Here is a 72,089-nt window from a genome sequence, read left to right as displayed (position 1 = left end):
AAAGATCCTGACAGTTTATAGTGTCGCCATATTTGTTTCAATTTTCAATACCCTTTTTGTATTTTACAATTTAAATTGCAGAAAAAAATCATGTTTCATAGCCACACAAATAGTGAGTGTGTGTCATTTCTCTATGTCCACGAGGTCTCGCCGCGTCAATTTTCTCCTTGGAGCGAACCCGTCCGCTTAATTAAATAAACAGCTTTTATCGTTGAATTATTTCATGATTTATTTAATGAAAATATTCTCTCATAAAAAAATTAGTTAGATAGACATTCAATAGGTGTCTTTCTCTCACTCTCTCTCTCTCTATGAAATGTATGTAGCTTGCTCGCGGGTCAGTAATGCAGACAATCTTTACATTCTAGCTCGAGACTGAAAAAACAGTAAATGTGGTTTACTAAGACATTTTATGAAGTGTCTTCCCGTCATTACATTTGAAAGTAGAAACATATTTACTCAAAATTTAGGTAGTAACATATTTTTATTGCAAAGACTGAAATAGAGGTGAGAAAAATTATCATTTGTGAACATAAGAAAACTACTACAACTGTATCAACTGTTATGTTATAATGTTTAAATTTCTAAATGGTGCAAGATAATACAAAATTCCATGCGGAAAAAGTCGTGGGCAGCAGATACGTATAGTTATAGGTGTGGGGCTATGCATGCTGATTTTTCATAGGTATACTGCATGGATGCGAACATGTAAGAATAATCTATCTATCTTACTATAATAAAACAGTACTTTTTCTGTATCTGTTTGTACGCGATTTTGATGAAATTTTGTGTGTGAGTTCACGGGGATTCGAGGATGGTTTAGATTCATAATTGGATAATACACGCTTTAAAAGCAAAAAAAAAACTAAGCATTGTTAATAATTAGCCTCCATGGCAACGGGCTTTTGCATTGTTGTTGCCTTCTGCGTAACCATGGGAAAGGTTTTTGGTAACGGCAGTGGCGTGCCCAAGAGGAGGGGTATGTATAATGAGAAGATACAAAATGTCCAGCGTAGAAATACTTACCGCCATATCCATATCTCACAAAAAGTACATTTGGGCAGGACAATGTCTGTCTGGTCCGCTAAAAAGATATATAGAGAGATAGAGATATAAATAGAAAGATAGAGAGAGTTATAGAGATATACATAGAGAGATAGAGAATTAGAGAGATAAAGAGATGCTTAGTATACGTTTAAAAAATTACAAAAAAAAATTGTTGAGGCATTGCGACGCATGCCGGGCATTATCTAGTGTATACATATATGTGTTTGAGAGGGTAGTTGGCCATGGTTATTTTTTGCATGTATGAAATAGGTTACGTATTTTTGAGATATAACTGAGAATAATTTTATATTTTAATTTATGTTTCAATAAGTTTATTTTTTTTTAAATCCTGAAACGATAATTGAATATTTAACTATTTGACTTTATTCAGTTTTATGATGCTTATTAATATGCGCAGTTCTTATGGAAAACTATTCAGAGAACGGTTTACAAATATATTTAACTATTGGAAGTACTGGTATAATACGAAGCATAAATGCTTGGGTAAGAATCCGAACGTAGTGCTACTGGAAACATTATTTTGTAGTCAGTGTTTTATGTAGACATACCTGTGATTTTAAATTAATATTACTGTTCCATTTACAAACAAAAATACAGTGTACATAATTGGTTCTTTAATAGTAGAATACTCGAAAGCAGAGAGAACGAGAGAAATGAAAAAGTTGTGAGAGATTAGGTGTTAACAACTCAACAAGTGTCGGATAAAATTATTATTCATGTATTGTCTAGATTTTGTTTACTAAAGAAATCCGTGGAAGCTTTGAAACATGTTCGCAAACATTCATTTTTGTAACAGTCAGTGTTCAGGTAGACGTCTGGCCGGCCGCCTAGGCGTAAAGAATACTCGAGTGGGTGAACGAGTGTGACTGTTGAGATGCGGCGGATCCCGTGGTCGGTGGTCGGAACTAAAAAGAAGGGAATGAACGAATATTTCCAACGGAACTGATTGGAATGAATGGACTCGGTCAAGTGGATCGTTCCGCCCATCACTAGAAGCACTTCGCCCACGGCCGGCAGGAGGAGAAAGCGGAGCTCCGCGGCTTGCGACAAATGATACGTCGGCGTCGAGGCAATCCAGCCCGAGGCGCGGGTTTGGGCAACTGCATATCTCTGCATTAATCACCAGTAACACGACCCCACGTCCCCCCTCCCCAAATGCTCCCCACAGATAAATATTCCCCCTCTCCACTTCTTCCGCGACCGTGTGTCGCGGCCGACGCTTAAACGATGCCGAGTCGACGACGCCTTGCGACATTTCTGTCGCCGTTTCGCAACCGTTCGGATGCGTGTTCCTGGCGTGGTCGTCGACGCAAACAATGCCACCTCGGCGGTACAAGCTCTCTGGCTTTCACGCGCAGAAATACTGCCCCTATACCTATCCACGCGCAGTGAAGCTATTCACTTTACATTGTCGACTTGTTTTATGTGGCAGAGTTGTCCGCCACTTCACTACGCAATAGTTAACAAATTATGGTAAGAGAGTATATATGTTTGAGAGATATTTATATATAACATTACCTAAATAAAATCTTCACAGCCTTTTTTTTGGCAATATTTTCTTAAGTTAATTCATGTTAATAAGAATCACTGCCAAACTGGACTCGTAATCTTTATGGAAGGAATCGCGTCTTGGTCAGTGACAGTTATTTAAATGTATTCCTCTATTTCATTTGTACGAATACTTAGCAGTTTCATAATACGAATACGTGTTTTTTGTAAACAGATTAATTTGTTTATGATATTAAACATGACATGCGAAATATTCTTCATGTTAAAAAATATTTTTACATTACAAAATTTCAATATTTAAACGTAAATACTTTCATACACCTGCATCCATTACTAAAATAAAACGCATTTATCTTCAACCAACGCATTTTTTTTTCTGGCTGGCAAATAATGCAACTATTTCACTTTTACTTCCTGTATATATTTTTCTCTTAGATTGTATTGCCGATTAGCCTAAATGGCGTATGTTTTTGCCAGACATCAACTGCGAGGTGTCATAACCGTATGATCCCATGAATGGATAACAATGACAAATAATGTCATTGAAGAAAATAAAATTTAACCTTTTAAGTACATTGACATTAGCGTAGTAAATGTTGAGAAGTAATAGTCGCGTTTCCATTGTCCCTAATTCAAACATCTCATTCAATGTGAATAACACCATTGTACAAAAAAGTTTCACTCGCGGAAGATAGTGAACCCCAGTATCTAATTTGCATCAGGATTTATTTATTTTAAGGAGAGTCACGTATGAGGTAGCCTATCACCAACTACTGTCAGACTTCCCAGCGCTACGTATAGCAAGGTCTTTGAAACGGGACGTGGATACACAGAGAAATTCCCACGTTGCCCTCTCTAAATTCTCCTTATTGGCGGTCACAATTTTCTTCAAATATACATAGGATGCACACTGACCGTTAACATTGTGCTTAATATTCTGCACCGAGACACCACGCTGAAAGATTGAACATAGTGAGTTTTGTGACCAAATATATTCCCACTCGCAATAACATAAGATTTTACTTGATTATTTACAGAATATCGTCAATTTAGTGTGTGCACTGTAAAGTTCGTGAACTTTACAGTGCCAAATATGTGAGGTAACTCATTCGTAAGACTTCTTACTAACTGCAATAAATGTATTAATTCTAACACAAACATCACAGTAAGTTTATCATAATGTCGTGAAGTGAGTATCCTAAAGCTAGTGGGTGACATTAGTTGTGAAAAAAATATATTGTTTTATAATACTATCTAGTAGTTATAAAATGAACTTAATAGTTCTAAGTTTAACCAAACTTATTTTCTAAGCTAGCACTGTTCTAGTTAAATAGTCCGATAGTATAAATATTATGATTTATTTACATATTTAATTAAGGTTCGTTAATTATAATTTTTTACCCACGACGGAACGGAGAAGTTGTTTTCGTTAAGGGTGAGCGGTTGTTTGTGAGTGCAAAAAACGAATGTTCCCATTTATCTCCAAAACGGTTTGACAGATTTAGTTACGGTTTTCGGTAAAAGGTTTGTGATTCATCGGCAAAGGTTCTTAGAAAGGTGTTATGGTGTTAACTTTCCAGCGGGCGCTGTAATAAAAACACACACATATATATATATATATATATATATATATATATATAAAATTGGATGTTGGTATGTATTACGTTGATAAACTCCGACACCGTTTGACAGATCGTCATAAAAAATTTGCACATCAAAGTGTTGTTTTTATGCTTGCCATATTTTTGTAACTCGTCGCTAGATGGCGCTTCAGCGCTTCAACTTCCAAACAGTTCAACTGATCGCCATAAGTAAACAGAAATCATAGGTCATAGATATACAAACAGCTATTGTGTATCGTTTCTCCATCAAACTATCCATTTTGCCTTGGACAATATAAAACACTGTGTTCAGCCCAGGCAATGCCGGGTACTGTAGCTAGTAAAACCTATAACCTTTTGCCCTATAGAGCTACAGAGGCTTTTAATATAGCCACGTTTTAGTTTATACCAATAAATAAATACTGCAATAAACGCATAAATAAAATCAGACATTGATAAAAAAAACTATTCTAAAAATATATATATGTGTGTATAAATAATGAATTACAATACTTTTTAAATAAAAGTTAATAAAAATTAATGTCACTCTAAAATGTCTTAATTACACCCGGGTGATTTTTAATCTTCGACGCTTCGCGGCAAGCATGATACAAAGTTCGTTAAAATTGGTACCACGATGGAACATACACTCGAAGTTGTGGGCAGGGTCTTTTTGGAGAAGTTATTTTTGAATTCTTCACTCTTATTTTGGCAACGTGCAAATCAACGCCCCGGGATTACAGGAGCAAAAGTTCAGGGCCGGAATCACTTACTTGGAAGAACGATGTACGTCGAATCACACCCCGGACCTCCTGGCCCAGAGTTTAGCAGACTGCAATTTAGCAGAGGTGCTAAAATGCTTCATATTAACTCTGCTATTAACGGCAAATGTAGCGTGAACTCTTCTTCTTCTTGACGGCACCCGTAACGACGTAAGTATTCCCCAATGCTTAATACACGTCAGCTGATTTTATTGAAAAAGTATTCGCGAGCTCGCTCAGCCCAATACCACGGGCCATTGCGCTCGTGACGCTCGAAGCGCACACACGCCACACGGCGATCAGCTGACGACTCCCTCATACAGCTCATTCTGTCTTCCCTTGACGTATTTCCCCCACCACCTTATAGCCTTGGAACAGTCCATTCGCATGCTTACCGCGGGGGAGCGTCGCACACAGTCTTTTGATTGAAAGTCCAAAGCGTTATTATTAAATATTAAGAAACTAAACCATTAACGTAAAAAATAACATAATATAAAAACATATTTAAAAATAAGATTTACAAAACTTATAACAGACCAATACTTTTTTTTAAAAGAAAGGGGAGGGGCAAATATTAAAACTAAAATTATGTAACAGCCATAATTCAAAATTAATTAAAATAAATCTAAAATCAAGTGGCCATGCCGCCTATGGCCACAAACCTGCCCTTGATTATTCTCTATTTTCTGGTGCAGTTAAACTTATTTATTTGATCTTACCCCGGATAAACTTAAGGTATATTATATTTTACTTCAGTAACTAGGTCATATATAAAAAACCAAAATTAAATAAATGTATGCTTATATATAAAACTTGGCATCTGTTCTAATGATTAAAATGAAATACGAGGGCAGTTTTTTTCAACCTCCGATGGGTTAAAAAAAGCAAGTTTACATACCATAATAATTTCACTACCAATAGAGTTCAGTAGCGTATCACTTATTTTTCTACATAATCGCTAAAACGATCGAGGGATTTTTCATATCGTAACACAAGCTTCTCGATGCCTTCTTCGAAGAGGATAGCAGACAGTGAATTTAAACACGTGGCCAGTGCCTGGATCTCCCTCTCCCTCACAACAAACCGTATGTAAGGTGGCTGAACTAATCACGCGGCGCATTGGCTCCAGCGTCAAGATTTGCGAATAATGGGGCAGTATGCGCCGCACTATTAGTCCACCCGCCTCACAGGTCCGTCGTGAGGGAGAGGGAGACACAGTCGCTGGCCCTGTATCTCTCCTCATTGCGGCTAATTTCTTTTTTTTTTTTAAGAAGACATCAAGAAGCTTGTGTTACGTTATGAAAAATGCATCGATCGTTTTGGTGATTATGTAGACACATAAGTAACACCTTGCTAAACGTTTGGGGGTAAAATTATTATGTTATGTAATTTTTTTTTATAGCCCATAGAAGGTTGAAAAAACCGAACTCGTAAATTAAAAACATACGATTACGATTTGTTGTCAAACTACCAGACAAACTCTGGCCAAACTTTAAACCCTGCACATATCCTCCGAGGGAAGAGACAGCAGTCCTGGGTACGTTTGACACTCTTATAGGCTAAGAACGGAATTAAACTGAAATCGTTGCTGACACTTGAATGATCTAAGACCTGCGCTTGTTCATTCACGTCGTACGCGTTTGTGGCCGGTATCACTCCCATTTATCGTACAGTGTCCTTCAAGGAGGCGGGTGCAGTGACACTAAACCTACCCTTCGACCAACTAGCACTTCTCGAAAGTCCTTAGTCCCGTAAAAGCAACCAAATTTATTACTTGGCAGAATTTTAAACATTTCTTAAGTATTTGCTCCTGAGACATTCACATGTGGGTTCATCCTTATGTCGAATTAGAATTTTGATTGTTATGATTTCTAAAAGAAGAGTTTTAAAATGAGTTTCTGCCGATCTCTGATATAAACACTCCTATTTGATAAAGGTGAAGAAAGAGGCCAGGCTAGTCATCTTGGTTGAGACCGTTATCTCTGTCCACATTTAGTGAGGTGCGTCCCAGATTAATGTCACTTGACAATGGGTGCTAATTCTGCCGTCACTTCAGTAGAATTTTTACGTAATGGTCCGGCCATACTACAGAGTTTCCATCAGTTATATATGCAAATAAAATTATTTAATTAAATCTTTCTAAGTGATAACTATTTCCAGCTGGTAGGTCATGTCAAGTAAATTACTGGCTAGAGCGTAACGAAATTTGCCACGCCAAAGATTGGGTCACTCAATGGTGGTTGAGGCAGAAACAATGAATAAATTATAGTGTCAGAACAGTGTAAGACATTTTTAAGGTTTTTGGAGCCTTTCTTGTTATAATTGTGAACATCCGTCGTGAACCTCCATTGAGATCATTATAATAATTGTATTGTTTAAGAATGTTTTATTATTCAATATATTGTTTTATCGTTTAAGTGTTATTTAGCACGTTGTTCCACGCAACATTTTTTGATTTAAAGAAACTTACCGTATAAACTTATATTATACAATAAAAACATATTTTCATAACATTAAATAAGAATAGATATCTTCCAAACGCCATCATTTACAAATCCGATTAATTAAATTTATCAGATAAAACATTTTTTTCTTTTAATTTATTTCAATTAGGCTAGGAAGAAAGCACAGGCTGAACAAAATGGACGAAAGGTGAATTTTATGAAGTTCTTTCACCTTGGCGATAATAAATATCCCACTTTGAAAATATTGGCATGTATGGTGATAATAAAGTTGCTAATAAAAGGAACCAATTTAACGTGATTGCTTTTATGACAAAGAGCTTTTATGACAAGCAAAGAAGTGTAAATGTAAAGTAAAGCAAAGAATGGTGCACGAGGGCACATTGTGAATCCAAACGGAAAAAAAAATTTAAAACTAATAAACTGACAACCGTATATCTGAATAAATGTTTTTCTTAACTGATCTCAGTACTTATCTGCGAATAAGATAGTAAAAACACGAATATACGCAATGAAGCTCTAAGTTTTTGGTTAGTTTGTTAAAAATGTAACTATGTACGCATTATAACGTCTGGTTTAACGCCTGAACTTCTACAAATACCACCCACAACACACCAAACCTGTATTAACTTGGACATCGTCATCCCTGTTGGTTATACTTTCCCGCAACTATGGAGAGAATAGCTAGGAACAGTTTCGGCCTTTTAAACAACTATATGGCCGTAAACTGAGCGACGTTGGAAACCAGTGGTGTAAAGAAGGTTCTCGATGGCCGAGTTCTTTGGACTGTAGGAGCATGTACACCCGTCCAGCGACGCCCGGAGAGAGACCTGCGCCGAGCGCCCGAAGTGTGCACCTTTACGTCATCGCCGCCCGCCGCCACCGCCTCGGCACGCCCTGGCGTCATCTCTACGGACTTGGACTTAACTTTGGTGAGCCCTGCATTTCTTTGATGATTGAAGTCAAGACAAAACCTCTCGTCAATGTTGGAAGGGGAGTTGCGCAAGTATAAGTTGCTAAGCAAGTAGTTCTGAAAACTCACTCTACGAGTGCAATAATTAAGTATTTTAAGTGCAGGGTTTTTTCAAGTTTGACATCCGATGATCGTGTGGTTAAGAGGTGGACAAAATTCCTAAGACCTATGAATGTAATTAGTTTTTGGTGAGAATTTTCGAAATTTGAAACAGGAATACATTTTTTTAATTTGGATATTTAATTCTAAAGTATTCAGTAAGAACATTTGCCCAGACTTGTCACCATAGCTTATGGTGGTGGAAACTTGCGTAACGAGTTTTAAAGTGATGCAAATCGCCGACTTCACTCCCACTGTGTAACGCTGTTATTTGCTGAGAGGGCCGCGAGTTCCGTGGTCAGGAGTTCAGCTACGATATGGATACGCAATGGTACGCTGCTGCGGTGGGGAACGAGTCCGCATCTACGGTGGACAACATCTTAAGGAAAACGAGTCGAGATCTGCTGAGGCGGACGTTACAAGTTCGCGACGCTGCGCTGTGGGGACAGCGAGTCTTCGAGGATATTTCGGGACTGAGAAGTGACCTGAGAGGAATCCCAGTATGCGTAAAGGAGCGTGCCCGGAGACCGAGTGGTTACCGGGCGAGTCGGTAGGACGAGTAATGTCACTCGTTGGGCGAAACGGCCGATGAATCATCGCCCCGAACGAGTATTTGATTTAGGTGTGTAACGGCTAAGTTCATAACCACACTCTTTGGCGGCGGACTTTGTTTAACGTCTTCATATTTTGTCTAGTCGCTTAATGAATCTGCTATCATTTATACTTTTAAAATACTTGGTAAAGAAATTAAAACAACCATCAATATTTAATATGAGTTTGAATTATTCTTTGTTAAAATATACATTCACGATCTTAAGCCAATGTTGATTATGGGATATCTTATATTTTTTATCTGAAAATTAATTTTTGAAATCAATTTGGCTTGGAATATTAATTTTAATAAGCTGTTTAAATGTGTTGGCTGTGAATCTCGTATTGTAAAGGCTCATAATTTGAGAGTTATGCCCTTGAAAACTATTAATCAGAAAGACATATTTTAAATCAGTACTGATGGTTAATAAGAATGTGTTATGTTCTTTTAGAAGTCACGAACAGGAATGCAAGAGAGTAAATCTGAGGCATTTCTGCATACTGATCAAACTTGAAGCCTTGTTATTTGTCATTTACATATGAATTATGATTGATGTTAAAAAATATGCTTTCATATCACCAAGTACCTACTCTTTACTCTTATTTTAAGTCCTTGTCATTCTCTCTTCAAAAAGCAGAAAAAATGGGGTGGATATACTTATTTTAGAGTCATGCTAATTTTTTCGAGTTTCAGTCATTTACGATATATGTATTTTTAAAGAGTGCTGTGAAAGCTTTGTGCTGGGTGAGCTAAGATGGTATGCTCGTAAAGTAAAGAGAAGTGCGAGGGTGCAAATATAATTATTTTAAACACAAGCATAGTTCAAGCAACAATATCAGCAATCATGCTGGTTGAAAGACATTTATTACGATTATTATTCAAGAGTCTCTTTACAGGGTCTCGTTCACTATGCCTAAATGTTATGGGCAAATACTGAAACAATAAGAAAGAATAATATTCAACTCGTAGTAAAAGTTGGAAAAATCTTAACTTTGCAGTGATAAGCGCGTTATGGCCACACTTAAGCGTGCAATAAGCGCCTTTTTAAAAATGCCACTTGCAAAACTATACACCTTAAAACCTCTCAGTAAAATGACTATAAAATATTTGAAGCTATTAAATGTTACAATTAATCTTTGACTGCAATAAAATTGATAATAAACTACAGGAAATATTTCCAGCATATATATAAAACAATTATTTACAACATATGGAGGGCTGCATACATTAAAATAATATAATTTATATTATTACTTAATTACTATTCAAGTTCCTGAAATAATTAAAATTATTATTAAATTACTATGGTGTGACATTACCAATGAAAACCACATGTATTTACAAATTATTGCGAAAACAATAGTCCCCACTCTACCAGCGGCGCATGAAAATACTCGTAACTCACCTGTAAACTGTGATAGGCTATACAACAAGACCACTCGTTGTCCCGAGCACTGTGTCTGTGTCGGCGCCCAACTCGCTCGACGAGGGCAGCCAGTTAGCGGCGTCTACCACTCTTCACCAAGGTGACGATGACGGGGTTGCCTTCGGTTGTTACGGATTCTGGAACTCTTCTGCGTATCTGTTGTGTCATGTCCGAACCTCGTAGCTACACTCAACTCAAGGATATGACGCTCAGGTATACTGTGAATTTAGGCATTCGCTGATGTTACTTAACAGGATGTTAACCATGGACGTCACTTATGTGCCAGCATGTACATGGTAGAACTTTTACGTAAATGATGTTCCAACCTGTGTTACGTACGTTATGTAAACTATTGTGGACGGATACGAAATCCCGCTCCATGAACACACTTTAACACCACTTGCTAAGTTTATCCATTGTCTCTATAATCACGCTATCTTGCTCATACTTTCTTACGTCACCTAATAAATACTACGCAAAAACAAGATTACTTTCACCCTCATAAAGTATGCACAAAGAAGTTACGTGTGCAGTTTATGTCAATAACAGTGATGTCGCGCTGTGCATCTGTTTATACATGAGTATAGATGCGTCACATAACTTATGTTAACTTCAAAAACAAAGGTAAATATAATGTATGGGCAGTGGTTAAGTCGCACGTAACTACCGACAGCAGTCTTGCTCGCCTTACTACCACCCTGTAACTTCCCTTGTGTAGTTAAAGAGAGCATTATTTTAATTTGGTTATAAAACCCCTTGAAGCTGCTTTGAGTGGGCCGGTGACACTACAGTATACTCAGAGATACACAAGGGAGAAACATTAAATAAGGAAACTTAGGAAGCACAAAAAAATGGATCGTATTTTAAACAAATAAAAAACTAAGATGTTAGCCTGAAGCTAACCCTTTTTATTGTTAATTATGGTTTTCATTATTTTATTTTGATGGTTTCAAGAATTACGAAATTACACAGAGATAAGTCACTGGGGCCCCGGGTGTCAAAACTTATCGATTCCAAATAGATTATTAATTGTACCTGGAATTCAAATTTAACATTTTTCTTTGGCCGACTAAGACATGTCATAATCAAGCTTTCACTAAAACTAACATAAATAATTTAACTAGCATACTTTACGGTTAACATCCTGCCTTAAAAATTTGTTAGTCAAACCAGTGTGGGACTGTGTATAATTTAGGTAACTGTTTCTGATTAAACAATATCTGATATCGTTGACTGTTCACTGGCGGTGACTAGATGCGAGGAGAAGAGGAGTCGGCTCAAAGGTTAGCCGGCTGGAGAGACACGTGGAATTCATGTCCATGCAAGAAGGAAGGATGTACACTAGTAGCTGAATTTAGCGATGGACTTGAGCCAGAGAAAAACCCCAACTCTTGGACCCTACTGGAAAGAAACCAAAAATAAGGTCCAGTGGTCAAGAATAGAAATAAAGGTGACAAGGGATCGTGAAATAAGAGAAAAAGTTAAGTATAAAGTTAACTATAGGCGAAAAGGCGTAGAATTTCCCACTTACCATTCTAGGGGTAAAATTATGAAAATCACTCCCTCTGGAGATGCACTAGCGCTCGCGCAAGCCACGCGCGGGTCATGCTTCAAGATTGCCTAGTAATCAGAACTAACGCAAATATCAATCTAGAAAATAAAGTGAGGATCACTTCTTGGCTCCATGGGATCACATCCTTTAAGCTAGTCGCTGCGAGACTGCTTCGCGAAAGGGGTCGTAGGTGAGAAGCAATGGAAAGAAACGACAATGTTGGGTTGCATGTAGTTAAAACTCGCTCCAGGGGCCCGGAGGCCTAGGAAGTGGGGGAACTGGTCTCTGATTGGCTGGAGGTTGCCGTCGAGAGATAGCTCTGCTGAACAAAAGAAAAAATAACAAATGTGGTTTGTAGCCTAACTTAAGGGGCATCGGAGGAAACTTCTAGCGCTCCGAAAGCAGCGTGCTCTGTCAGGACACAGGCGAAACAGACTCGTGGTTAGTTCACAAAAGTTTCGCAAGAGGGACTAGCGTAATCCTGGCCCTTATGGGGCCAACTGGTTTGCGCTCTGTCGGGCTAAAATTAAAATAGAGAGAGGCTTCGCTACTCACCGAACTGAAGTATAGAAGTTGCCACCTTCGCCACGAGATGGCGAAGGCAGACCTTTCGCTGACGAGCGAGATGTTCTTGATTTCGGCTCGCCGAGAGCCGAGGTTAAGGCTCGGACAGTGTTCTCGGTGAAGTTTGTGGAAAAGATGAAGGGGGGATATTGTGCTACCTCGTGAGAAATGTGTTAGGGCGGGCGCCGACACGTACCTGACAGCCCTGGAACATTAGAATGGGGCATGTCTGGAGCTGCTAACCTAATCTGAGCTCTGGGAAGACGGCTTCCCTGGGAGGACGCTGAGAAAAGCACTCTCGGTCACAATCCTGGACACTGTTACTTGTCGCGTTCGTGGTCTGAGGCGGGAAGTAAAATGTTGTCTTCTACTTGGCTGGCAAAATCATACCAGGCTCTGGGTTGCGGAGCTGGGAACGTAGCGGGACTCTAGTAGGAAAGATTTGATCTGGATGAACACTGGGCTAACAAAGTTAAAATTAGGGGTTTTAAGTGAAAAATATATACCTGTGCCAATCATTTCAGATTTGCGGCACGAAGTGTTAGGCTAATACTTAATTCCTTATGACTTCCTTACATATCTTGCTACCTTAAGTGCAGGGAGTGGAGCGTCTGCTAGCGAGAGCTGGAGACAGGGGGCGTACGTACCCCGCCGAGGTGACGGGTAATTGGGCCGAGAATATTCTTCGCATTGGGTAAGGCACTATCTACAAACCGCCTTCCGTGTCACGTAAACCAATTTTTTATCAGTGATTCGCCAGTTGCATGCACTGCAGGACGCGTTGCGTGATACGCGCAAACATATCGCTTCAGCTCGAAGTCTATTTCTGGGATTATGTAGGAGGAGGGGGAATTCTACACTTAGTGCAACAAATTACATAGTGTAAGGACTTCCACGTAGCATTAATTTGATAAATATTTTGGGTTTGCGAACCAAAAGTTGACAGCACCAAAACACCAAGAGTAATTTAGTTTCAATTAATTCAGTAGTTAAATTTACAACTATTAAACTCATCCACTAGACATGAAAGATACTTGCGTTGTTCAAAACTCATCTCAGGGGCAGTCCTGTTGCCCAAACCAAAACACAAATCATAACACCAAACATGTGGCCTGCTTGGACGTGTATGAACACGTGTGCAAACTCAAGCCAGGAAAGCATTATTTTCTACTACTTTATATTGGACTGACACACGGTTGGTCAATATGCGGCTCACTATGCTCTTTGACACCTGGGTGAGGCTCGAATAATCTTTACAAGACCCGAAAATCTCTAATATTTTGTTTAATCTTCCCGTTTGAATAATTTGATTTACTTGTTATCCGAGAGCGTTCTCCGTCCTATGTCGATAATAATATTTGTGATTCTGCAAACATCTTTATTCTTTTAATAAAATCACGATATTTTTTTCGAAATATTTTCATCTTTAGAATGAACGCACCTGCCGTTAAAATGTCAAGCAATTTTTTAGAAAGCTCATCGGTCGATAACCAAGTAAATTTCCTTGGCGGGCTATACATGATTGGTTTACCACTTCTCCTTGTTTATAACTGGCTCAGAGTCGTCAAGAGCTTGTCGAAAGCACTATAGTCCTATATTTAATGTGAAATAGGTAACGAAGAAATAATTAGCATGCAAATTTAAAAAAAATCCTTTTAAACATACATATACAGTTTTGTGTCGTTCTTGGTGGATGTAAGTAAACCAGAAATTTAGTAAGAAAAATCACGTATCACCTAAAGATCTGCACGTATTTTTTTTTTTAGTTTCATTGTTTGTTAGTATGCTAACGTTCAATTAGCAATACATACAAATAACATTTTATTCCCACATCTAAAAGTTCAAAAAATATATCTGTTTCCTACTATTTTTTAGATCATACTTTTCTACCCAAGGAACCCCCAAAACATTCGTAAATTTATCTGTGAACAGTACGGAACGCGCACCTGGCACCTAATCACTGCCAACTGTCGGGGAACGATGATTGACGCGATCCTCTGTGCATATTAATTAGCGGCAGGCTCTCCTCGTCAGGCGGGTTGATCGGAGACCCTCGACTCGGCCCTCGGGAGACACTCCACGTCACGGCCCGGGCCCGCCACCCGCACGGCACAAAGCCGGCCAATCAGTGAGCTGGTGCGGTTGGCACGCCTGACGCGCCGGTCACCGCGGCGACCCCACGCCAGGAGCTGTCGAAGCTGGACCCCACCAGCTGCGGTGTTCCGAAGAACGTCTCTGTCGAGTTACAACGACCTCATTTCAACATCTCCACGATACATACACCGCGCAATACATACCACAAGTTAAATGTTCGTTAAACTAACCTAACCTAGGGCACAAGGCATTAAGGCTCCAACTTAAAACCGCAAAGTTGGCAATTTATTTTCACGACAATAATATTAAATTATTAATTTTCGTATGAAATAATTTTTATGGTTTGGTTGCATTGGTTGGTGGGTAACGAATTTACTCAATGATATTTTATAAACGTTTTTTATTGGCTGTGAAATGGCACCAAGTTATCACAATTATGATCACAAAAATAAATCCATCCGCCATTTTTTGTACAGTCAAAAGATATAACGATACATGGTGTATCACTTATATGTTTGTGTCAAATAGCGATACTATCGATTGCCACTGTAGTATAATGAAACGTAAATTTGAGGCGTTAAAATATTTTCTTTTCGTAGTTTCTTGCAGTGTTACAAATCTATGACGTATAGCAAGTCATTCCGAAATGGCGTCATTTCCAACGTTTTGAAACCTAAATAGCGGAAGAAACGTTATTAGTTTTTTGGGCAGTGTAATTAGATAAAATTAACCTTACTTTAAGAAAATTTTGAAAATGTAATTATATAACCCTATGAAAATAATGATACCTACATCATTTTATGCTAGTTGCCCAAGTCAAATATGTAACTAGTCATTAAAATATGATCGTCGAGTCTCGTCCTGTCAAGTAAAATGAACTATACTGTCAAGTCTAGCATTAATTTACGTGACAATTTATCACTATTAGATAACCTTTAGTAAATTTAGGTCATAAAATTTAAAACGAAAGTTTTCTACCATAATTTAACAGGAAATATGCCTGAATAATAATGACATGTAAATAAAATAACAAACATTTTATCTCATACCAAGTATTATAGCACAATAAAAGTTTGTTTTAACATGTGCTGTGATCGGAAAGTCAGCGAGGGGCCAACACTGTACATTTACAAGCTTATTCAAGCCCTTTTTGAGAATTAATAAATTCTCATAAGATTACCTTCCTGCCTGTGTGTTCATGTGTTTACAAGTGTATATGTGTGCACTAATAATTTCAGTATCGTAGAACAGTTATCAAAGATATTTCATTTTTATGATATTATTTTCAGTTTTTAACATTTGGATTTTAGTTTATGATAAAAACTTGCGTGCGTTCCAATCGTTTCATTTTTGTCTTTCATTCCACAATAACTGTAACTTTCCATAAACTATAACTGTCCTTAAATATATGATATGCAGCAACTTCCTAATTATGTAAAACATTAAAGCATTATTTTTTATAATATAACATATTTAATTTTTCTTTCTTTTAGAACAAGTGAAACCATGCATTGAGAAAAGACCAGTTCCCAAATTGATAATATCTTATAAGAAATATTTCATTTAAAAGGTTTTAATTTTAAAAAATAATAAATTTGTTGCATCTTAATTTATCAATACTTTATCGCACTTTATAAAAATGCTTGATATGTTTTGTTTAACTACCACAATTACTTTTTGACGTGACAACGTCTAATAAATCGATGAACGCCGGCTGCACGCACGAAAAATTGTCCCGTAACGCACATTGTCCCACTACGGATGTGTCCTGTTATGCTCATTGTACGCATGCGTGGCATCTCTCTTCCACTCGATTGGAACAACCATCGATTTGACTTTTCAATCATATTTTCGTCGTTTGAATTATTAATATTATGTAATTTAACGATCATCCACCGATTTTCAGCACAATCGGTACGGTTATTTAAAAGTAATGTTGAATATTCAAATACGTTTTTAACGAACAATGGTGTTTCACAGTTACTCATAATAATGCAAATTACACCCGGGATCTTTTGCAAAATGTTTTAAAAGATATTTTAACGCATTATTAATAAGTTTGGTATATTTGGGATGCGTATTGGTTATCAAATCGTGTTATAAAATCGAAATAATATTATTCCCCTACCGTGAATAAAATTTTTATTAATATATATATATATATAACATCAGTAGTATAGGAATGTATTTCCTGAAACTGGCTTCTGGCTGTGGAGACGGGAGCCGGTCCGTCATCTTGGATTGTGACGTCACGGCGGCCATCTTGGAGGAGTGTAACGGGACATAGCGTAACGGGACAAGTTTGACCTTGACCTTTGACCCTCAAAATTCGCCAAAATTGGGCAAAAATTGCCCAAAATTCCACAAAATTCGCCAAAATTTCCATTTCTGTGAAAAAAATTCCGCCAAAAATTCTCAAAAAATTCCACAATTTAAAAATCAGGATTTCGAAAATCCTCAAAAGTCGTTTTGCCCTAGAAAGAACCCTAATTCCTAAAACTGGCTTAAAACTCCTAAGAGATAGCCGCTTATAAGCCATTTCTAGGAATAAGGATACCATGACCGCCATCTTGGATTATGTCGTCACCGATGCATTTTTCGTTACGGCCGCCATCTTTAACTTTTTTATTTATTATCCGATTTAAACGAATTTTTTTTTTAAATTTATAAAAAAATTCAAATAATAAAATTTTAATAATATATTTATAAAAATCATACATTAACGACACGGAGTTCGGAGTCCTCGGTTCGAACCCGGTGAGGGCAAAAAAAATTAAAAATGGCGACAGGCTCCTTCCTTAATGGTGGCTGCAGGCAGACTGACTCCCACCACTTTTCTTAAAGCAGATATATCGTCACCTAGTATGACGTCATGTCCGCCATCTTGTCTTCGTTGCTGGAGACCACCATCTTGTTTTCGTCGGCGAGAGTGCGCTGACGCCATGTTAGTTTAGTTCTTATCCGCTAGAGTGCAGTAATCATTTATTACTAAGGTGCCCGCCATATTGAAATTTGGACGCCATATTGAAAATCCGTAATTATTTAGCTAGAAATTCGGGAAAAATTTCTAAATTCGTTAAATAAATCACTCATTAATTTACTTATTGATTCGATCCGCTCCTGTCCTTGGTTCGATACTTGATCGATGCAATAATGTTTAATTTTATGTAAAAAATAATAATTTCAATAAACCATGTTCAACATTCGTAAAGAGACTCTAAATCCTCTACGACCACCATCCTATCAGACAACAAGACCACCATATTGGAAATGCGTAATTTTAATGCTAGAGATCCGGGAAAAAGTTCAGAAATCATTAAATAAATTTCCGATCAATAAACTGATTAATTAGATCGACTAAGGTCCTTGGTACGATCCCAGGCCGATACAAAACAACTTTAATATTTTAAAAAAGCACCACTAAAGTGTAAGGTTCGAGGAATTAAACACCGCAAGTTCTTTTACAAACATAATATTTATTACATAATTTCTATTCTACTACAGGATCACTTACGAAAGCCAGCAATCTTATAATCATTTAGTTCCGCAGCGGTGTGAAATGACTAATTCTTAGCTCCAATCGGTTTATACTAGGCAGAGTCCAGCCAGAACCTTTACAGACATAGTCCACCTCTTCTTGACAGAGTTTCTGGATACCGTTTTTAACAGTTTGCTTCACATCGTTAGAACTGTAAATTACTGCAGCCGATGTCTTGAATGCACACTTCTTCACTTTGTCATCGAACGGACATGGCTTTCCATATATACAGTCCAACCACAAGTTATATTTCAAAGGTCCGTTTGTTGCTACATCATCAGTAAGCTGATTGATTATCTTCTGTCTGATATCGTCAAGAAAATTACAAATGACCTTCGACTCACCGAACGTATTTAGATAATAGTAGTCTTTCAAAGTTCCACGAAATGCAGACTGCGCCAAGTAGAAGCCATTATCGTTCACTTGTAATGCTCCGAACACAGTCTTAGGTTTAGTTCCATGTTCAGACGTCATAACAATCGGTTGCTGGGCATCTGTTTTTTTTGGTTGTACGCTTTCGTGTCTCCAATCTAAAGCGAGGAGCCGAAATGTCGGCAGGTAGTTCAGCAGTAGGAGCACAGACTCCACCTTTAAATTTTTTCGCATGATGTCGCAAACTGTCAATTCGAGTAAACCATTTAAGGCACTCATCACATCGAAACTTCATGCGAGAAGGATTCTTCGTGCATTTGCTCCACTCATGTCTTCGTGCATCATGGGAAAATGCGAACGACGTATCACAGTAGCTGCAAGGATACCGTGGTGATGAAGACGATCCTTTCAGACCCGATCCAGATACAGACATTGCAACAGTAGTACCATTTCCAGACATTCTCTTATGCACATCGATGCATCGTTGTTGCGCCGAAACCTTTACTTTCTGCCGCACAGCAGGACCTTTGCATGCCTTCTTGTGCGTTTTCATATTATCTTTTCTGGAAAACTACTTATGACATTTCTCACAAACAAACATTTTACGATATAGGTTCTTGGCACATTCGCTCCTGTCGTGTCGCCGGGCATTGCTGTTGTTTGAGAAAATCTTGTCGCAGTAACAGCACCGATGTTCGCTAGTTGTCAAATCAGCATCCATTGAAGTCTCCATCGAGGTCGTATCGTCAATCGTCGTGGTTTCCTGCACATCCAGCTCAGTAGTCATTAAGCTATCTTCTGCTGGTGGTATCACATCTGTTGAAATCTCCTCCAATGTCGACGTCGTCGTCGTTGCCAACGGGATCTGCTCCACCATTGTCGTCGCTGACGTCAAGGTTCCCGTAGACGATGGTACAACGTCCATCGAGTTCGGCGTTAAAGTCGGTAAAGATGCCATCGAGTTCTCAAGAACAGGTAATTACACGACTTATGCACCAGATGAAATAATCTAGGTGATCCTTACACCGTCGACGACAGTAACAAACTGAGCGACCTGCTGTCTAGGACTCGCTTATATACATGCACCGGATGGAATAATACGCAAGTCAAATCAAGAACCATTTACTATAATACTAGAGTCAAAACAACATTAAAAAAATAGAAGCACCATCAACAAAAAAAAGGAAGCACATTTGGAAGCACCGACAACGAAAAGGCAGCACATTTGGAAGCACCGACTACGAAAAGGCAGCACATTTGGAAGCACCGACAACGAAAAGGCAGCACATTTGGAAGCACCGACAACGAAAAGGCAGCACATTTGGAAGCACCGACAACGAAAAGGCAGCACATTTGGAAGCACCGACAACGAAAAGGCAGCACATTTGGAAGCACCGACAACGAAAAGGCAGCACATTTGGAAGCACCGACAACGAAAAGGCAGCACATTTGGAAGCTCCATCAGCAAAAAAAAAAGGCAAAAAGGAAGCACAAGTTACGAGATCTATGTCTTAGTTAGAAATCAGAATACAAGAAATAAAAACATTAAATTCTTATAATTTAAATTATTTATTTTATCGCTTTACACTATACAAATGCAAGTAAAACAAGCCATTATTGTATGTAGCCAGCATTCCTCAGTTCCTTGAGTATGAAGGATATTTCTTTGATGCACGAATAGTTTCCTGCACAAAGCGAACCATGTAGAAGTCTTAGCCGGTCAACCAATATGTTTGTATCTTTCCATAATGTGTAATCATTCTCTTCTACCACCATCTTCCTTGCACCTTTATAATTATTATGATCTCTGGTGTCTTCCGTTTTACCACCAACCGCAGGGTAACTTTCATGTTTGAGACGGTGATCATCACAAGCTTGATCAGATTTATTTAATATATCACGTCGTTTCCATCGTTTCGGTCTCAGGACACCGCCACATTCTTCAATCTTGGCAGCTTTAGGTGCTTCATCATAGTCTATGTCTTTGTAAACAGCCCAAATGCATAAACAGTTTCTGCTAGCTTGTAAACTTATCATTGTTGAGCAAAGATAGAGTTCTTGTACAAGTCAGAAATTTATGTATTTTTTTTATTAATTTATTTTTATTTTTAAATATTTTTTCCTGTAATTTTATATCAAAGAAACCATGTGGTGGTTTTCTCCGAGTACTTCTGATTAATCTGGTCAATATTATGATGGTTTTCTCCGTGTGCTCCTGATTATTCTTGTTAATATTATGATGGTTTTCTCCGTGTGCTCCTGATTATTCTTGTCAGTATTTTGATGGTTTTTCCCGTGTGCTCCTGATTATTCTTGTCAGTATTTTGATGGTTTTTCCCGTGTTCTTGCAATCATTCCTGTGGTTTCTTCAAGTGTTTCTGACTATTCTGAGAAACCGCTGTCTGCATGGATTTTTTTTTTTGACTAATGAGACATGTCATTTTATTTGGAGTTACATTTAATTCGATAATTTATGCTACTAAATCAAAACTTGCAATATTTTTATCAGGTGGAATTAAAAAATATCATTACTCAGTCAAATTAATATTACGCCATGACACATCTGTGGAGCACCAACATGCAAGACGAACTTCCTTTTCCTTGGAGTCTAGCGAAGCCATCCTTCTTTTGCGATCGTTAGTGAGCATCCCGCATCCCGCATAAAATAACTAAATATTATTTACCTGCAAGCAACATGTGGCGACATCTGTTGTTGAAAAGCAGAACTACATGCATAAAGTACTTTTGCATGAGATATATTAATTCTCGCTGATGAAATATGAAAATATTTTATTTAAGTATTGGATCTAATTTAAAACACTCAATTGGTATCGGACGTTAGTCTCAGTAACTAATATGAATTCCGATTTGGGATCTGACGCTGTATCGAAAGAACATAGGTGTAAGTTTTGCAGTAAAGAGTTTATCTTGAGAAAGAATAAAAGACAACACGAGAAGAATGACTGTGTTAAAAATCCACTGCGCAATATGATAAGTTGTGTTAGATGTAGCAAGTCGTTTACGCGGAGAGAGAGCCTAAAAAGACATGGCAGAACTTGTAGCGCCAAGCCTGCGTACAGGCTAGAGGACAACGATGAATCTACTAGCTTAAGGAAGAGTGATCTGCATTACGCCAATAATTTTCTTGGCTCTTCCGATCTCGACAACGAACTTAAATTGAAGGAGGTTGATGATTTACGGAAGAATGAAGACAATGGAAGAATCCTTAACGTGAAAAGTGAGAATATATTCCAGCCGAATTCAAGTAGATCTTTCCTACTTTGTAAAAATGATGGACTCCTAAAAAGGAAGCATGAAGACGATGAAGACACTTCAACATCATCAACATCGAATTATTACGGTAAATTGGGTGAAGACGATTCCTTCTACGGTGATTGTTACAGTGACTCTGAGGCTGTTGACAAAGACATAGACTATGATGAAGCACCTAAAGCTGCCAAGATTGAAGAATGTGGCGGTGTCCTGAGACCGAAACGATGGAAACGACGTGATATATTAAATAAATCTGATCAAGCTTGTGATGATCACCGTCTCAAACATGAAAGTTACCCTGCGGTTGGTGGTAAAACGGAAGACACCAGAGATCATAATAATTATAAAGGTGCAAGGAAGATGGTGGTAGAAGAGAATGATTACACATCATGGAAAGATCCAAACATATTGGTTGACCGGCTAAGACTTCTACATGGTTCGCTTTGTGCAGGAAACTATTCGTGCATCAAAGAAATATCCTTCATACTCAAGGAACTGAGGAATGCTGGCTACATACAATAATGGCTTGTTTTACTTGCATTTGTATAGTGTAAAGCAATAAAATAAATAATTTAAATTATAAGAATTTAATGTTTTTATTTCTTGTATTCTGATTTCTAACTAAGACATAGATCTCGTAACTTGTGCTTCCTTTTTGCCTTTTTTTTTGCTGATGGAGCTTCCAAATGTGCTGCCTTTTCGTTGTCGGTGCTTCCAAATGTGCTGCCTTTTCGTTGTCGGTGCTTCCAAATGTGCTGCCTTTTCGTTGTCGGTGCTTCCAAATGTGCTGCCTTTTCGTTGTCGGTGCTTCCAAATGTGCTGCCTTTTCGTAGTCGGTGCTTCCAAATGTGCTGCCTTTTCGTTGTCGGTGCTTCCAAATGTGCTTCCTTTTTTTTGTTGATGGTGCTTCTATTTTTTTAATGTTGTTTTGACTCTAGTATTATAGTAAATGGTTCTTGATTTGACTTGCGTATTATTCCATCCGGTGCATGTATATAAGCGAGTCCTAGACAGCAGGTCGCTCAGTTTGTTACTGTCGTCGACGGTGTAAGGATCACCTAGATTATTTCATCTGGTGCATAAGTCGTGTAATTACCTGTTCTTGAGAACTCGATGGCATCTTTACCGACTTTAACGCCGAACTCGATGGACGTTGTACCATCGTCTACGGGAACCTTGACGTCAGCGACGACAATGGTGGAGCAGATCCCGTTGGCAACGACGACGACGTCGACATTGGAGGAGATTTCAACAGATGTGATACCACCAGCAGAAGATAGCTTAATGACTACTGAGCTGGATGTGCAGGAAACCACGACGATCGACGATACGACCTCGATGGAGACTTCAATGGATGCTGATTTGACAACTAGCGAACATCGGTGCTGTTACTGCGTCAAGATTTTCTCAAACAACAGCAATGCCCGGCGACACGAGAGGAGCAAATGTGCCAAGAACCTATATCGTATAATGTTTGTTTGTGAGAAATGTCATAAGCAGTTTGCCAGAAAAGATAATATGAAAACGCACATGAAGGCATGCAAAGGTCCTGCTGTGCGGCAGAAAGTAAAGGTTTCGGCGCAACAACGATGCATCGATGTGCATAAGAGAATGTCTGGAAATGGTACTACTGTTGCAATGTCTGTATCTGGATCGGGTCTGAAAGGATCGTCTTCATCACCACGGTATCCTTGCAGCTACTGTGATACGTCGTTCGCATTTTCCCATGATGCACTAAGACATGAGTGGAGCAAATGCACGAAGAATCCTTCTCGCATGAAGTTTCGATGTGATGAGTGCCTTAAATGGTTTACTCGAATTGACAGTTTGCGACATCATGCGAAAAAATGTAAAGGTGGAGTCTGTGCTCCTACTGCTGAACTACCTGCCGACATTTCGGCTCCTCGCTTTAGATTGGAGACACGAAAGCGTACAACCAAAAAAAACAGATGCCCAGCAACCGATTGTTATGACGTCTGAACATGGAACTAAACCTAAGACTGTGTTCGGAGCATTACAAGTGAACGATAATGGCTTCTACTTGGCGCAGTCTGCATTTCGTGGAACTTTGAAAGACTACTATTATCTAAATACGTTCGGTGAGTCGAAGGACATTTGTAATTTTCTTGACGATATCAGACAGAAGATAATCAATCAGCTTACTGATGATGTAGCAACAAACGGACCTTTGAAATATAACTTGTGGTTGGACTGTATATATGGAAAGCCATGTCCGTTCGATGACAAAGTGAAGAAGTGTGCATTCAAGACATCGGCTGCAGTAATTTACAGTTCTAACGATGTGAAGCAAACTGTTAAAAACGGTATCCAGAAACTCTGTCAAGAAGAGGTGGACTATGTCTGTAAAGGTTCTGGCTGGACTCTGCCTAGTATAAACCGATTGGAGCTAAGAATTAGTCATTTCACACCGCTGCGGAACTAAATGATTATAAGATTGCTGGCTTTCGTAAGTGATCCTGTAGTAGAATAGAAATTATGTAATAAATATTATGTTTGTAAAAGAACGTGCGGTGTTTAATTCCTCGAACCTTACACTTTAGTGGTGCTTTTTTTAAATATTAAAGTTGTTTTGTATCGGCCTGGGATCGTACCAAGGACCTTAGTCGATCTAATTAATCAGTTTATTGATCGGAAATTTATTTAATGATTTCTGAACTTTTTCCCGGATCTCTAGCATTAAAATTTACGCATTTCCAATATGGTGGTCTTGATGTCTGATAGGATGGTGGTCGTAGAGGATTTAGTCTCTTTACGAATGTTGAACATGGTTTATTGAAATTATTATTTTTTACATAAAATTAAACATTATTGCATCGATCAAGTATCGAACCAAGGACAGGAGCGGATCGAATCAATAAGTAAATTAATGAGTGATTTATTTAACGAATTTAGAAATTTTTCCCGAATTTCTAGCTAAATAATTACGGATTTTCAATATGGCGTCCAAATTTCAATATGGCGGGCACCTTAGTAATAAATGATTACTGCACTCTAGCGGATAAGAACTAAACTAACATGGCGTCAGCGCACTCTCGCCGACGAAAACAAGATGGTGGTCTCCAGCAACGAAGACAAGATGGCGGACATGACGTCATACTAGGTGACGATATATCTGCTTTAAGAAAAGTGGTGGGAGTCAGTCTGCCTGCAGCCACCATTAAGGAAGGAGCCTGTCGCCATTTTTAATTTTTTTTGCCCTCACCGGGTTCGAACCGAGGACTCCGAACTCCGTGTCGTTAATGTATGATTTTTATAAATATATTATTAAAATTTTATTATTTGAATTTTTTTATAAATTTTAAAAAAAATTCGTTTAAATCGGATAATAAATAAAAAAGTTAAAGATGGCGGCCGTAACGAAAAATGCATCGGTGACGACATAATCCAAGATGGCGGTCATGGTATCCTTATTCCTAGAAATGGCTTATAAGCGGCTATCTCTTAGGAGTTTTAAGCCAGTTTTAGGAATTAGGGTTCTTTCTAGGGCAAAACGACTTTTGAGGATTTCCGAAATCCTGATTTTTAAATTGTGGAATTTTTTGAGAATTTTTGGCGGAATTTTTTTCACAGAAATGGAAATTTTGGCGAATTTTGTGGAATTTTGGGCAATTTTTGCCCAATTTTGGCAAATTTTGAGGGTCAAAGGTCAAGTTCAAACTTGTCCCGTTACGCTATGTCCCGTTACACTCCTCCAAGATGGCCGCCGTGACGTCACAATCCAAGATGACGGACCGGCTCCCGTCTCCACAGCCAGAAGCCAGTTTCAGGAAATACATTCCTATACTACTAACATCTGAAACTACTATTTCAAATATGGCCTCGTGTCCATGCGGTGAGCATCGCTGACTACCAATCTAAAGGTCAACGGATCGAATCTCCGTCGTCGCTAAACTTCAAATTTTGTACTTGTAAAAATAAATACGGCGCACGCGACACTACAAAAGTAATAAATATATTTGAGATAATGAGTGCAAATAAAAGTAAATTTATCAATTAAATTGTAGATTTCATTTCACTCCTTTGTTTCCATACAAAATAGTATAATTCAATAAAAAAATTCAATTTTATTCATAAAAGTATTCAGAGGTAGATTTTATCATACAAAAGACAGAAAAATAAAAAAAAACTTCTTAAAAGAATAACATATTTTAAACGATCAATGGTGTATTACAGTTACACCTAATAATTCAAATTACACCCAGTAACTTTTGCACAATGTTTTAAAAAAATATTGTAACACATTATAAATAAGTTTGGTGTGTTTGGGATGCGTATTTGTTATTAAATCATGTTATAAAAACGAAATAATATTATTCCCCGACCGTGCTGCTATCTACGGTGAAGGATACGAACCGAATGAAACGCGATATCTATCCGCTATCGTGGGAACCAGGCACGGCGAGTGCAGTAATAGTAGGTTATGTTACAATTGACTAAAGAATTATGGTGATTCATATAATTGATGATAGATATTTGATTACATTTTATTTATATGAAAACTTGTTCATAATTATATTTAAACTTTATAGCTAAACACCAGTTTTAAAAATTAATTACAAGTCATCTACACGTTAACTGTTTCTTCGACTGTTTATAAAGTGAAGTGAAATGTTCATGTGGTTTTCATTGCTTATTACAACAACAATTTCAGGAATAAATGTTAATTATTCTTGCATTTTAAAAATCTGATTGCTAGTATAATTTCAAGTATTTATTCTTTTATTATTAAAATAAAAATGATTCAATTTTATTCATAAAAGTATGCAATTATTTCATCAATGTTTTGTTATGACGTTGTCACGTTAAACTATCGTCTGTAAACCGACTTTACAGACAACAAATTTTTTTTAATATTAGTTTCATAATCACTATTATAAAAAAATATATTATGTCACACTTATGAGAATACGGCAATTAATTTTCAAGTATTTATAGTATTATGTCTAATCATTTACACAAAAAATACAAACAAAATTTAGAATCACGTCCTTTTAAATAACAACACAGTAATAAAACTTTATAAATAGCTGTGCAATATTATTTAATCTACTTCTCCCTACCTCTTGAGACAATCTAATCATTCGCGGAGCAGAAAGGGAAATTCCTGCTCGCAATCTTGTTGCTAATTCACATTCGTTGCACCCAACAAGATGCAGTAACACAGCCACGTGAAAGTGACATCATGGAGAGCGGACTACCAACTACGTCGTCACGAAGGTAGATCAGCCGAACGAGGAAGACTGTGCTCCTGCCAACGATGCAGGCAACTTTCAGTACGGGAATGCTTGCCGGGCCCAAAAACCAAACAGGCACAGAATTTGGGACGTGGCAAAACCACATGTCTAGTGCATAACAGCTGTAAATATATATATAGGTGTGTGTGTAAAGACAATAAATAAGCACAAACCGGCACAAACGCATAGCTTACGCACTTAAATTTGCTGTAGAAAACATTTTCCTATATAATTGGCACATTTCAAATGTTTGGTGCGTTACATGTGTTTAACCGAATTGGTTGCCCACCATTGTGTGGTTGTCCAACGCGTTGATCCAAATTTAATTCCCGAAGAGGCTTATCCCACGATATCGCATGTTAAGATACGTTATTAACACTGATTTTAATCGATGGCTATTTTTCGGGATAACGCCAAGTTTAATCGCTTAAGGTTCTAACACCATATTAGGTACCAATTATAGATTAACCTATGTAGAATTTTCTGTGGTCAGATCATTCTTTGGTTGTTACCAAATAATGATTTTTTTTTTCACAGCGCGACACTTATAAGAAAATTGTTTTATTGGTGATAATTAAGACGGAATTGTTTTACTCAACTTACAATTAGATAAATTTGGACTAAAGGGATTTTTTTCTAATACAACGAAATTTTCATATTTTTATATCAATATATGTGTGTTGGAAAAAAAATAACAGTGTTTGAAAAATGTTTCCAAGTATGATTTTTGTTTCTGTCAGAACAGACATTGCACGAAATGATTTATGTATTCAGACTCTAGCGTTTGTTGGTTTAGTGAGTATTCAACACTTGTGACCTACTGAAAAAGTTTATCTTTTTCTTAAAGAAAATATAATTATAATTTATTTTTTAAATAACTGGTACTAATTTTTTTAAAGGCAAACTGTTATTCGATTAAAAATATAAATAAACAATAATTTTGGAAAGTTGTCTAGGTTTAATAGTTTAAACAATTACATATTTTAGAAAAAATTAATTTTTAAAAAGTGAAAATCCGATTACACAACAGAAATTGTGTTAATAGGCCTTGAGATATTTATCTCGTCTAAACTAAATAGAATGTTTCTACCTGAGCGTATTATACAGATACAAAAGTGGTATGTTAAGTAAGTAGTGGTGATGTTCTCCCCCAAAATCCTGAATAGGAATAGCGTTAACTTTTCATATTTCCTAAAATATCATCCAGTTGTCACTCTTAATTTTCTCTCAACATATAAGAATGTTTTTCTTAAAAATATACACAGATATATTGGCAATATGTGACGCTAAAATAAGTGTTCGATTGCATAATATAGTCCTGCGTGTTGTAACGTTCAGAAAAGCATTGCATGCTTTGAAAAACTTTATTACCATGTTGCGATTATATCTTGGACAGTTTTCTTGATTCATATAAAAACGTAATCCATACTTAACATGACAAATACGGTCGCATACCTTTCGGCTTGCTTATTTCTCAACTCGGGGCCGGGGAGAAAATTTGTGGCAGCCATAATTTTGCTCGCGTGCGTTCCAATCGTTTCGTTTTTGTCTTTCATTCCGTAACTGGCAGGAGCAACAAAAATAATAGAATAAAGGAGATTAAAAGTAGAACTTTGTCTTCAATGATTGGCATGCACGCGACACAAAAATTCAGTGAATTTCTCAATCCCAGGTAGTATTTCTAGTGTGGAATTATATATCAGATTTACATAGTGTTTGTAAAGCCAATCCTCACAACTAATTAGCCCCCCTTATTTCGTCAGTTATTAACAATATTTTAAAATATGTTTGTTTGTTAAAAATAATTACCCGTCAAATATGCACTAACATAAACTCTAAACCATGCAATTTGGTTTATTTACATGGATCTTGCATAGTTTTGTCACATTAATTCGTCTTGTATATTTTAAATGTTTTCAATTATATAAGCTAGGGTTTTATGTGGTTATATGTATTAAACGTATTTTTTTAAAATATGTAAATGATAATGCTAGGTAGGTTAAACGCGTATTTTGCTGAAAAGTATGAAAGTTTTTAGATGGATAAAAGATAAACGTCTGTAGCTAGACCTAAAAGGTTTTTTTCACCAGTGTTGTTGGTTTGCTAAACTTAATATTATTAATAATACTAACCAGCCCACATATTGATTTTCTAAATGGAAATAAATTTATCTTTAAGTCTCGTCAAGGTCAATGACACTAGAGGCAGTGACAAGTAGTGCGATGCCAATGGGTAGTTTTTGGAATGAGTGAATGTGGAAAATGAGAGCACCCCGAGAAAACACCTCGACCACGACCGCGGTCACTTCCGCCGGGAATATAACCCAGATTGCTTTAATTGATAGGACAGTAAAATGAACATTTAATTTCCCCCCTTTTTTTTTTAAAGTTTGGTTAGCTGGTGATGTTCGTCATCAACCAGCCAATCATCCCAACATTGTATACTTGTTATTGATGGTTTAACAGTTCCTTTTGACGGTTTAATGGACTTAGACAAATAATTGACAAGTTTAGACAAATACAAAATGCACACCTCCACAATACCCAGGACTCGAACCCAGAACCTTTCGTGCCGTAAGCTAGTTGTCGTCCAACTGCGTACGGAGGTAGGCATCGCTGTGCCTCCCTTCAGGTCGACTATAGTACTGGTCCTATGAACAGCCGCATTAATATATACTTTCCCATTTCTCCATATAGTATAAAGCAAGACAGAAAACACTGACAACGGTAACATAGTTGTTCTTGTTTAATCTTAATACTTCCGGATTTTATTCGCGCCATGTTGTCTGGCCCATATAATCTTAAACAGCAAAAATATTTCCATGATTTATAAGAAAATCTTTTGGATATTATTATAAGTAAAATATTATCCGAAAACAATTTAATCATAAAATCCACTGCAATGTATAACTCAATGCATAATCATTTAATTGAGCATAGCTATTCATTTATATCCCAGAATATTTTGTACTAATATCATAATTGAAGAAAAAAGGAATATTTTTCGAGAGAGCATATCTGAAAGAAATTTCCAGTGTGTCATTTGCGAAAACGCACGGAAACCCAAAAACATAAAAAAATTCAATATTATTGTTTAAGGCTCGGTTTATATATATATATATATATATATATATATATATATATATATATATCAACGTTTAGTAAACGTAGATCTGATATTTGACTATTACTGCCCTTTTACATGTAGTAACATTACCTAGTAGATTTTTAAAAAATTTTGTAAAGCAAATAAAATGCTGTAACTCTTTGTAATAATATGGGAAACTTTAATAATTATTGTCGGTTATCATGGAGCATTACTGTGTATATATTTTCACACAAAGAACTGGAAACATTTACACTTCTTTATTCGGAGGTGAACAAGAAATATTTTGGCAACTATTTTCCACATATCTTCTTTGTAAAATGACAAATATTTGGCAAGTTTACTCATTCATACTTTACTTAGGCTGTTTGTGATTGCCAAATGCGCTTGTCGAATGGTTTTACTTCAACATCAGGACACTTAACTCGTGATGACTTTCTTATGCCATATTCATTTTTTTCCCTACTAAAGTAAATCGTCCAATACATGTGTTGCTTCCTTATATGAAATTCTAACCCAGGACTCCTAAAAATTTTTGACCGTTCTAATGAACTACTACACATGGTTAGCTATTTAGACACTGCATTGGCGATAATGATGATCAGGTTTGACTGTGCAAATAAAATTGCTCGGGAGAACCACTAGACTAGAAAAGGAATTTTTATTACATGTCTTAAATAGTAAAGTTCTTGAGATTTGTAATGTGTTCAGTCTGTGTGTGCCAAAGGAGCATGTATTTTAAAAATTCCGTTCAGTAACTTCTTCAGCGTTCAATTCTCTCTAGCAATTGCATAATGCAGGGAGCAGCTCGTGGGTAACAGGCCCCCTGCCACCTGGTAGCTCTCCGCTGTGTAAATATTTAACACTGCCCTGTCTAATCTTCTGTGACTTACAGTCGTATTTCCGAGCGAAACCCTTCTTTCGCCACCGGTTTTTCAGACTATTAATTTACAAAAATTAATTAAAAGCAAGGAAGGAGAAACTAAAAGAGCTATTAAACGCTAAGTTGCAATAAAAAGGAGGATGCCACATAGGAATATCTCGTTGGCTTTTTTGTTTCTTTTCTTTTAATTTTTTCCTTCCAACTCCATTTTTATCATTATTTACTCTTTGCGTTGCGCAGCTTTCAGGAGTCTTGTTTTCACCCTTTTAAGTCTCATTATCGCCAAGTACCCCGCCGGCCCTGCCGACCCCTCGGGCTCGAGCTGACGAGACGAGAGTAGAGCGGCTGCCCGCCCTTGGAAAACTCGCGCTCGCCTCCGCGAGGGCGATGCGAACATACGCTCCACCTTTCATCCGTCACTACCGGGAAAACCAAGATTCACTAGCCACCAATCAGATCCTCGAATAGATTAATCCGCGTTTGAAAATCTTAGTTTATTTATTTGTAAAATGTTAATTTTAAGTTAGGTTGGGTTGTTACAGAAATAAAATTGTCACGAAATTTCGTCTTTTATTTTTTTTTTGTTCAGAGATTTATGTTTTGCACCCAATAGAAGCGAAGATTAAATGATATTTGTTTACGTAAGCTACTTTTAAAATATTCTTAAATAGTGAAAAGTTGTGATTCTGTAAAAATAAGGTTTTTTTTTTATTCCGACCGCGAAATTGCACGAGTAAGCGCCGAACTCCAGGTAAATTCGGGACTGTTCGGAGGTCAAATGACTGTGCCCATAGTTTTCCCTGTGTCTAACAAAATTTTCACCCTAACCCGGACCTGCCAGCAAAATACACTTAGTTTAGTTACTGTTACGAACGTGACATTGGCCGGGACACGTGCAGGTGCAGAGCTGGCTGGCGACTGTCGCAATATGATATGCGTCGCGCGCGCCAGGAATATAACAAGGATTGTCGCTTTTCCCCCTCCTTCCCACCGCTCCCCGCGCGGCGCCATGCCTTTGACACGTAACTGACACCGGACAGCTGGGAGTTGCGCGAGCCGCCGACACGTGTTTTCGAGAGATTTCTGCCGTCGGGACGGCTCGCGATGACGCGACAGGCCCCGGCTGCTCTCGTGAGTTCTGGAATTTCGCTGGGGCCTATATATAGGTCCGAGGGCGTCAGGAGTGAGTCTGAGTCTGAGTGGAGTTCAGAGCGAAGTAGGGAGTTCTCCCGCGCCGGAGTTTCCGGGCGATAGCGCCGCGGTTGCGGCAGAGTGGCGAAGTCCTTGGACGAAGGTTCCAGGGCAGGGAGTGAGTGAGTTCGGTGGAGTCAGGAGTTTTCCCGCGGCGGAGTTTCCGGGCGATAGAGTCTCAGACGCGGTGGAGTCCCGAGTGAAGTTCCGAGCGAGGCGTCGAGTGGGATCTCGGCGAAGGGTGTGACGGCGGCGGCGGAGTGCGGCGACGGAGTCCCGCGGCGGAGAACCACGAGGGGTGCTGCGGTGTGAGAGTTGCGCCAGATGTGCGGCCCAGCGAGGTGTGCGGAACGAGTGACTGAGGAATTGACATTTCTTGAAATGTAATTAATTATTTGCCAATTTAGAAGATTATTTGTAAGTGACAAGTAGTGGAAATAAATAAAACTGTGTGTGTGATAAAACTCTTTAATTGGGCTATCCCTTACAAACCCGCGGTAAATCGTAACATTTTGGTGTCAAAAGTGGGATAGCCCTAATTTTAAGAATTTAAGATTAGTTTATAGTGAATTAAAATTTGATTAGAATTTCTAGATTGCAACAAGTGTTAGGAACTGTAGTTAGTTTTAAGTGTAGTAGTTTGGAAATTAGTGTTAGTGTTTAGTAGGGTTTTAGGTTAGCACATAGGGGAAATTGCAGTGTCTTCATAAGACATTAGTGTTGGACTTGTAGTGTATGTGGACAAGAAAGATGGCTGCCGACGAGCATAAGAATGTCCTGGCATTCTTGGCCGAAATGAATAATAAAATTGATAAAGGTCAGGAAGAATTGAAGAATGAAATGAAGAGTAACAGGGAAGACATGAAGAATGGCCAGGATAAAATGGAGAATAGGCTGGACGAGATGAAGAATAAAATCGATAACTGCCAAGAGGAGATGAAGAATGCTATGAAGACAGAAATAGAGGACATCAAGAAAAACCAAGAAGAGATGCGAAACGAAATAGTTGCTGCACAAGAAGAAATGAAAAAGAAGATCGATAAAACCAGCATCCATTAGGAAGGCAAAGTGCAGTGTTTGGAGCAGCATCTTGCAGAACAAGAGCAACATGTAGCAGAACAAGAAGAACTATTTGCACAACAGCTAGCTCAGGTCAAGCAGACCACCGAGCAGCAAGTAGCAGCTGTAACTGAAGAGTGCCGTCGGTTGACCAAGGAAGCTGCATCGGCTACGAAAAGAAACAGTTATTCTGGAGATGTGAAGGTGGAAGGCGCAATCGGTCACCCAAAATTCAAGCCACCCACCTTTGATGGCCAATCATCATGGGCTGTCTACAGGCGACAGTTTGAGGCAGCTGCTGAAGTAAATGGGTGGGACGATGAATAAAAGGCTACGGCACTCGTCTTGGCCCTGCGAGGATCTCCACTAGAGCTGCTGCAGACCATACCAGTTACAGACCAGAAAGAATATAGGGTATTAGTAGAGGCCCTTGAGTTGAGGTATGGCGACCGGCAAATGGGCGAGGTGTACAGAACAGTCCTGATGACATGTCAACAGAGATCTTCGGAAACCCTCCAAGAGTTCGAAGTCGACATCGAGCGACTCGTGCACCTCGCCTACCCAGAAGCACCAACAGAGTTCCACCAGCAGCTAGCCACTAGTGCTTTTATAGACGGGCTTGGAGATGTGGAGGTTCAGCAAACTCTTCGGTTGGCCCGCCAAAAAAACATTCGCAATGCTCTTGTTCATGCCCTGGAAATAGAAGCTGCCTGCATTGCCTCAAGAAACATGAGTATCAGAGCGAGACAGGCCGTGATAGAACCTTACCACCAAGCGAATAGCCGCTCAGATACTAACGAAGAGATTATACTTGGAACACTGAAGAAGCTGTTGAATGGATCTCAGTTTCAGAAAACAAGGGAAAGACAGCGGTGCTTCGTCTGCAAAGAACTAGGACACATCCGGCGCGAGTGTCCGTATCGTGGTAGGAAGCCCAAGGGAGAAGTACATCACTGTGAGACAACGATCGAACAGGAGAAGAGTATACCGGTCCGACGGAGAAGAGGTCGCCCACGATGTTACGCGTGTCGAGAAAGAGGGCACGTCCAACATGACTGCCCGAATCGTGTGAAGAAACCGAAGGAGAAAGGACATCATTGTGATAGCGGGATTAAGGAGGGTGGTAACTCAATGGTTAAAGAAACAGGAAGTCACCTACAGTGTTCTGCTTCTGCGTGCCGACAAGGGTATTCTCAAGGGAAGTGCCCGGAATGGGAATGTGTTCAGCGTGGTTGCCTGGTGGAAAGGGAAGCGCCACAGCAGCAGGTGCGGAAGAGCGAGACCCATAGTCACTGCAAAGCGGGCATACGGACCCGAAAAGTCGGAGGATGGCCGCGATGTTACATCTGTCAGGAAGTGGGCCATATTCAGTACACCTGCCCGCTGCGTAGGATGACTTCGCCGCATGGCTCACAACAGCGCAGTGTTACCTGTTCGGGACGAAAAGGTTTAAGGAGGGGGCAATGTTACGAACGTGACATTGGCCGGGACACGTGCAGGTGCAGAGCTGGCTGGCCACTGTCGCAATATGATATGCGTCGCGCGCGCCAGGAAGATAACAAGGATTGTCGCTTTTCCCCCTCCTTCCCACCACTCCCCGCGCGGCGCCATGCCTTTGACACGTAATTGACACCAGACAGCTGGGAGTTGCGCGAGCCGCCGACACGTGTTTTCAAGAGATTTCTGTGTCGAGACGGCTTGCGATGACGCGACAGGCCCCGGCCGCTCTCGTGAGTTCTGGAATTTCGCTGGAGCCTAAATATAGGTCCGAGGACGTCAGTAGTCAGTCTGAGTGAGTAGAGTAGAGTTCGAAGTGTTCAGTCGGGAGTTCTCCCGCGGCGGAGTTTCCGGGCGATAGTGCCGCGGGTGCGGCAGAGTGGCGAAGTTCTTGAACGAAGGTTCCAGGGCAGGGAGTGAGTGAGTTCGGTGGAGTCAGGAGTTTTCACGTGGCGGAGTTTCCGGGCGATAGAGTCTCAGGCGCGGCGGAGTGCGGCGACGGAGTCCCGCGGCGGAGACCCACGATGGGTGCTGCGGCGAGAGTTGCGCCAGAGGTGCGGCCCAGCGAGGTGTGCGGAACAAGTGACTGGGGAATAGACATTTCTTTAAGTGTAGTTAATTATTTGCCAATTTAGAAGATTATTTGTAAGTGACAAGTAGTGGAAATAAATAAAACTGTGTGTGTGATAAAAATCTTTAATTGGGCTATCCCTTACGAACCCACGGTAAATCGTAACATTACGTTAGCAAAAAATTAATCTTATGGACAAAAAGACTCCAGTGGCTTAGGTAGCGGCCTTAAACTATTGAAGGATGTAGACCGCGCTAAAGCTGTGCGGATGGATGTATCCGAGACCAACATAAAAAGGCTTTTCTGGCAATAGAACTGTTTTAAAACGTGGGTCATTGTGGAAGCAGTTTAATTGTTGAGCTCACTGATCCTCGTATCACTAGTCAGAGACTCAAAGTGTTAAACATTTATATTTTATTTTTAAGGTCAAATTAACATTTTCTGGGTCAAAAATTTACTTGAAATTTAATAACTTTGAGGGAAAAAAAACTGTGGGTAAGTTTGAGTAGGCTACAGTTTGTAAGTAAACCTACGTGGCATGTTGACAGCAACTGAATTTGGCATTTATGTCGCTAAATCATGGGGCAGTGTTGGCCCAGAGCGCAGGAAGTAGAATCGATCTGTATGAACCATGGACTGGAGATGGTGGTGGTTGCTTTACAATATGTAATTTTTTTAACTTCTGACATATTTATAGTTTTATACAGTCACACTTTCATTAATTATTTTAAAAAATAAGTAATGTTTTCTATAACAAACTGCAGACAAACCTTGCATTTCATTTTATAAAGTCTTTAGTTTAGCCTACTGTACAGCTCATTAGTAAATTTATTCTTATTTTTGCAGTGTTTCAATATTTTTCTTTGCATTAAACCTTCATTTTACTGCCAACATTAGATTATATGTCCTTATAGAGAGGCATAAGAAAATTAGTTTTTTTAATGAGTGGTTTTAGTTAAATTATCACATTTATTTCTTTAGCCAGAAGTATTCCCGGTAAAAACACTAAATGAAATAAAATTTTTAATTTTTACACTTTAGTTAGGTATATTTATGGAAATAAATTTTGTAATTATATACTGAAAAACAATTGAGCACTTCTACGCCCTTTTCCCCATTCTGAATACTATATTATTCACGTATTCTTAAAAACCATTTAAGGGGCCTCCCTTGTAGCATCAGAAGTAAGCGGAACACTATGTTTTTAAAATAATTATGGGACTTTATTAATCGACACTAACAATATGAAAATTTTTTCACCCACGAGAACATACTACATGAATTGTGCTTATACATTTACATTTTTGTTTTTTTTTTCTATCAAAATATGAAATAAAAAATCACCAACTTGTCCAACTTTGGGGCCATTTTATACTGCTTAGGAGAATGACAGAAAAAAAGTACAAGTCTAGGCAAAAATATATTTTTTTTTCTGAAGAAATTCATGTATTTAAAACATATAGTCATCGCTTTAAATTCCGAGATTTCTTTTCCGCAATTTCTGCAAATCCTGAAAGTTTTCCACCGTCTCGTGCTGCCGCTCGGCGAAGCCAGCTCGCAGAGCCCACAGCTCAGGTAGCGGGGTGGGGGAACCCGTGCCCGGAGGAGAGGCAGTCTACCTGTGCGCGCGTGCGTGCGTGCGTGAGAGGGAGACAACCCACAACTGGCAACGGTAAAAGATAATCCCGTGACCGAAATAAATTTTCAGGATTGCTTTTAGTGTGCCTCGCCACAGTACCATGTGCTCGACTTACTCTGTGACTATATTCGTGTATCTCTAAAACGAGGCGACTGAATTGCGCCCCATTGGAAAGGGCGCCTTTCAGGTTTTTTCAAGCACACACACAATTCTTTAAATCCTGATAGGCTGCCTTTCCAGAACGAGTTATTAACTGAAATTTAAAATTAAAATAATCCTGAAATGTGCCACATTGGAAAGGGTGCCTTTCAGGTTGTTCTACATAAGCAAAAGAATTTGTAAAATCCTGATAGGCTGCCTTTCCAGAACGTGTTAAAGACTTCCTTTTAAGACAAAAAATATCCTGAAATATGCCCCATTGGAAAGGGCGCCTTTCATGTTTTTCTTCATATGCAAAACAATTTACAAAATTCTGATAGGCTACCTTTCCAGGGCTTGATTTTTGCTTTGTTGTTTGCGGGAAAATATCCTGAATTGTGCCCCATTGGAAAGGGTGCCTTTCAAAAAATTTTAGTTTTCGTTAGATCGTTGTGGGCACTTAATTGTGCCCCATCGGAAAGGCCGCCTTTTAGGTTTTTTCCTTGTGCGCATACAGTTCGTAAAATCCTGATGGGCTGCCTTTCCAGAGTTGTCTGTTCGCTTTGTTTTAAGCGAAAGAAAACCCTGAATTGTGCCCCATCGGAAAGGCCGCCTTTCAGATTTTTTCCTTGCAGGCATACAGTTCGTAAAATCCTGATGGGCTGCCTTTCCAGAGTTGGCTGTTCGCTTTGTTTTAAGCGAAAGAAAACCCTGAATTGTGCCCCATCGGAAAGGCCGCCTTTCAGGTTTTTTCTTTGTGCGCATACAGTTCGTAAAATCCTGATGGGCTGCCTTTCCAGAGTTGTCTGTTCGCTTTGTTTTAAGCGAAAGAAAACCCTGAATTGTGCCTCATCGGAAAGGCCGCCTTTCAGGTTGTTTTCTTGTACGCATACAGTTCGTAAAATCCTGATGGGCTGCCATCCCAGATATTTTGGTAATTTTGTGTAAAGCCAAATCAGTCCTGAACAAAATTATACAAATACAATTAAACATTAGATATTACCAGTGGGTGAAATTAATTTTCGGAATAGTATAGACCTCTATTCCTTACAGAATTTTAATACGCCTGCGCGTAATTGTTACTTTAAGAATTTAGTGCTTCTCTAGTATTGAGGACCAGCAACATATTACATACTCATTGTTCCGAAAACAACTACTGATGGCTCTAAAAGCAATGCAAAGGTTTTCCAACAATTTAAGTTGATCGTGTGGGATGAATGCACGATGGCACATAAAATGTCTTTGAAGGCGTTAGACAGAACTATGAAAGATCTACGAAACAATAAAAACATATTTGGTGGAGGGATGATTTTGTTAGCAGGAGATTTTATCAAACATTACCAGTGATTCCACGGTCAACGCCAGCGGATGAACTCAGTGCATGTTTAAAGTCCTCCATTTTGTGGAAATACGTTAAGATACTAAATTTAAGCAATAATGTGCATGTGGAATTACAAAATGATCGATCTGGAGAAATATTTTCTAAACAACTAATTGACATTGGTAATGGCAAAATCCCTGTAGATATTTTGACTGGCTGCATTTCATTTCCTGTCAATTTTGGTCATACAAAAGGTGTTCCCAAACATCGCTCAAAATTATAAAGATATTTTTTTGTTGAGCGAACGTGCTATATCAGCTGCCAAAAACACGGATGTAAATTAAATAAACTTCAAAATTCAAAATGAAATTGCCTGTAAATTAAGGACATACTACAAATCAGTTGATTGCGCAACTAATCAAGATGATGTCAACTATCCCCCAGAATTTTTGAACTCATTGGATTTGTCAAGATTGCCACACTATAATCATCAATTGAAAGTAGGATCAGTAGTAATAATGTTAAGAAATATTAACCCTCCGCGTCTTTGTAACGGTACACGTCTAGAAGTGAAAAATTTACTTAATAATGTGATCCAAGCAACAATTCTAAAAGGAAAATATAAGGGAGAATAAGTGTTGATACCTCGCATCCCAATGGTAACAACTGACATACCATTTGAAATTAAACGACTAAAGTTTCCAAGGCGGCGTGCTTTTGCTATGACTGTAAATAAATCCCAGGGTCAGGCGTTGAGTGTTTGCGTCATTAATCTTGAAAACCCATGTTTCTCTCATGGACAGTTCTATGTCGCCTGCTCCCGCGTTGGGAAACCGTCAGCTTTTTTTGTTTACGCGCCAGGCAACCAAACAAAAAATATCTTATACCATAAAGTATTAGAATGAATATCAACACATTTATAAAGTATTGTAGTGTACTAAATAAAAAATTATTTTTGTAAGTAATCGTCGTTTATTTTTGAGAAAATAATCAACGTGATCACTCATAAATACATTTTATTTATTTAATTTTTTTTGCCATCTTTTGCCAGAACGTGAATCCCTATTTCCCTTCGTCACGGCAGCACGAGTGAACGTCTGGACCGATTTCGCTACTTCCTTTTTTTTGTTTGTTATTGTCAGGAGAAGGTTCTTATGAAGTTGCGTGGAAAATTTGAAAATTTAACAAAATAAAACTTCGCGCGATTGATCGAGCTGCCTCACGTGCTAACGTACTAGGTGCGCTGTTACCACTACCAGATATGCGAATAATCAGTCAGTCTTTCAAGGTAGGGAGGTAGGTGGTAGGTAGCTATGTCAGAGTAGGTTCGTAGATAAGTAATATTGGAAAAATTCTAAGGACAGGACAACGTCTGTCGGGTCAGCTAGTATACGAATAGAATTTGAATAAGTATTGCTCACATTGCCACAACTTTTCAAAATGATTGCAATTTATTATGATCGATTTAGAATGATCGAGAAAGTTCTAGAAATTTTCCGAATGATCTGGAAAGTTCCAAAATGAGTGCAATTGATTATGATCGATTTAGAATGTTCGAGAAAGTTCTAGAAAGTTCTAAAATGGATGCAATTTATTATAAGCAATTTCAAATGTTCGAGAAAGTTCTAGAAATGTCTTGAATGATCTAGAAAATTCTAAAATGAATGCAATTTATTATAAGCGATTTAAAATGTTCGAGAAAGTTCTAAAATTTTTTGATTGGTCTGTAAAGTTCCAAAATGTGTACGAGTGTTATTATTGATCTAAAAGAACGAAATCGAAGTGATGCACATCTAAATATTCTAGAGTGATCTGGTACTGGAAATGTCGGTGTCTGATGGTATAAAAACCGAAATTCAGTGACTTTTTGTCAATTAAATCGTGTTTGCAGTCGAGTGAAGATCAATTGGAATCAAGAGTAAACAGTTACAGAAAAAAATCAAGTGATTTTCACAAGTGAAAAAGAAAAAACTATTTGAATGTTCTGGACTGATCTAATACTAGAAATTTCGGTCGTTAATGGTATATAAACCGAAATGCAGTGACCATTCGTCAATGTTATCATTGTAACAATCAAGAGATTTATTTTGTGTAACTTTTTTACATCGTTGTTATATATATATACAAAATGCCAAAGCGGAAAAAAGTATTTACCAAATCTAAAGTGGATTCACAAAGAAGAAAAGTAACACGTCAAAATGAAACAGAAGAACAAAGGGAAAAACAGCTTTCAAATATTCTTCAAGGCGTTAAAAGATTTATAGAAAATCAAACCGAAGAAGAAAGAGCACGCACTAACGAAGAAACCCGATCCCGGGTCAAATCGATTCGAAATCATCAGTCTGCTGACCAACGTGAATTGGAAAAAAGAAATAGTAAAGCAACAATGGTCACTCTACACCAACAACAAGCTGCTACACATGAGAGTTTAGAACTTCAGGCATTCCATTATGATTGCCAAAAAAAATATTTTGACCATCCAAATATTGTCATAGGCAAAATGGATACGATATGCGAGTATTGCCATGCATGGAAATTCAAGGGAGAAACTGCTGGTATGTGCTGCTCAAGTGGTAAAGTCAATTTACCAGCATTAAATGTACCACCACCAGAATTACTCGCATATATGAATGGAGAATCACCAGATTCCAATCATTTTATACAAATTATACGTCGGTACAACTGTTGTTTTCAAATGACTTCATTTGGAGCTACTTTAATATGCCAATAAGAAAATTTGAGTCCAGTTTTCAAGGTTCAAAGTAAAATTTATCACCGAGTAGGGTCACTCATGCCGATGTCTAATGAGACTCCAAAGTTTCTTCAAGTATACTTTATTGGTAACGAAGACCTTGAAATAGATCAACATTGGTCTCACATTAAGGGACTACAACGAGACATTATTCAAAAACTATGTCTACTTCATAATAATAATCACCTAATCAATGTGTTTAAAACTTCTTTAGACCAAATGATTGCAGACAATCATAAGACTGTCATTCGCACAGATAAACGACCAGCCGGTCAACACGAACGAAGGTTCAATGCACCTCAAACGAATGAAGTTGCTGTAGTAATTGTTGATAACGAATATAGTCGTCGTGATATTATTATCCAACGCCGAAGTAATCAATTGCAACGTATTGCTGAAACACATCGTAGTTATGATGCACTACAGTAGCCGCTAATTTTTTTGGCAAGGTGAGGATGGTTATCACTTAAATATTCAACAAATTGATCCAGCTACAAACGTCGAAACTAACAAAAAGGTATCAGGTATGCAATTTTATGCTTATGGAATTATGACGAGAAATAGTGAATATAACAATATTTTACATTGTCGGCAATTATTTCAGCAGTTTATTGTGGATATGTATGCTAAAATTGAGATGGAAAGATTAGAATTTATTCGTCATAATCAACGAAAGTTGAGTTCGGATGAATAGGCTACATTCATTTGAACGATGCTATGATGAATGATGGAAACGTCGATAACATGGGAAAATTGGTCATCTTACCATCTACGTTTACTGGAAGTCCACGTCATATGCATGAAATGCTCAAGATGCGATAACTTTGTCAGAAAACACGGCCGACCAGATTTATTTATAAAATTTACATGTAATTCTTCATGGGTGGAAATAAAAGACGAATTACAACATGGACAGGCGGCCAGTGATCGACATGATATTGTTGCCAGAGTTTTTCGTCAAAAATAAATTAAATTTATTGACGCCATCATGAAAAATCAAATATTTGGTGTTGTTACCTGCTGGATGTTTTCAATTGAATGGCAGAAACGAGGATTGCCACATTCTCAAAACTTAATTTGATTCAAAATAGAATTCAACCGAATCAAATAGATTATATCATCGAGGCTGAGTTTTCAAACCCGGAAGAAGATCCTGATCTTTATAATATAATAGTGATAAACAAGGTTCATGGCCCATGTGGTGAACTAAATAGAAGATCTCCGTGCATGAAAGATGAGAAATGTACGAAACGTTATCCGAAGCCACATTTGAACGAACCAATCACCGGCGAAGACGGATATCCGAAATACAGACGTCGACCACCAGAATAAGGCGGATTTACAGCTAAAATACGAGGCAATGAAGAAATTCAAATTAACATTTAATGAGTAGTTCCATACAATAAACCTTTTTCCAAAATGAATAATGCCCATATCAATATTGAACTGTAGTTCTGTCAAAAAGATTAAATATGTGTGAAAATATATTAATAAAGGCAGTTTTTACGCTAACCAATAAAACCAACATGATGAGATAATACAGTATGAAATGGGTCGTTACATCAATACCAACGAAGCGATTTGGCGAATTTTAAGTTTTCCCATTCACGATCGAGATCCGCTGTTACTCCATTTATCCGTCCACTTAGAAAATGGACAACGTGTGTACAGAAAAGGCACAAAAAGTTGCGACAGAACCACCAACACGAATAACTTTAACAGCATTTTTCGAATTATGCCAGAAAGATCCATTTGCTAAGACTTTACTTTATTCAGAAGAACCAAGTTATTATACATGGAATACAACAAGTAAATAATATAATTCTCGAAAACGTGGAATGCCAGTAAAAGGACACGATGGAGTATTCAAGAGTAACACAATAGGACGAGTCTACACAGTGCATCCAAGAAACGCTGAATGTTTCTATCTACCTTTATTATTACGCACTATTCGTGGCCCAACGTGATTTGAAGACCAAAAACTATATCGGGAGGAATGTCAAAGATTAGGCCTACTAGAAAACGATAATCATTGGGAGTTAGCTATGAACGAATCAGTCAAAATGGCAACAGCGAAACAAATTCGTGAGCTATTTGCAATTATATTAACTACATGTAATCCTTCTAATCCAAATCGACTATGGCTTAAATATCGAGAATATATGAGCGATGACATCTTGGCTGAACTACGACGACAAAACCCGGACATAGAAATTGATTTCAATGAAGAAATTTTTAACAAAGCTTTGATTTTGATAGAAGATAAATAATTAACAATATATAACCAAACGTTAGTACAACTAGGTGTTCAATCTCCTGAACGAAGTCATTTGGATGCTATGAACAGTGAATTTTTAAAAGAAACAAATTATAAAATCGACGAATTGGGGCTTTACATCCAACACAACAAACCCTTATTAATTTAGAGTCCAAAATAGTCATATGATATAATAATGTATTTTTATAGAAAACAGCAAGGTGGCATAATATTTTTAGAGGCACCTGGCGGCACCAGGAAAACATTTTTGATCAATTTAATTCTAGCTGAAATCCGTGTAAATAAAGAAATTGTTCTCGCCCTAGCATCATCGGGGATAGCGGCTACACTCATGGATGGTGGACAACCAGCGCATTCTGGTTTGAAATTACCAATAAATGTAGCTGACTATGAATTTCCGGTATGTGACATCACAAAATCATCAGCACGTGGACAAATATTGAAACATAGTCCAGGAAAGATATGAAAAAAAACATGGACAAATTGCAAGAAAAAGGTTTTTTACATCAAAATTCGCAGAAAAAAATCGTAGAATAACATATCCAAAATCCCCTTAAATCCACTATTTTTGGTACCTTTTTTCCGGGGTTTTGTCCCGGAAAAACGCGAGAAAAAAAAACTAAAAAACGGTGCATCTGACAACAAAACCTGTAGAGACAAAAATTAAAGAACATTAACTTTTCCATAACATATCCAAAGTTCAAGCAAATCCGATGATAAATTCTGCTTGGTTTTCCGGGCTTAGTCCCGGAAAAAAATATTAAATAAATAATTAGAAAACTGTGCACTTTACAGCATAATGGTTTAGGAAAAAGATAAAGTAAACAATGTTTTTCATAATATATTAGAATTTCACACAGATCAACATTTAATTGCTTAGTTGTTATCAAAAGAGAGAAAAAAAACGTAAACCGTGCACCGAACTTCAAAATGAATCGTGAATAAAATTAAGGGCAAAAAATTTGCATTATATAATTGACCTTTATCACAATTATGGATTAGCAACTACTGTATTTGATGGATATGGGAAAACTCACAGTACTAATGACACAGCACATATGAGAAGAACAAGAGGTAATGCATCACCTGTAGTTGAATTCACAGAAGAAATGCAACTATCACTCTGTAAAGATATGTTTCTTTTGAAGGAGCGAAATAAAGTACAATTTTAGGTTATTAGCAATACATGTACGCGAAGCAGAATGTCCTGTTGTCGAAGCACCAGGTGATGCAGATATTTACATTGTCCAAGAAGATCTAAAATGTGCAAAAGAACAGTTGACAACAGTTATAGGAACAGACAAAAATTTACTTTTCCTTTTACTCTACTACTTTGACCCACAATCACATAACTGCTTGTGTTTAAAAAGTGAACAAAGGCAGAAGAAAACATATCACATTAAGGAGCTAAAGCTGAAGCTCGGTGATGAAATTTTCTGCCATGCATTCATGGGATGTGACACATCACACATAGCCTATATGGTATAGGAAAAGGGAAAATAATGGATCTGATCCAGAATGACAGTGCCTTCAGGCAACTTGCGAAAGTATTTTCAGATAGTATTCCCAGTGTGTCAAAAGAACACATTGTAAAATCGGGAGAACAGCTGCTAGTACGCCTGTACAATGGGTCGAGATGTGACACGCTCGACACTGCGTTTTAAAGTTTTTAGTGAGAAAGCAGCTACTAGTTCCAAATTTGTACGACCAGAACAGTTACCTCCAACTAGTGCTTCAGCTCGTTTCCATTTCTTAAGGGTTTTCTATCAGATACAAGAATGAAAGGGAATTAAGATGAATCCAGAAGAATGGGGATGGAGAAAATGTGGCCACCTTCTCTTGCCAATTTCGACAGACAAGCCAACAGCTCTGGAATGCCTTTTGAAGGTAATCAGGTGCACTTGCAAGGAAGATGGTTGCGGTGCATCCAACTGCAGTTGTAGGAAACACGGCATCTCATGTTCTTCGGTTTATGGAAACTGTCTTGGATCAACCTGTAAAAACCGGCGTGAATTACCTCCCGAGGAATGCAATTACTGTGACGGCTTTTAAGGTAGGGTGTTCCTACATATCCATGCATGTTTATTTAGTATTGTGTGTTGCAGAGTGCATCCCAATGTGTGTAATTTTTCTATTTCTTCTAGAAACAGGTCACTGGAAATCTTGTGTAAATTTAATTGTATGGTATGTTTTGTTAGAATGGACGTGTCGAAATTTTCTTTCAAACGATAAGCAGTTGAAATGAGCCTGCCTTTTTTTCTTCTGGAAAATAATTTTGGTAGATTTCAAAAACGTTTTAACACATCACTAACTGAAAAAGGGATGTAATTTAAGTGACTTTAAAATATATTATGGAAAATGAATATAGTTCCGATCTGACATAATTTGACATGGGATACAATGCTTTCTGTTAATTAGGCTACATATTCCATACTTTTTCCGTGGCCGATCACAAAATAGAATCTATTTACCAGATTTCAGTGAATTAAGGATCTAGTATAGGAAATCTTGTGTGCTTCTGTTTGTCCCACCAAAATCTTTTCAATACGATGTTCCGTTTTCGTTTTATTTAATTTTTAAAGATTTTCCAGGACGAGTCACAAAAAAAAACTATATACATATGTAAATATATATATTTATACATATATGAGCAGATTTTGGTGAATTTAAATTATATTTAATACAAAAAAACTCTTTAATTTTAGTCACGACTTTCTTTGACGTACCTACAATACAACGTTTTCGTTTTGTCTTTTTTTTTCCAGGAAATTTTCTGGAAAACCAAAAACCTATTTTGTGTTGATTTTTGTAAATTTGTAATATATTATGAAAATCGTTGTGTACTTCAACTTTGTCCTGAAACATTTTGCTGTAAAATGCGCCATTTTCAATTTATTTCAATATTTTAGGTTTTTCCGGGACGAATTCCAGAAAACAAAATAGTTGTTATTAGTGGATTTCTTTACATTTTTGATATGTTATGATAAATTTTGCTCTCTTTAATTTTAGTGTCTATACCTTTCGTAGAATGCACCGTTTTCCAGTTATTAATTTATTCCGCCTTTTTCCGGGACAAATCCCGGAAAAAACTTTACCAAAATAAAGTGGATTTCGGTGGATTTTGGATATTTTATTCTACGAATTTTTCTGCAAATTTTGATATAACAAACCCTTTTCTTGCAATTTGTCCATAAATCGACCCCTTTTTCTCATAAAATGCCTGGACTAACAGTGCAAAGCCATTATATGGGAAGAAAGCACAATGGCCCATAGAAAATCACTAGAAGCACTCAATAGAACACTTCAAGATTTACGCGACAACACGAATATAATGGGAGGTGTGTTGTTAATACTATCAGGTTGACGCCAACCGTTAGTGCTCCTCGAATCCGCACAGACCGCTATGGCGCGTCGCCGCCTCGCCCCGAGCGTGTGCGACGTGAACGCACCTGGGTGCAGGGTGGTGCAACGCCTCGGAACATAAGCTGCCCCACCTAATCGACTGTCGCCCGCGCGATAGTCGACCACGGGGGTACTGTGAGGTGACCTGATTATCTGGACTTTGTAATTAACTTTCAGCGCTCTTGAAAACGATCTTAATTGAGTAACAGTTATGGTTAAATGTTATTTGTAATTCTGGACTTTAGCGCGATCAGGTGGCGTGCATGGCCCGGGATTACTTTTGCACAAGACAGGTTTTCGCGGGAGCGAGGCTGGGGAGTCGTGCGGACGCCACAGCCATAGCCAGTTGATCACCGCCCTCCAAGGAGACTAGTCGCGGGTCGCCCGCGGAGCCTCTCGACCTCCGCCCTTGCCGACCCTACCGGAATTGCGTGAGTTTTTAAACCCGTCAGCTCCGAGCCTCACGGACAGCCCGGCTAGTCGACCTGAGTTCACCGATAGCCTTACTTAATTTGAGCTCATCACCGGAACTCCCCGTGTTACGTGGATCCTTGAACTGTGTGTATAAATTCCGGAACTGTTTAAGATTAGTGTAGTGTGAAGTGTGCACGGAACATTAGGGTAGCGCGGCACAAGTTTATCAGAAACGTGGCCTGTAGAGCCCCGCTCCCAGTGAGCGGGCCATGCACGACGCAGTGCATGTATAGCGAGCTTGCCTTGTAATAAAACACTCTAAATTGAGCCTCCGCGTATGTGTTACAACGCCCGTAGCATAGCGTCCCTGGTGGCTAAAACAGCCGGGGGTAACTCTGACTGAACGACCCTTACTGCCTGCCGGCCACGTGGCGACGTCACGCCCTGAGCCAAGTGTCTCGACTACGCACTAGCATGTGGTTAATATTGCTAGTTGGCGCCCAAAAGCAACACCTTACCCTTAATATCACCTCGGCAGAAGGCAGAAGGCGTCAAGGTGATTTTCGTCAAACGCTTCCTGTCATTCCCAAATCGACGCTGGCAGATGAAATTAATGCTTGCTTAAAGAAGTCGTCCATATGGGAACACGCAAAAATAATCAAATTAACAACGAACATGAGGGCGCACATTTCAGGCGATGAAAAGGCACAAGAATTTCCTGAAAAGCTTTTACAAATAGGAGAATGCACCTATCCAATAGACGAAAATACTGGCCAAATAACATTAACTAATGAGTTATGTAATGTTGTTGAAACACCTGAACAACTTATTAATGAAGTATATCCAAATATTGTTGGAAATTATACCAATTCAGAATGGTTAAGCAACCGAATTATTCTAGCCATGAAGAACGACATTGTCAACGACATCAACAACATCATCCAGGAAATGATTCCGGCGGAAGAGAAAATTTACATGTCAATTGATACAATGATTGATGAGCTAGAAAGCATCAATTTCCTACTGAATTTTTAAATTCATTAAATGTTTCAGGAATGCCATTACACTGTCTTAAATTAAAAATTGGTTCACCAGTTATTTTATTACGAAATCTGAACTCGCCGAAACTGTGTAATTGTACGAGACTCTGCATCAAACAGCTACAAAACAACGTCATCGAAGCCAGTATAATGACTGGTAAAGAAGAAGGAAAAATAGTATTTATACCACGGATACCTTTAATATCAAATGGATTGCCCTTTACTTTTAAACGCTTAGAGTTCCCGGTGAAGTTAGCTTACAGCATGACCATTAACAAAGCACAGGGCCAAACATTCCAGTACTGTGGAGTTGACTTCAGGAAACCATGCTTTGCACACGGCCAACTATACGTCGCATGCTCACGAGTAGGATCACCTCGAGATTTGTTTATTTATAGTCCTAACAACAAAATTATAAATGTAGTGTATAAGCAAGTGTTGTAAAAATAAATAAAAAATAATACTAAAATAAAAAAGTAAAAATATAATATATGTCAATATATAATGTAACATGTAATAAGTAGGCTATATGAATAATATAATATGTAAATATGTAAATAAAACATGAATTTTTCACTTATCTTTTTCTTAAAATTATTTTAATTCGTTAATTAGTTTACTCTATTAAATATACTCTATATACACCGCATTTTTAATGGCCGAATAAGTCTCTCAATATCGAAAATAGATATCAATAATATCTATGTTAAAAAACGTATTCTTCTATATTTTTATTCCATTAAACATGCGATATACCTTAACCCGAGCAACGCCGGGTATCGCTGCTAGTGCTTAAATATAATATTCAAGGAAACTAAAATTGTTCGCTTTGTCGCACACCATAAGTTGAATAATAATTTGAACAGACATACATTAATAGCATTTTGTGTGCATTTTGTGTGCGCCGATCATTCAACAATAGGGGACAAATCAAAATTGTCTTGGAATAAAATAGAGTATAAACTGTCTGAGTAGCCCATCAGGATTTTACGCACTGATTGCGCACAAGAAAAAAAACCTGAACTGCGGCCTTTCCGATGGGGCACAATTCAGGGTTTTCTTTCACTTAAATCAAAGCGAACAGCCAACTCTGGAAAGGCAGCCCATCAGGATTTTACGAACTGTATGCGCACAAGGAAAAAACTGAAAGGCGGCTTTTCCGATGGGGCACAATTCAGGGTTTTCTTTCGCTTAAAACAAAGCGAACAGCCAACTCTGGAAAGGCAGCCCATCAGGATTTTACGAACTGTATGCGTGCAAGGAAAAAACCTGAAAGGCGGCCTTTCCGATGGGGCACAATTCAGGGTTTTCTTTCGCTTAAAACAAAGCGAACAGCCAACTCTGGAAAGGCAGCCCATCAGGATTTTACGAACTGTATGCGTACAAGGAAAAACCTGAAAGGCGGCCTTTCCGATGGGGCACAATTCAGGGTTTTCTTTCGCTTAAGACAAAGCGAACAGACAACTCTGGAAAGGCAGCCCATCAGGATTTTACGAACTGTATGCGCACAAGGAAAAAACCTAAAAGGCGGCCTTTCCGATGGGGCACAATTCAGTGCCCACAACGATCTTACGAAAACTTAAAATTTCTGAAAGGCACCCTTTCCAATGGGGCACAATTCAGGATATTTTCCCGCAAACAACAAAGCAAAAATCAAGCTCTGGAAAGGCAGCCTATCAGAATTTTGTAAATTGTTTTGCATATGAAGAAAAACATGAAAGGCGCCCTTTCCAATGGGGCATATTTCAGGATAAGTTTTGTCTTAAAAGGAAGTCTATAACACGTTCTGGAAAGGCAGCCTATCAGGATTTTACAAATTCTTTTGCTTATGTAGAAAAACCTGAAAGGCACCCTTTCCAATGGGGCACATTTCAGGATTATTTTAATTTTAAAATTCAGTTAATAACTCGTTCTGGAAAGGCAGCCTATCAGAATTTAAAGAATTGTGTGTGTGTTCTTGAAAAAACCTGAAAGGCGCCCTTTCCATTGGGGCGCAATTCAGCGTCCCCTCTTAAACATTACTTTTGTTTAAACTCCAAATATCCTAAAGCTTACAATATTAGATCATGTATTACGAAATGAAGTATTGAAACTGATCAATCAACACATTTAAAGTTATCGTACAAACTATTCAATGGTGGATTTACAGTCTCGCTAGCTAATTCGACAAAATTTATATTTAAAATTTAACGTGAAAATACACTTCATATTTTTTCCTTCCATTTTTAATAAAAATTAAAAAAACAATTATTATATTACCCAATATTTTTTTTAAATTATTTTAGTTGTCCAAAATGATTTTACACATCTTACAACGCCGGGGAAATACTCTATACCGGTATTAACCAAATGGTTAACTATTTACAAAAGTTTTGATACTTAAAAATGTAGGTTTATATAATGTATCTTAAATTAAAAGAAAAATCGTATTTTGAAAAACTAAATGTCATTTTGCTATGCTTTTTTGCTTAGATAGATATCTGTACTGTTTTAAAAATGTTCATGGAATGATAAATAAAAAATAAAAAACTAGGGAAGTTCTATATTAAATAAGCTAGTCAGAAGTATATAAATGTTCCTCCTGGCGCAGGAGTCACGAGGAGGATTGAAGATGGGGTCAGTGACCGATCGCTCACATATATAGTTATGGATGGTACGTTATAAATTACATAATTCAAAAACCATTTTGAAGTTAAAAAGTATAAATAGTGGCAATGTTTAATTAGATGACGTAAATTTTCAGATAAACTTATTTCTACAGTTCGATTAATTAATAAGGGCAGGAAATAAATTTTTTACAGCAATTATACAAAATTATTAAAATTTTACTAACCACAATTAATTTATCAAAATACCAAAATTAAGTAAATATTGCCCATACATTACAACATCCACGAAAGAACCTTGCAAATTATTTTTGTTAGATGCATTATTTTGTATTCAAGTTCTTTATTTTTTAATACTTCACCTACTTATAATTGTTAAATATTTGGCAAATGGTCCGTCACGCCCAATTAAAGGGCCTGAATAAGTAGAACGCGTTTCTGATCAAATTTCACGCCTGTTACTTTACCTGCAACCCAGAGAGGTGTGAAATAAATTATTGTACACTCGTGACGTTGGCAATCAACTTAAATATTTATGAGTTAAAACAAAACATAACTATAACGGATAATCAAAAAAATTGTAAAATTTTGAAAGCTTGTTCTGTATTTATATAGTACACAAAGTAGTTAAACCATAAATTATTTGTCGTTGAAAAAAAATAATCCTTAATCTTTCATGCTTTTTTCCTTGATTTTTATTTCCAGATATTTCCGTTGTAGTAATACTTATATATATATATATATTATATTATATATATATATATATATATATATATATATATATAACAATATAGCAATCTAGAAAACAAAATTAAGGTAGCCTTATTCCAAATATGTTATGATAGACGTTAGTTAGCTAAGAATATAAATTCGCTTTACAACCACAGCTTGTACACAAGTCGTAAAAAAACCTGGGTTTTACTTACAGGCCATATTGAACGTAGTAGGTTTATGACAAATACAACAGCAATAAACATATGGCTGAGTCTGCTGCCATGTACACTTTTTTTTAAGTTATCACTTTTAAAGCGGGTAAAGTGTACCTATCAAGTAGCTTAGCATTACCCAAAGTGAATGTCGTACTCCAGAAAATGTTCGAACTATGTAATAATTGTATCACCGTTGCGTTACAGACCTGCAACTTTTTTCAGTGCGCGATGTGAATCTTATGTAAAAATATGTCGTGTTTAGCGCAAACGTGTTCGAATGAATCCACATCGTGCTTTTAAAGAATACATATCGATGTCGGAAACATACATAAGTATACAAACCATCGTTTACAAGTGTATTCATACGTAAGTATAAAATTGGTGGCGGGCCATGATGCAGTTGGTTCTTCACGTACAGTCCACTGACGGGATAAGAAGCGTCAAAGATCTTATATGGCTATTCTGTAAACTTGTATGTCATTTCACTGCCTGCTTTAGACAAACAACATCCATTACTTTTAGCTTTGGCTTGAAAAGAATTACTCCGGTCGGCTTTCTTATAAGACTTATTTCAGCTCCTCGTGCGACCAGTGTGTATAATTTGTCCGCGGCCTTATCTTTAGGTGAAAGTTATTTGGAAGGGAAGTTGTATTGGTAATGTTATTGTTCAGCATGTATTACATAACAATTCGACTTAGATAGGCACATGTGTTTTTAAAATATATGTTTAATAACTTGCAATACAAAGTATGTGTTGAATTTCATGTATTGAATTTTTTTTTACATTATGTACGAGCATAATAATCACAATATTTCATGAGAAATTTTTAACACTTTTTACAAAGCAATCTCTAATTTCTTCCACACCTTATGGTTAACCTTACTATTTTATTTCATGTTTCAGTTGTTTTAAACTGTTTGGAATCATAATATGACGTACAATGAAGAATATTGGTTTCAGTAAATTTTATGACAGGATTTACTTATTACATTAAATATATCTCAATTTTTACCTCGAAAGGAAAAGTTGCATATCATTAAATGATAAATATTTGTTTCCCATTAATAAAGTTTATGAACATAACTTATTGTGATAATACCTACATTAGTTAAATTGTGTTTTTGCAATGCTCTCCTATTGCAGTAAAATTCTTTGGCAAATTGAATAGCATATAGTCGATCTTTAACAGAAGCTTTTGGAATACATAAATTAATTAATTATGTTCTCGTGATTTTAACAATTAAATATTTCTTCGCATGAAAAAATTAATTAACTAAAAAATATTTCAGTAAATTTATACTCAAGGACTAAAAATTTAATTTTATTTTAATTTTAAATAATATTGTATGTATGTATACTTTACTGAAAAAAGTATATTCAAGAAAAAAAAATATTTATTTTTTATTTTGTTCTTAAAAAAATGTTATTTTATGCTTCAATTTCTGTTAGTGTCGTACACATATTTAAAATGTAATGCAGAGTTCCTTAGTTTTATGTATATTGAAAATTGCTTGTGTGTAGATTAGTTATTAAAAGCATAAAAATTATATATGACGAATTGTTGTGTATTATTTTCCATTAGGCGTGACAATGAAAATAGATAAGATTTTATCATTATGTGAAACCTACATTTGAAATGTTGGTGTTTAAATATTTATGAAAGCGTGTGAACTCTTAAAGCGCTATTTATCTATTTAGGAAGTAGGTACGGTAGTTTCTTTGATTTTAGAAGAGCTTTTAAACAAACAACTAAGATAATTCAAAAATTTGAACTACTGCAAGAAAAAAATACTTTATTCAATTTTTATTTTATTATTAGCCATTGTATTCTACCTTGCTTACACTCTATTATCGAAAAAGATGTTTTTTGACAGAGATGAATAGGTACCGTAAATTAATACACAAAACATACATGTTTTCGTATGATACAATAACCGCTAGTGACAGTGACGAAACCAAAATTATTTTGATAGTTTGTATAGAAAATCCCCAACAGTAGATTATTGGTGGTATATTTAGGGATTTCGTTGTAGATGGGTACTATTTCACAATAAAAAGGAGCTATCGTCAATTATCAAAGCAGCCATATTTCGTAACTTCTTTGACAGCCTAAATACACACCAAATGACGTACTTGGCTAAAATTTAATTCCAGCTGCATACGTAGATTCCGGAGTAGGGGAGAATCTCAGGGTGGCCCGAACCTCCCTGAAATAAAAGAGCCCGTCTGAGGGGGCCCGCTTGCATTTGTAAAATCTTCACGTTATCCCGCGGGCCTCATGGTAATCCTACAGATTTTCGCCCGTGATTACAGCTATACACTTCACTGACACCTTGAGCATAACAGTCAGTGCACACTGAGTTCTTCCATACCACCCGCACTTGTCTTCGATAAAATCTGAACTCATGTGGATTCAGCGTGACTGACTAAGCCTGCAGTCTGAATCCACCTGTAGGTCACTGTTGCAACAGCTAAGAAATTTACACAGCTCGTAAACAGTCTGTATGTAACTCGGAACGGGATTTCAGTTCATTCGTGTGTATTTATTCATCATATTGTGCAACGTTAAAGTCATTAAAAAAATATGCAAAAAATAAATAAAATGCTAAACATGTTATAAGTGCCAGAAAATAATAATATGCAGTAATATTTAGTGTAACTAAATATGACGTGAACCCTAGAATACAAAGTTGACGATGTGTCGTTGGTGGGAACACTTGTTTGTTGCTGACATTTTTTTCTCTGCAGAATTTTAAAGTGAGTTTGACATGCACTTTTTCTTCAGGAAGTAAGTTAAAAATTGGTTTGTCGTTATTGCGATTTCAAAAAATGATTTGTGTCTACGAGTAAAAATATTTAATATTATTTTCATCATTTTATTCGCAGTTTTATTACTCAATTTATTAGTATGACGTGATTTCTCGTCGCGGTGCGGTAGACTTTTATGAATGAAAGCGTAACTGTTCGTGCAAAACCATTCATCACACAAATGTCAGTTCGAAAGTATAATGTTGGAAATTTTTTTAATTGTATTTTTTTTTTCAAATTTGTTTCTGAAAAAACAAGCTGACACATCGATTTTTGGTGACAGCATTTTGTGTAATGTATGTTAATCTCTTAATTATGTAGAATGTTAATTTAAAAAATAAAAATAAATGTTTTAAACAGATTTGACGATTGTTTGCATTCCATGGATATGGACTGGATCGCAACACTAATTTAATGTTTCAAGTTAATAAACACTGTCAGGAAGCAAGCAAGGCAATGCGAGAACATTATCCTTTTGGTTGAATGTAGCGAAAGGGAAAAACAGTCACCTTTCTTGCCACGATCTTGTTCGCAGATAACGCAGGTATTAGCAGCAAATGGATTCCACACAATGACAAAAGAGCCTTCCCCTCCAACCCACCCATTATTCCGCCCCCTCTCGCTGAAACGCCCTCTCCCCCCTCCACCACGGCGCAGGCGACAGGATCAGGTATATCGCCCCACCCAACCACTGGCTTAGCACGTGGCCAGTGGCCCAACGCGCTAAAAAATTTTACTAGGCAGGCCCCTTAAGTTAGTAAATTAATTTATTATTTACGTATGCTATTGTGGTAATAATTTTCATTAATATTAGTATTTTTTTAATAAAGTAAAATAAATATTTTTAAATAATTTTTAAGTTATAAAGTAAATCAGATAATCAATGTGTTTCTAATTATGTGACTTAACATTGAAATGAATTTCTGCGCTATAAAGTTGTTATTTAATTAGTAGTGGTAAATAGCCAGTTCAATATCAGATGCAGGAACCAGAGTTCAAATCAACTTGAACTCGACCGCTATCTTGAATGACCTTTACCTTAAAAATTCCCTTTTTAATCCCCTAAAAAAACACAAAAGTCCTTATTATGTCTCAAAAATTCTCTATTTCGAGGAAAGAAGTCACTTTCCGAATGAAACTTTCCCTTTTTGGATCATTGAAAAATATAAGAATCGGAAATTTCCTTAAGACGGACGCAAGTCCCCAGGGAGATGTAATGTTCACCAAACACGCCTCTCTGGGGGCAGCACAAGTTTAATACCTAATAGAAAATCCAGTCAGATTGCTATTTAGGGGTTCAACATCAGTCGAATGATTGAAAAACCAAATGACCTTGACCTCAGAGACTTTCACCTCAGTGACCAGGAACATTACAGCCAATACACTACTAAAGTTACGCCTTGTGTTACATCCATTACCATAGAGTACCCCGGCAGCCATTTTGAAAATTTCTCCCTACTCTCACATTCCATGTATTCTCTTGTGTTACATTGACTCGGTTGGTGTATATGTGGTCACGGTCAGCCATTTTTAAGTTACTGCCAGTCCTTCCAGATACGTAAGCAGGGGCCGCTCCAACTAAAGTGAAAGGTCGGTTTACGACTGCAGTCGCCCGTCACAAGTGCGTGACATCACAGCCGCTCGCCTCGGAGGGACAGACGTTGGATCCAGAACTCAGGCAGCGAAACAAAAAAAAAAACACCATATAATGTTCTCTTGCATCAATGGGTTAGGTAGGTGCAGCTACCATCTAGTCCTCATTGTTTGTAGACGCCGCTATCATTCAGACCTTCGCCGACAATAGTATACCTTCCATCAAGTTCTGCATGGACGTTATTATCGCTATCACCAGGGGCCGTAGGTGGTACACCTACACCAAGTTCGGCATGATCTCACCAACAATGATAAAACTTCCATTGAGTTCTGCATGATGAATGCCGTCGCGTCATACTTACACACACATCAGTCCTGCCGGCCGAATAGAATGAAACTGAAAAGAAAAGTGACTTGTAGCTGGGTAAAAATGGTTCCCTTCACCCCTTACAACCAAAAACATGACCATTTTCCCTGTAAGAGAAAGATAAAGTTCGTTTTTTTTTTCGTTTGTTCTTTTAAATTAAATTAAATTAAATTTTCCACACAATTTACATTGAAGCAAAAAGATTCAAACCAAGACAGGACGGAGCATTAGAATGGAAAACATACGCCTTTGACCATAAATCCCCCCAGACATATTCCAGCATAGAACTAAATTAGGTATAATGAAATACATCACATATTTTAACCGGGACGTTTTTAATATGATAATTTAATTAATGCTCCTGTTGGAGGAAGCATCCACCTCTGTATAAAATACTTGCTTCTTGAAGCATTAGTGTCACATATTGTACAAGATATCTACTAAAGTGTGCAACCACCATTTTTGTTTTCAATGCTTGCTACTTGGAGCGCTAACGCACATATTGCACACCTTTACAGCCAGCGACGTAGTGATTGATTCGATCGAATCCTGTTCTTGGTCCAATCCGCGGTATGCTCAAAAAGATATTCAAGTTTTTATAGAAATCATTAAAAAATATTATAAACTACAGTAAATACAAGGACTCTGTTCAAGCCAACAGCCAGGCTGAATAAATATTTTACTCAATATCGCGATGCCTGTCAAGAAGACCGTATTCAGTGCACCATATGACTACTATACTGCCCACCTCAAGCACAAAAAACCAAGTGTTTTCAAACCCCGGACCTTCATTACAATACTAAGTAAGAATTACAACCAAGTAAAAACATATGAGATGTATATACATAAAGCGTCGCCTTGACAACGAGTTATTCTCTTTCAACACAAAGTATGAAATAAGCCCTAGTAAAATCCCAATGACAAACATATAGATCAACCATCTCTGAAACTTGAGGTATAATATTTAAACAGTTAGCATAATTTTCAAACAAGTAGTTTCCAATGCCAAGCATATAGGCAAAGCTTCTCCGAACTTTTGAGCCACGATTCAACGGAGAACCTACCTATATCCACTGCAAAAACGTATTAACTATGTTTACACTGATCTCTCGCTGCATATCGCTGGTAGAATGTAAATATCACTAAAAAAACGAAAGTTGTGTTTGAAATAATGACACAGGCCAGATGGCATCTAGCTGCAAACACCTTACGATATCGGTCACAGGTGACTACTTAAGTATAAGGTGATTAATGTCTTAGTGCAGATACGACCAGAATATCCGCGGCTTTTGAAGCCGCTGCCATCGAGTACTCTACTTTAGATGGTACATCTTCCAACCAGGAAGACGATTAATTTCAAAAACACTTACTAGGGTGTTTAGCGTAGAGCGATGATCTACACTCTCCCAAAGCGACAGCCTATCTGAGGGTTTTTACTTCCGAAATCCACATGACATCTTAGGGCCAATCACCTTTCTATTTGTAGCCTCACAATATTTGTAATGGACTTGCAAACAGTCGTGACCCAGTATACGACACCACACTATTTGCTTTGTGACAAACTAATCAACCTCTTAAATAAACAGTTCTATCCTTTGTGACGTCTTGCATTCCCTGCTAGTATAAAGATGTTGCCACAGAATATACCAACAGGTATTTTGCTTGCACTTTACAGACACAGTGCAGATGTCCTAATTTATTGTGAGGTATTTATTCATCCAATTAGTTTATTACATTTGATGCACTTTAACCGTATTCTTTGTGCATTCTTCGGACATCCACTTCTTTCATGCTAGTGGTATTTGAATTTTTATTTAATCATGTAAGAACACTGGTGCGAAAAAGATGCAAATGAACTTTCGTTGGTCATTAAAGTATCCGAGGTTGCTTGAAACACTGTCGAAACTTCAACCGATAAAACAGCACCAGTCGATAACTCTACTGCTAGCGAAACCACTTAAATTGTAGTCTCTTGTGGTGATGAGAGAAGGTACACTGCCACTGGGACCTCGGCAGCTGATGGCACAGATGCCATTGAGATCTTCGCTCTATTAAAGGTTGCCACCATCGGAGTCTGCATGGTAGCCCCGTAAGCATTTAGCCAGTTTTAAATCTGATGGTTAATCTTAAATTATTAAACAATAAAAGAGTAACATTCAAAATAGACGATTGGGAGTTGACTGTTGTTTTGACTTGTGAACTAATGAATAATGTTGTAGTTTTGACTCGCGTATTATATCGGTCGCTGCGAGTATGTACGCGAGATCTAAACGATGCAGCTCTCAGTACAATTCTGGCTTTGGTGCAGTTAAAATTGTCTAGTTTTACTAATCAGGCATAAACATCTAGTAATCTCCCATAAATGATAACTCTGTGATGTCTTTATCATCATTAACGCTGTTCTCGATGGAATGCCTACCATAAACATGCAGAATTTGATGGTGGCAACCTCGAATACAATAGAGATCTCAATGGCATTTGTGGAACTAACTGCCGAGGTCCCAGTAGCAGTGTACCTTCTCTCATCACCACAAGATAATCAAATTTGTGTGGTTTCACCAGCAGTAGAGACATCGACTGGTGCTGTTTCATCGGTTGAAGTTACGACAGTGTTTCAAGCAACCTCGGATAATTTAAAGACCAACTCAAGTTCATTTGCATCTTCATCGCACCAGTGTCGTTACACGATTAAATAAAATTCAAATACCTCTAGCATGAAAGAAGTGGATGTCCGAAGAATGCACAAAGAATACGGTTAAAGTGCATCAAATGTAATAAACTAATTGGATGAATAGATACCTCACAATAAATTAGGAAATCTGCACTGTGTCAGTAAAGTGCAAGCAAAATACCTGTTTGTATATTCTGTGGCAACATCTTTTTGCTAGCAGGGAATGCAAGACGTCACAAAGGGTAGAACTGTTTATTTAAGAGGTTAATTAGTTTGTCACAATGCGAATAGTGTGGTGTCGTATACTGGGTCACGACTGTTTGCAAGTCCATTACAAATATTGTGAGGCTACAAATAGAAAGGTGATTGGCCCTAAGATGTCATGCGGATTTCGGAAGTAGTAACCCTCAGATGGGCTGTCGCTTTGTGTTCAGCTTTTTTGTTCTAAGCAAAACATCAATTTTCATTACAGCCAACCAAAAATGTAAAGTTAAAATTATCCACGATCATATGTTGTATCCACATTGCATCCACAATATCATAATTCAAAATATAAATATTTCACTAATCAAATAGTTTTAAACAGTTAAATAATGTTCTTGGAAACATGCATGTGTGTATGGAACTAGAGAATTTCGTTTTTATAAACACATAATTTTATAATTCTGACAATTATTAATGTAGAAATTTTTGATATTAGCAAATATTTTTTCTTTGATTATTATAAATGTGCCATTTCTCCCATTTTATTTTTGTAACATATTTTATAATGTTATGTTTCGCTGTCAGCTAAGTACACGCAAATAAAAATTTAAAATATATACTCTGTCTCAAGATTCAGAAAAACTAAATCTTTAGTGTGTGGTATATTGATAACGCACGAAACTGCCGTTTCCTTCTTGATCAAACTTTTGTTATCATAGTTGGACTACGTACATAAAAATATATTACTAATAGAACTTTAGACGTGTAATGAATGTAGTACTTTTAATGAATATGGTCAGCTTAAAGACGGTAAATGTTCAGTCACAAAAATGTAAAGGTGTTGAAAATCTTGATATTACTGAAATATTACCTGTGTACATTATATTTAAGAGTTTTATGTAAAAAAAACATGGTGACATATAGTTTGTAGACAGTTATAGACTTGTTTAATTCGAACTTTTGCAAAATTATTCACAAACAATTGATAATTGTTCAAATAACAATAAAATATTTTTTTAAAAATTTAAGCATAATGTTTTGTTGAAGCATTTTAAAGGCAATCTCGTGTACCATTAAAGACAACGAACAAATATTTTACCAAAAATTTTTTATCTTAATAATATCTTACCTACATCGGGCGTTTTATCCATATAATGACGCTTTTAAAAATAATCTTTTTAACTACTGTGAATTGGAAAAATATTTCTGAAAAAATATATATGTATACTGTTTCATGAGTTATTCAGTTAGATTTTTTTTTTTATTTGTGTCAATGTGAAGCATCACTGATAAAGTTTTTTTTCTGTTTCATATTAAAAGTGTAGATAATAATAACATTATTTGTGTTTTGAATGTAATGTATATAATAAAAGATCAGTTACTTAATTTTGTATTGAAATCTTTTCTTAACATTTACTTCTGATATAATTATGCTTTTTATTATGAACAAATTGCTGTTTAATAGATTATTATTTGAAATAATAAGGCATCTGTACGGAAATTAATTTCACAATTTGTAATGGAGACACTAAAGATTTACGGCAAGATTTCAGAAAATCTTTTGTTTCAAGTAATTTTAAACTGTTAATAGTTATATAAATGTCATATAATGGTTAGCGCGGTGTGGTGATTCATCCAAGGAAATTATGAAATCAATAGTTTCTTTTCGTTTTTTACAGCGTCCGTGCGAGCATCACTAGAGACTGCCGCAGTTTCTATGAAGCCGTAGAGTTCACCTGCCACTCAACCACAACCCAGTAGTTGATGACTCTGCCACCTGACCCTTGGTCCAGTAAGTATCGGTATTCACAGAAAAAGCCACTAAAGCATAAGTATAAAAAGACAAAACGACGCAATTTTAGTGTTTTAGTCGAGGGTATATGCAATAAAGGGTAGCCATGTGAACTAAGAGATAAATGATGATTTGACTTGGAAACAAATGTTTACTTTCTCTTTTTGAAAAAGTATCCAAAATGCTACTAACTATTTAATCTCGTTTAATATTTTGAAACAGGCTATAAGTTTTTCTAGAAGTTTAGCTTAAACTTATAAAGACATAAAATAACAGTTTGTCATTCTTATAGAAACATTTATATTGCAATAAAAAATATAAAAATATATGTAACCAAAATAACAAATACATAATTATTTTTATTTACAATTGTACAATTCTAAGTTCTTGCTCACTGAATTTGATATTGATGGTTATAAACAAATAAGTTAAAGATGGATTGAAAAGATAAATCAAATTCTGTAACGTGTATTTCGAAACGTCTTAAATATTATTTAAAGATACATAGGCATAAATGCTAGTTATGTAAATATAACGCGTATTTTGTCTAACTTTGTATAAATCTTCTAAATTTTTATTTTATGGTCAGTATTAGGGTATTCTTTTGCAGATAAAATTTGTAAGTTACTGAAGTAGGTAAATTATTTGTAGGTATGAAATTCTAAAAGTACTTAATATTCTTCTAATATTCATTGCTTTACTATATCTCTTTCACGTAAAAAGCGTCCATGAAACCGAAGTGTCTGTAAAAGGTATACCTGCTCCATTAACTCAAAAGCTGCCGGCAGTAAAACGACCAAACATTCGCATCAGTTAGAATATTATTGGTCTGTAAAAACTTTAAGTATGAGAATTTAATGCTTCCAACCGAATAAGGATAACATATCACTATTATGCGCCTATTACTTCACTTTATGTGGTTTTAGTTTAAGTATAAGCTACTCATTTTAAGGTTTTAAAGATTCTATAAAAATAAACACTGGATATAAATCTATATAAAAAGCAATTTAGTAAATATTGCAAAGATGAGCACTTTAAGTTTATGAAAACTGATTTCTAAAATCTAAGCTGGTAATAGTGTGCCGTGTCATAAAAGTCTTCTCTAGTAATCGAAACTAAGATAAGACGTCTTAGAGTGCTGGAATATCAGATTTTGTTTCACGAAATAGTTGTAAAGAACAAAATAATAGGAAGGGTTCGTCCAGATTGTGAAAAGTAAATTACTGCCGTGAATTCTACGTTAAAATTTTCGTTAAAATCATTAATAAATTATGTTATTTTTTTCTACATTAACTTCGTACAGATATAGTTTTTCAGAGTTTTCAATGAGAAAATTTAAAAGTTTTTGAGGAATATATAAAAAAAAGATTTATTTTAATGGGAATGGCTGGCGTTTTATAAGTCGTAATTTAATAATTGTTATGCAACGTTTAACTAGCATACCTTTTAAACATATATTTCAAAATAAAAATATTTTAAGTTATTATAACATATTAATAAAAATATGTATGTTGTTATGCAATTAACAACACATTATTCATGTATAGTAACAGCCAGGAATGCCAAGTCAAATAAGACACAGAATAAGTAGTTAAATGTGTAGAGTGCAGGTTCTCTAAGTATTCCTTAATGTGACAATTTTGTTGAGAACGGTTATTTTGTATAACAAAGCTGTCATAATATTCGCAGACAAACTATTTAAACAGTTGCAATATGAATTAGTCTGTCAGAAATATTGCCTTCCAAACAAATGGACTATTACTATAGAGTAGTTATAATGCATCGTGCCCTGTCAAAAGTAATTAAAGTTCAAAGAAATTATTAACAGAATGTAAGATAAGAAATATATAATATTTCTTCAGAGAAATTAATAAATTCTTAAGAAAAATAAATAAATTTTGATTTTTAAATTTAAATCAATGAACTGGCGACAATACCCAGTATTTTTAAACCTAAAAAAACAATACAGTCATTATAAGGCAGACTGGGCTCACGAGCTTATAAGCGCTCTGAGCGCTGAGGACGACACTGGCTGGCGCATCTCATGTATCTTCGCCTCTATGATACAGGCACTGAACTGGCATGCATCAGTTAAGTGCTGACCCTGTAAAACTTTACTAGAATACTAAAGATAAAGACTCTCTGCACTTCTCTATACTGCTTGCAATATTTGGTTTATAATTTTTCATATATAAACACGTCCGTGAATACATACGTTTTTGTATTGTTTTTTACATTGTCAACAAAATCTAAGTGTTAAAGACGAAACCACGAAAGGAAACTTTTAAAGGTAAGTGCAATAGTGCAATAGCTATTAAATGTTATTTGTAATCAGATACTTTTGAGAAATCTTTAACGGTTTGTAAATGGCGGCCACCTAAAGTGTTCAGAAAGAGAGATTTTAAAGACTATACTTAAAAGTAATAACATTTGTGAAAAAGCATTACGTATGACATTTATTTTATTTGGACTTAATGCCTCAACGAAAATAATTTGATCGCTCATTAGACTACAGTAAGTTTTGCCTGCGCTAGCAATTGTTTTATTGTAATTGGCGGACGTCTGCAAGAGAAGTCATTTTCCTATTTTTCCGGGCCATTCAGGACGCGTTTTTGCTTCCGAACTGGATGGATATAACTCGTGTGCTGCTGTAGACATGTGTCTGGTCTGAAAACCTATCCACGAGAAAACAATGAGCCCTAGTGATTAGTGACGCACAAACTCAACATCTCAGTCCGAGGTATCCGGGAAAGTAAATGAGCATGGTCTGTAGTTGAGGAATTTTTAGAAAAAATGGATAACCAAAACAAAGCCAGCCGCACCGTGACTCAAACCAGGGTCTTTTGAATAGCAATTTCTGTTTTTTTTTTTTCACCACACGCTGATTTGCATCATAAAATGCTAAATGCCTTGACACGAATCCGCAGCATCGGAAGAAATTATTATTTTTTTTATGTGTAAACATCTTAGCTCTTGGTATACGGCATTTGGTAGGCTTAATTTTGTGAAAATGGAATGGAAGTTAAAAAACAAAAATGGCGGTTCTGAAAAAAGGTTCCAGGATATGGATGGGGGGAATGACCGACCAAACTCTGACGTCATAATGGACATCTTAAATGATCTTGAAAATTTGCCAAAAATTGACTCATAATTTGCCAAAAAAGATGTAATCATTTCGCTAAAATTCGCCAAACTTTCCAATTTTAAGGAAAAAAATTCCCACCATTAAACAATCTCCAAAAACTGGGAAAATTAAAATTTACCTGTTTCGAGGAAACGTTTTCCGTTATTAACGAAAATACCACATTTTATTGCTAAAAAAATGCCAACAGCTTAAAAATTCCTAAAAGCAACTTCTAAAAGCAAGTTGCCCTAGGCCGCTGATATCTGGACCTTGACATCAGGCGCCATTGTTGCAATTTTCGTTAAGGCCGCCATCTATAAAATTTTATCAAAGAAAATAGGGAAAACTTAGTAAAAACGTAATCAATAATTTTTTTTAAATAATAATAATATATGCGGTTATATTGTTAATTTTTCGCCATATTGAAAGAAAACAGTATTTCTTAACGATTTTAATTGATAAAATTTAAATTTATTTAAATATATATTTAAAATGTAATAATAAAATTTATAAAAAGGCACTGGGTTCAAACCCGGCGAGTTCATTCGAATAAAAATGGCGACGGATCTTTCCTCCACGGAAGCCACCTTCAGAATGACCTCCTACCACTAATGTCAAGACAGAAATTATGTCTGTCGATATGACAACATGGAAGTTACCTTGTTTTCGTTGGCTGGGGTCTGCCATCTTGGTCCGGCATATTGTTTTTGTCTGCTAGAGTGCGCTGACAACATATTAGTTTAATTTTTAACCACTAGAGTGCAGTATTCATTTATTACTGTGGCGTCTGACATTATGAAAATATTTTATTTTGTTTTAAATTCAGAAAATATTCCATAATCATTAAATGATGATTGATTCGTTCGCCTTATATTCTTGGTTCGATCCTTGATAAATACAAAATTGTTTATTCTAGGTAAAAACCACTTAATAAATCATGTTCAAAATTCTAAAAGCTGGTTAAGTTCCTCATCTTACAGCCTCCAGTAAACCTATATGGCCGCTATCTTGGAAATTCGTAATATCTGACCTAGATATTCGAAAAGAATTTCAAAAAATCATAAATAAAATTGCAATTTAATGAAAAGAAAATTCGATAGTTTTCCTTCCAGATTTCAATACTTGGCGGATGCAAAATAAAGTTAATTCAATTAAAGTTACTATTAAGTTACAGTTTCAATAAATAAAACAACAAAGCTAGAAATAAAACAATTAATATGTTTTTTTTTCGTTAATTACAAAAATAAAAGCAATTTAAAAGCATTTCTCCATTTCAACAATCTTCTCAGAAGGCGAAGCGAGACCTTTGCATGCCTTAAAAAAAATGTCAGGGCAGTTATATATGACAGTCGATGAACCAGGTACATACAGATGTTGGCTAGACACCTCCAGTCAATGACCAGGCATGAAATCGGTGGCCAGGAAAATTCAGTTTGTAGCCAAGCATGTCCAGTCAGCGTCCAGACACGTCCAGTTGTAGGCTATACATGACCAGTTGGTGGTTAGGCACATCTAGTTTATGGTCAGACACATCCAGTCGATAGCCAGCACATCCAATTGTTGGCTAGACACCTCCAGTCAGTGGCCAGACACATCTCGTCTCTGACCAGCCAAGTCATGATGTAAGCTAAACAATCTATTCATAAAAAATAAAACAGTTCCCGCCATCATGTCAATATCTCCTTAGTTGGGCAATATAAGAGTTCTAATACAAGTAAGAATGTTTTGTAACTATTTAATTTTTAATGATTATTTTTTTATATATTTTTTTGCGATTAACTGATTAGTAGTATAGTTTGGCCGGTCCTGACACTGTTCTGGGTGTGGTGACTGTGGTGCCGACCGCCATCTTGGATATTGACGTCACGGCGGCCATTTTGGATTAAAAAATTCCTAAAAATTCCTCAAAAATGACTCAAAATGACTCAAAAATTACCGTTTTGAGGAAACTTTTCTCGTTTTCTTCCACAAAAATTCAAACAATTAGGATTTCGAAAAATCTCAAAACACTTTTGCCTTAGAAAGAACACAAATTCCTAAAAGAGGCTTAATCATCCTTGTCTACAGCCTCCGATATGCCTCTTTTAGGATTATGACGTCACAGTTGCAACTTCCGTTACGCCTGCCATCTTAAAAATCTTTAAATATTATCTGATTTTAATGAAAAAAATTTATAAATTTATAAAAAAACTCAAATGATAGAATTTTAATAAAAATATTTAAAAAAACTAACGTTTCACACAACGTTACAGTCGCCATCTTAGGTTATATAAATGTTGCATATTTCGTTACGCCCGCCATCTTGGTTGAGTACGATTTCATCGTTACACTTTACGTTACGACCATCATACTGGATCCTATTAATTTTGCATGTTTCGTTACGGCCGCCATCTTGAAAATCCGTAATTTCAATTCTAGAAAATCCGAAAAAATTTCAAAAAAATACTCTAAAAATTGCCTACTTCAAATGTTTAGTTTTTTAAACGATTCGGTACTTGGTTCGATTCCCGGCGAGAGTAAACGGCCAATCCTACCTCCACAAAGCTACCTAGACTGACCTGACACCACCAATACCAAAGTATATATCGTCTACTAGTATGTCGTAATGTCCGCCACTTTGTCTTCGCCTGCTGGAGGCCACCATTTTGTTTTCGTCTGCTAGAGTGTGCTGGTGACATGCTAGAATAATTTTCTGTTCACCATACCTTTGACCTCGGCTGTTAGTATTGAACTTTGACATTGACCTTGACCTTGAATTTGACCTTGACATTGATTTTTTACCTTGATCTTGAACCCTGACTTTCAACTGGAACTTTTACTTTGATCTTGAGCTCGAAATATGACCTTGACCTTGAAATTTGACCTTGACTGCCATCATTGATCCGAAATTTTCTGTTCAGTATATGCTCCCAGGAGCTACCACCTGCTAGAGGACATTGCCACCATCTTGTTTTTTGTCTGCTGGAGGACACCTTCTTGTGTGTGTACTCGTCTTACCATCATTATCATCATTACCGTTTTGATAGTTTTATTCTAACCTGCTAGAATGCAGTAATAAATTTTTATTACTGAGGTGCCCGGCATCTTGGAATTTGGACACCATATTGAAATCATGTCATTATTATGATCTAAAGATTCGGGAAAAATTCCAAAATACACCGAAAAAATCACTTATTTATTTACATATTGAATCGATGGATTCCTCTCCTCGGTTAGATTCTTGAACAGTGTAACTCGAAATTAAATATATTTAATATTTAGTTTTCCATTACCATTCGTGCAATTTATTAATAATTCACTCCACAAACAAACTCAAGTCAATATACCTGACCAACTTAATAAATACAGTGACGCTATGCCTTACATGAAAGTCCAGTTTTTGATACTTAGAATAACCTTCAAAATGTTCATGTACAAAACCATCCATCCATATACAACAAGCGTCTTCGGACCACGAGACCGGATCTCGAACAGTGTCAGACATATAGGCAATGAACACAGTACACACAGGAAACGGAACGTACACACAGTGCACACAGGAAATGGAACGTACACACAGTACACACAGGAAACGGAATGTACACACAGTACACACAGGAAAAACTGAATGAACACACAGGAAAAGGAACGAACACACAAGAAACGGAACGTACACACAGTACTAACAGGAAACGTAACGTACACACAGTACACACAGGAAACGCAACGTACACACAGTACACACAGGAAACGGAACGAACGCACAGGAAACGGAATGAACACACACACACAATAGCGGAAACACAGGCTTAGTTGGAAATCAGAATACAGTAAATAAAACATTAATTTTTTATAATTAAAATAACTTATTTATTTCTCAACATTATACAAATGTAAGTAAAACAAGTCATTATTGTATGAAGCCAGCCTCCTTCAGTTATTTAAGTATGGACGATACTTCGTCGATATGCGAGTATTTTAATGTACGAACAGATGCCACCAACAGTCTTAGCGGATCAACTAATATGTTTGGATCTTTCCATGATGTGTAATCAACCTCTCCTGCCACCATCTTCCTTGCACGTTTATGATAAATATTATTATCTCTGGTGTCTTCGGTTATAACACCAACCTCAGGGTAACTTTCATCATAGAGCCAGTGATCATCACATGCTTAATCAGATTTATTTAATATATCACGACGTTTCCATCGTTTTGATCTCAGGACACCATCACAGTCTTCGATCTTGCCTGCTTCAGCTGCTTCATCACAGTCTTCGATCACGTCGCCAGCTTCAGAGTCACTATAGCAATCACCGTAGAAGGCATCGTATTCACCCAGATTACCGTAAGAATTGGATATCGTTGATTTCGAAGTGTTTTCATCGTCTTCATGCTTCCTGTTCTCAGTAGTCCATTATTTTTACAAAGTATGGAGAATCTACTGAATATAGGCTTGAATGTATTCTCACTTTTCACGTTTAGGATTCTTCCATTGGTTTCAGTCTTTTATAAATCATTAACGTCCTTCAATTTAAGTTCTTTGTCGAGATCGGGTGAGCTAATACCATTACGCTCAGGACAAGGAAAACGATTTACACCAACCAGCACACTCTTCATTTGTGTAGTGTCTTTATTGATGTCATCTATGCTGTAAGTGGGCTTGGCTTTACATGTTCTACCATGTCTTTTTAAGCTGTAAATTCGTGTTAACAACCTGCTTCACCGATTACAGCTTTACATTTTGCGTAGTAGGTTTTTAACACAACCATTCTTCTCATGACGTCTAGCATTCCTTCTCATGTCAAAAACCTTGCTACAGTATCTACAGCAGGTTCCTTCCTATTCATCTGCAGATAACAATCCATGATCAATGGTAGCTTCTGTGACTAATGTAAGATGCAAAATGCTAGTTTTCCATTTATAACCATTACTTAAATAGACTTTTTTTATTAATATTTCAACAGTGAGAGTAAAGTTATTTTATGCAAAAGGAGTATATAAATGGGCGTCCGAGATCAGGCTTCAGGCTGTGGAGCCGGGAGCCGGTCCTCCATGTTGAATTGTATCGTCACTACCGCCATCTTGGACGAGCGTAACGGGACACAGCGTAACGGGACAAGTAGGACATTGACCTTTGACCCTCAAAATTCGCCAAAATTGAGCAAAAATTGCCCAAAATTCCTCAAAAATCGCCAAAATTTACATTTCTTAGGAAAAAAATTCCGCCAAAAAATGATGAAATAATCTAGGTGATCCTTACACCGTCGACGACAGTAACAAACTGAGCGACCTGCTGTCTAGGACTCACTTATATACATGCACCGGATGGAATAATACGCAAGTCTAATCAAGAACAATTTACTATAATACTAGAGTCAAAACAACATTAAAAATAGAAGCACCATCAAAAAAGGCACCACATTTTGGACACACTGCCAACGAAAATGCAGCACATTTGGAAACACCGACAACGAAAGACAGCACATTTGGAAGCACCGACAACCAAAAGGCAACTCATTTGGAAGCACAGACAACGAAATGGCAGCATAATTGGAATCAGCGACAGCGAAAAGGCAGCACATTTGGAAGAACCGACAACGAAAAGGCAGCACCATCATCGAAAAGGCAGCACATTTGGAAGCACCGACAACGAAAAGGCAACACATTTCGCGCCTTCAGATCCAAAGCTCCAACACGCAATGTACGTAATGTTCGCGCAATACATGCAAAATCACGCAATGAATGTAATGAACACACAGTACACGCAGGAAACGAAATGAATAAATAGTACACACAGGAAACGGAACGAACACGTAATGTTCTCGCAATTGACGCACAGTACACGCAAAGTACACGCAATGTACGCAAAGTACATGCAATGTATGCAATGTACGCAATATACGCAATGTACACACAACGACTACGCTTCGTTCGCACAGGACAGGCATTTAATGAGAACACAGCACGTTTGGACGGAAATTCTATAAAACGAAGGCTCATTTAACGAAAAGGAGGCACTTTCTCTCTCGTTCATTCAACTCGGTAGGATGCGATCGGCAATGATAAATTAGGATATAATGTCTCCAACAGTCTATGAATCCAACAGTTTTTATTTCCATTAGTCATTGGCTCCTACAGACATTGGCTCCATCAGTCATTGACTCCAACAGTCTTTGGGCTCCAAAAGTCATTGGCTCCAACAGCCATTGGCTCCAACGGTCTTTTGCTTCATCAGCACCAATGATATTTGGCTAGATTGCTGCGAGTCTAAGAGACTATGAGGCTACAATTCTACGAGTCTACGAAGCTCCAACTACTCCAGCAGCTTTATGTTATAAGATTACAAAACTACTTGTTTACATAGCTACAAGTCAACGTGGCTACTTGGCTACCTAGCTAAAAGTATACGGACTTCAAGACATCATGACTACGCGACTACGACACATGAGGTAACGAGTCTTCAAGTTTACGAGACTGCAAGGCTATAGAGCTACGAAGCTTCTAGATAATAAATTTATGAGACTGCGAGGATACAGGACTACAAGTCTACACGAGTACTTGACTACGAAGCTACAAGTCTACATGGCTCCAATTGCGGCATCTGTCCTCGTCTGAATTTTCTCTTTGGCTCCAACTGCTTCAGCAGCATTATGCTATAATAATACAAGGCTACTTCACTACAAGTCTACATGGCACCATTTGCGGCATCTGTCTTCGGCTGAATTTTCTCTTTGGCTCCAACTGCTACAGCAGTATTATGTTATAATATTACAAGGCTACTTGGTTACGAAGCTACACATCTACAAGGCTCCAATTATCGCATCTGTCTTCGTCAGCATTTTCTTTTTGCTCCCACTGCTCCAACAGCATTATGTTATATGATTCCATGGCTACTTTGTTACGTATCTACAGGTCTACGAGGTTCCAATGCATCATGTTTACGAAGCTTCCAGAACACAACACAAGTTTACGAGACTGCGAGGCTACAGGACTACGAAGCTTCCAGGACACGAGGCTACATGGCTACGAGATTACATGACTCTAACTGATTACAATAGCACCATTCAGTGGTGAGAGTTAGGTTATCTAATGCAAAGCAAATTGATGCAAGTAGTTCTGGCTGTCATCAACAGATGTAGCCACGTGTTGCTTGCAGGTAAATATTAATTAGTTATTTTATGTGGTATGCGGGATACTCACTAACGATCGCAAAAGAAGGAGGGCTTCGCTAGACACCAAGGAGAAGGAAGTTCGTCTTACATGTTAATGCTTCTCAGCTGTTTCAAAGCATATTATTTGTCTGAGTAAGGTAATTTTTCTAATCCACCTGATAAAAATATTGTAAGTGTCAATTTATTAGCAGAATTTCACTAATTAAATGTAACTCTGAATAAAATTACATGACTCATTAAGTAAAAAATTCTTTATGCAGAGATCGATTTCTCACAAATAATCAGGAGCGCTCTGAGAAAACCATCATATGCCTAGCCAGAAATAATCAGGAGCATTCGGAGAAAACCATCATATGTCTAGCCAGAAATAATCAGAAGCACACAGAGAAAACCAACACAAGATTTCTTTGA

This window comes from Bacillus rossius, chromosome 1 (assembly GCF_032445375.1).
Source record: "Bacillus rossius redtenbacheri isolate Brsri chromosome 1, Brsri_v3, whole genome shotgun sequence".
NCBI lineage: Eukaryota > Metazoa > Arthropoda > Insecta > Phasmatodea > Bacillidae > Bacillus > Bacillus rossius.
The sequence above is the reverse complement of the archived record's forward strand: the minus strand, read 5'-3'. Positions refer to the sequence as shown.